The sequence below is a fragment of the Vigna unguiculata genome, chromosome 5 (genome assembly GCF_037176805.1).
Source record: "Vigna unguiculata cultivar grain cowpea cultivar isolate G323 ecotype 2 chromosome 5, ASM3717680v1, whole genome shotgun sequence".
In the NCBI taxonomy this organism is placed as follows: Eukaryota; Viridiplantae; Streptophyta; class Magnoliopsida; order Fabales; family Fabaceae; genus Vigna; species Vigna unguiculata.
In genome coordinates, this window is record NC_140796.1 from 42,647,104 (window position 1) to 42,715,783 (window position 68,680).

At 31.6% G+C, this 68,680-nt stretch overlaps 6 protein-coding genes and 1 pseudogene across 11 annotated transcripts in view; 3 read left to right on the plus strand and 4 right to left on the minus strand.

The window, feature by feature from the left end:
• The window catches only part of TLP7 (tubby like protein 7), a 4,735-nt gene extending 1,838 nt beyond the window's left edge, over positions 1–2,897 (plus strand). The window contains exons 3-4 of the mRNA XM_028072919.2: positions 1,137–1,266; positions 2,125–2,897. Of these exons, the coding sequence (XP_027928720.1) occupies positions 1,137–1,266; positions 2,125–2,716 (722 nt within the window). The 3' untranslated portion in view covers positions 2,717–2,897. The remainder of the gene's footprint in view (positions 1–1,136; positions 1,267–2,124) is intronic.
• A 6,952-nt stretch (positions 2,898–9,849) lies between these two features.
• On the plus strand, positions 9,850–12,695 carry LOC114183739 (cytochrome C oxidase assembly factor). 3 transcript variants are annotated; one of them, XR_003604506.2, is made up of 4 exons: positions 9,850–10,106; positions 10,227–10,331; positions 11,459–11,600; positions 12,477–12,695. XR_003604506.2 is itself a non-coding variant. In XM_085673111.1 (3 exons), exons 1-3 carry the CDS (start codon positions 10,038–10,040, stop codon positions 11,461–11,463), a joined length of 183 nt encoding a protein of 60 aa, XP_085529237.1. In that variant the 5' UTR covers positions 9,850–10,037; the 3' UTR covers positions 11,464–12,419. The 3 variants fall into 3 exon arrangements, 2 of the variants coding, with proteins under 2 accessions (XP_085529237.1, XP_027926666.1); XM_085673111.1 differs by lacking the exon at positions 12,477–12,695 and having other exon boundaries at positions 10,227–10,335; positions 11,459–12,419; XM_028070865.2 differs by lacking the exon at positions 12,477–12,695 and having other exon boundaries at positions 11,459–12,419.
• A 9,057-nt stretch (positions 12,696–21,752) lies between these two features.
• Positions 21,753–25,423, minus strand: LOC114183499 (uncharacterized). Of its 2 annotated transcripts, none has more exons than XM_028070536.2 (6): positions 25,301–25,423; positions 23,826–24,431; positions 23,352–23,432; positions 22,221–22,865; positions 22,083–22,127; positions 21,753–21,982 (listed from the first exon to the last, which is right to left on the minus strand). In XM_028070536.2, exons 1-6 carry the CDS (start codon positions 25,319–25,321, stop codon positions 21,965–21,967), a joined length of 1,416 nt encoding a protein of 471 aa, XP_027926337.2. In that variant the 5' UTR covers positions 25,322–25,423; the 3' UTR covers positions 21,753–21,964. The 2 variants fall into 2 exon arrangements, with proteins under 2 accessions (XP_027926337.2, XP_027926336.2); XM_028070535.2 differs by lacking the exon at positions 25,301–25,423 and adding an exon at positions 24,996–25,079.
• An 11,378-nt stretch (positions 25,424–36,801) lies between these two features.
• HEME1 (Uroporphyrinogen decarboxylase) lies at positions 36,802–40,214 on the plus strand. Of its 3 annotated transcripts, none has more exons than XM_028074363.2 (6): positions 36,802–36,960; positions 37,036–37,160; positions 37,839–38,221; positions 38,304–38,588; positions 39,147–39,382; positions 39,836–40,214. In XM_028074363.2, exons 1-6 carry the CDS (start codon positions 36,941–36,943, stop codon positions 40,002–40,004), a joined length of 1,218 nt encoding a protein of 405 aa, XP_027930164.2. In that variant the 5' UTR covers positions 36,802–36,940; the 3' UTR covers positions 40,005–40,214. The 3 variants fall into 3 exon arrangements, with proteins under 3 accessions (XP_027930164.2, XP_027930163.2, XP_027930165.1); XM_028074362.2 differs by having other exon boundaries at positions 36,818–36,960; positions 37,033–37,160; XM_028074364.2 differs by lacking the exon at positions 37,036–37,160 and having other exon boundaries at positions 36,832–36,960.
• Positions 40,215–40,805: 591 nt separating this feature from the next.
• Positions 40,806–42,737, minus strand: LOC114185748 (GEM-like protein 2). Its single transcript, XM_028073643.2, has 4 exons — positions 42,469–42,737; positions 42,283–42,390; positions 41,374–41,654; positions 40,806–41,168 (listed from the first exon to the last, which is right to left on the minus strand). The coding sequence occupies exons 1-4, from the start codon at positions 42,581–42,583 to the stop codon at positions 40,968–40,970; spliced, it is 705 nt and encodes a 234-aa protein (XP_027929444.1). The 5' UTR covers positions 42,584–42,737; the 3' UTR covers positions 40,806–40,967.
• Positions 42,738–55,396: 12,659 nt separating this feature from the next.
• On the minus strand, positions 55,397–56,165 carry LOC146886464 (zinc finger BED domain-containing protein DAYSLEEPER-like; annotated as a pseudogene).
• A 5,448-nt stretch (positions 56,166–61,613) lies between these two features.
• LOC114185411 (epidermis-specific secreted glycoprotein EP1-like) lies at positions 61,614–63,189 on the minus strand. The gene has a single exon (XM_028073125.2). The coding sequence runs from the start codon at positions 63,063–63,065 to the stop codon at positions 61,764–61,766; it is 1,302 nt and encodes a 433-aa protein (XP_027928926.2). The 5' UTR covers positions 63,066–63,189; the 3' UTR covers positions 61,614–61,763.
• Positions 63,190–68,680: the final 5,491 nt, after the last annotated feature.

Consider the following 68,680-nt stretch of genomic DNA (forward strand, 5'->3'; position numbering starts at 1 on the left):
ATTTTGAGTTGTTTGATTACAAAAAATAAGAAATGTGACAACCAAAATGGAGTTGACTTATTTAAACGGTGTGCTTTGTATTTGAACAATAATCGGAGGTTTTCCTAAGAGGAAAGGATCTATTACTCGTGGTCTGTTTGTTGAAAGACAATGTGGGAAATGTACATTTATTAAAAGCAGCTTGGGATGCTTTATTTTTCACGAAGGGACCTTTAGTAATGGAAGAGAAGGAATTACATAAAGAAGCTTGTGTACAGATGTTGTTATTGATAGGAACTTGGGTATTATGGTGGTGCCTATATCCCACATTGAGTAGCATGTGATTATCGCTGAAGCATTTGGGTGCTTGGTACCCCCCTTAATAACTAGCTGTGGAGGGTGGATTCCACAAGTGCTTTGGTACTTAGCAGTTACATTTGAAGATAGATATATTAGTTTTTCCAGTAAATCATGTTTTCCAGAGTTGATTAATTCCATCAAGTTTCACTGTGGTCCTAGAGCATCTTACATTTCTTACATGTAATGTGTTTGGTTTTTCTTAGGATAACAACTTCAAATTATTCTTATTTTGTTAATCCGGTAAATAATTCATTTCATAATAATGTGCAGGTCCTGAAATTAATGTTCTTTTTTATTTACTTATATTTGACATTGCTTAGGTAGAGGTATGTTGAGAGGTCTACAGGACAATGTGGACATGGTTGATTGAGATACAGGACTGCAATTGATTAGATTTATTATGTTTTGCTTTTTCCTTTCACCTCACACATGTAATATAATGGACAATCTCTTGTTGGAGCATTTATGGGGTGAAACTAAATAGAATATATTGGCCAATAAATGGTACCCACGTTGTTTACTGTAAAAATGTGTTTGTTGGAGCTGAAATTTGGAAACTTGAATTGGTTGAGTAATCTGAAACTTTTTGAAACGTTAGTAAACATAATATTATGATTTTTGAAGTGTTGTAATGAATCAATGTATTTTGGATAGTAGTTGATTTTAGCCACTAGTGTATGAGTATTATCTTTCTCATTAGTATGTTAAATATAATCTTGATAATGCACTGATCTCTTTTAAGTTTTATTTGATGTGCGTGAGATTTATGCCTCTTTTTGTTTCTCGTTTCTCCCCAGCATTCACAGATAAAGGGAAGTTTCTGCTTGCAGCTAGGAGATATAGGTGTGGTACCCATACCGAGTATATAATTTCTCTCGATGCTGATGATTTATCGCAAGGAAGCAATGCTTATGTTGGAAAATTAAGGTAACACTCTATCCTAAGAGATAAAAAAACCTTTTTCTCCTTTGTTTTAGTTGAATGGTGAAGTTTAGACATCTAGTATTTTTAAGTTACTGCCATTCTTTGCCTTTAATTATGGACACATTCGTTATTGTTTTCAAAATGCTTTAGCTTAGAACTGCATATGCTGTGCAATTTAACCTCTTTTGTTTCTCGTTTGTGATTGAATTCGTGAGAACTAGAATTTGTTTCTGATTCAATCATGAAACTGTCAAATGAGTTCCTGTTTGTGTTTTACCATTACCAAGCTGTATCTAAAAAGCAAGTTAAGGAATGAACCTTTTTTATTGCCTTTTTTTTTATATGTTTGTGCATAGAGACCTGTTTGATTTGCATCCTTGCATCTACTGCCAAATCTCCTGTTCAAAAATAAAATACTCTCAAACTTTTGAAGGAAATAAAAATGTACAGACTGCCGCTATAAATCACACCTTGGCATGTGCCAGAAAGAGAAAACAGTTCTATATGCTTCTGTTTGACTGTCATTCAACTCAATACCATTTTGTTTCATAATTAGGGGTACAGATAGGTTGATTGTGCTGCTTTTTTTTAAGATAAAAACTGCACTGGTGACTTTAGGAAAAGGCATCCAGAGAAACTGGTTGAGAAATTTGGAACTATCAAATTTCTTGATTTACAGTTTTTTTGTCTTGTATTCCAGTATTTTGATATATGTTTGTATCTTGCGCTGAATTATACTAATCATTTAAACCTTCCCAGTCCTCATAAACCAAAACCATTCAATGTTGATTTTGGTCAATTCTTTTGATGCTTCTCAAGTTTCTCTACTAATGACTAGTTGTTACTGAATTTTTTTCACAGCTCGGATTTTCTTGGCACGAACTTCACAATTTATGACAGCCAGCCACCCCATAGTGGTGCAAAACCATCAAGTGGCAGGGCCAGTCGGCGGTTTGCCAGCAAGCAGATAAGCCCCCAGGTCCCTGCTGGTAACTTTGAGGTGGGGCAGGTGTCCTACAAGTTCAACCTGTTGAAATCAAGAGGGCCAAGGAGAATGGTTTGCTCTTTGAAGTCTCCCATGACTCCTGTGAAACCTACAGGTGAAACTTCAGATAGCACATCTCTTGATGGCCACAAGATGCACGATAAAGAACACTTTGCTTCGGGCCACACAATCTTGAAGAATAAAGCTCCCAGGTGGCATGAGCATTTGCAATGCTGGTGCTTGAATTTCCATGGTCGTGTGACAGTGGCCTCGGTGAAAAACTTTCAGCTGGTTGCAACAGTGGACCAAAGCCAACCAGGAGGGAAAGGGGATGAGGAAACAGTTCTTCTCCAGTTTGGTAAAGTAGGGGATGATACTTTCACCATGGATTATAGGCAGCCCTTATCTGCTTTCCAGGCTTTTGCTATTTGCTTAACTAGCTTTGGCACTAAACTTGCTTGTGAGTAATATAATTTTGGTGTCACTGCTTATTTATTCAGTGGAAATGAATGTTGGTTGGAAGTGAATAGTTATTTTTTACTCGGCTTTCAGTCTACAAATTTGATTGCAGGAAGCTTGTTGTTGTAAATGTTATATCATCAATAGGACATGACATCTTCCATAATCAATATATTACCCTATTCACGCCGATGCTCCATAAATTTTATTTTAATTCACGTTAGTCTAAGCATTTTATGCAACTTTTCTAAGTTCAGTTTCTTTTGCTTAAGGACCACGCACTCAGATTGTGATTCTATTTTTCTGGTAAAACAGATTAGACCAAATAAGGTGGCATTTCAATATTTAATTTCTGTTGTTTACAAATACACGTCACACCGATGTCATACACGTTCTATTAATCATAAAGCTTTATTTCTTCTTCGTGGTATCCGGTACCTTGTGCTTAGGTGTGGATTTTTCTGGACCAGCAATAAAGTTAAATAGCATGTGGATTGTTCTAGACAGAAAAGATGTTTCATTTGAGTCTTGTATAAATAATGTAGTTATTTTATATTGTTTAATGGTAAAAATGACTTTATATTCAAACTACATTAAATAAAGTATTTATAATGTCTGTTGCATTCAAATTTACATAGATTTGTTTTTTAAAAAAAATGTTAAGTTGGGAAGAAAAGACTGTAGACAAGATGACTTAGGTTTGTGCAGAAAAGTGTGATGATTGAAGGTGAAGCAACATGGTCTGCTTTATGAATGAGAATGGATAATGGGTTGGTTGTGGCATAAATGATGTGTGTGAATCGTCCATGTACCATTTATTCTCTTCTGGTAACCTTTTTTTCCAAGAGGGGCCATTCCCTTTGCTTAAGTGAAAAGTGATTGAAAAGTCAGGTCCCACCATTTAATGAAGAAAATTCATTTATCAAAATATCTCAGAAGCAAATATTTTGTCGGATTCAATTTCTTAGGTAGCTGCTCGCAGATTTGCTGTCTTCTGATTTGATTGCAAGGTCATTCCATTATACTGCTTCGGTTGGTGAATGCTCACCTTCTTTCATTAGCTACTTCATCTTTTCTCATTAATAATTATTTATGGTCACATAATGTTCTATCATTTCGAATGATTCTTTCTCTATATATCAGATAATAAAAAAAAATAACATTAAATGTGGTTGATTGATTTTATTAATTTTTTATAAACAGATTTTGATTATGCTATATCCAAAAATTTGCTTGGATTTTTTTGTTGTTGAATATATTAGGTTTTGAAACAGGATAACAGGAAGAAAATAATCTTACTGTTTTCATTTTACTTACACTTAGTTTGTTTGAGGTTGAAAGAAAATGATAAAATGAATTACTAAGTGATGTTTAGTTCGTTCGTAGTTAATCAAGGTCGAGTGAATGTACTTATTAGCGGAATATATCATTTTTAGCACCTCGCATATTGGGAGATGATGTGAGATGATTAATTTATTAAATACAAATTTACTCCTCTCATGCTTTTTTTACATGCATGTAGTTATGTAGCATGAAACGTAATTTTTAGCGTTGAGCAACAATACTGCATATACTGTATGGAAGAAGCAATTTTACCCCTCTCATGCTTTTTTCACGTGCATTTAGTTATGTAGCATGAAATGTAATTTATAGTGTTGAGCAACAATATTGGCTATACTGTATGGAATAAGCATAAGATCCCTGACCCAAGTGACCATACACGCTATTTGAATTTCATTGACTGAAAAAAGTCATTAAATACGAACCGAATAAGTTAGATAGGTTGGTATATGTTATTTGGAGTGTATAAGTTGTAAGAGGGAGATAAGTCAGTTTTGTTTTTTGGCATTAATAGAGACAATGGTCTTGTGCTACCATTTCAGGTTAGTTTCAAGATTTTGTACTATTTGTGTGTGTGGCTATATAATGAAATGTGAAGTGCATAGAGAAGACCTTGTGCTGAATCAGGGAGTATCATCATGCATTTAGTCGTTGTTTCTGAGTTTTGAAATGGGGTTGAGCTTTGTAAATAGGAAATAACTAAGTTGGTGTAGATTCAGTGAGGTGTAGAATAATTCAGTAAAGAATGGATTTGATCCTACCATAGTTGGAACTAATCCAGGGCATGATGTGAGTGAATGCACCCGATCCTGTTGGAATCAATCCATGCATGGTGTGAGAAGGGATCTGATCCCACATCACTTGGAACGAATATGTGTGTGCATTAAAAGAGAGGATCCAATCCCACATCACTTGGAAGGATCTATGTGTGTGTGAAAGAGAAAGGATCTGATTCCATATCACTTGGAACGAATCTGTATGCGTTAAAGGGAGAGGATTATACCCAACGTGTGCAGATCCAATCCCAACTACACTAGATCCAAACTTTATATGTTAGAATTGATCTGCTTGGTGGTTGAACGCTGTTTTGTTTTGTTTGCAGGAGGTGGTGGAGGATGCTAGTGCATGGGGCTTCATGAGGTGGTCTTGCATGTGTTGATGGGTTGAGGACGTCTTGGACGTATGGTTTTTGACCTCATTTTGATCTTTACTTGCAGGTGTAGATGAGTTTGTGAGGTGGTGAATAAGTATGGAGTGTGGTTGATGTAGAGGTGTTCTCTTTGTGAAGTAGCGAAGATGGTAGAGGTTAGTTATTGGATCCTGGAGGAGGGGTTCTTTCTGATTTGGAGTTTCTGATTTGTATTTGTTGGTGTAGGTATTGTGTGTTGTGTTTGTCTTGTGGTGGTGCTCAACTTGTTAGTTCATGGATCTCAGTTTATGTGTTTGTGTAGGTGGTCTAGTTGTGTTTATTCTCAAGTGTTAAGATGCACGAAGGTGCTGGAGGTTAGTTTGTGGTAATTAGAAGAAGCTCTTTTTTTATCTTGATTTGAAGATTGTAATATGTGTTGGTTAGTGTAGGTGTTGGACATTCGTGGAATTTGTTTCAAGTCTTTAGAAGTGATCAAAAGTATGTTCATTTTGAAATGTGTTATTTGTGTTATTTATGGATAAATGATATGTTTTATTTATGGATAGATGTCATGTTTTATTTATGGATAAATGTCATGCTTAATTGTTGATGCTATTATTCGCTGAAATATTTTAATTTTCATAATTTGAATTTATTTGAAGTGTTTTAAAATATGAAGTTTTTAATGGTTGATAATTATATGTATTACTTGGAGGTAAAAGTGTTTGTTAAAGGTCATATACATGGAAGAAAAATTAGAATTTTCCTATTTGGATGGTGATGATGTAGTCGATGATGTTGTGGGTGTGGACTTCAATATAGTCACACATTTACACCGACAATTACAAATTCGTACATCACTAGCCGCAATAACAATGTTATGCATTGTTACACATGTGTTGAATATATTGAATATATATTCGAATCATAGCAATATTGGTAGGGAATTTGTATCGGACAAAGATCGTCGCAGAGAGTAGTTGATGTCTTACTTGGTACATATTAATTGATGTTGTGACATTATTCATATAGGACTAGAGGCATTTATTAACCTATGTGAGCGGCTAAGTGCAAGGCCAGTGACACTCCTCTTTCGTCGCCCAAATTATGCTATACAGTGGAGTAGATGTTTTTCTCGATGCAAGAACAAAATATCGGGAAGAGACAACATTTTTCGATGAGTTCTTTGAAGGGATTGAACATTGTTAATGTTGACGGTGTATGGTAGCATGATCGTGTAGTTAATGATGATGAAAGGCAAGCACAACCATAAAATCCTTTGCATGACGACCATGATGTAGGAGTTGATCACTCTGGTGGTAATTTTGAAGAACCTCCCTTCCACTCAAATTCTCATATGGTATGTCAAGTGTGGGATAGGGTGCAAGACTTGCAAAACAAAATGTAAGGAATGGAAGATATGCAAGGACGTGTTCAGCGAATAGAAGAAAATTTATCCAATTTGACTCTTAATGTCAACAGACAAATGGCAAAAGTAAATTTTAATGTTAACTTAATTCTTCATAAAATAGAGGATTAAGAACATTATACTCCCATAATTGTATGGTAACACTCTTTCGTTTGTTTAAATTCCAGGCACATTAATTATATTTCATTACATCAAACTTTTTAATATATTTTATTGTCACTTATAATATTGTTGCTCCTCAAATGACATGAATTCTACAATAATGTTCTATAACATTGTTAATTTTAAAGGCAAAATGCATTTCACAATTGTTTCACAACATTGATTACAATATACTATGAAAAATATATATTATTTTTTTAATTTTTATAATTATTTTTTCAATTTTAGTGATTAAAAAAATTAACAAAATAAATGTACTCATGCAAATATCAATTTATACTACTTATTACATAAGGACAAAATGGTAATCTAACAAATACTTCTACTAAAACATTTTTTAATCTATTACATTAATGAAATTCATTACAAACTTTCATAAAATTTACTTCCAAATCTACTTGCAATCACTTCTACATCTCTTAAAAAAAAATACATAATTTACTCTCAAATTCACACAAATTCATCATCTCCCTCTTCCTTACATCACATCATTGATCTTCACCTGTAAACATATATTCACGTTTCTTTTAGAATTGACAGTTGGCTACAGTGGCATAGCATAGTGGAGACTAGGGGGCCATGGCCCCTCTAAAAATTTTGATTTTTTTTGTTATAGGTAATATATTAAAAATTAATAATAATTATATTAATTTTTTTTATAAAGTACAACATATAATGTTTATAATTGCTTTCTTTTGTTCTTGAAGAGAAAAAGATATATTTTCTTTGCTCTCATTTCTTATGTGTTCTCTTCCATTCTTGAAAAAGAAAAGAAAGTAATTATCTCTTGTTTCACTTGATAGTGAAATATTATTTTATTAATTTATTTCATGAGGATCTTGTATATTAATTTTTTATTTTATGAATATAGAAGAAAAAATATTGTACTGTGTGTTTTTCTATAATTAGATTTTAATTATGGTTTGATTATCATCGATTTTTCCTTTAGTTTTTAGTCTCTCAATTTTTTATTAGATTATGATAAATTATATTTTAGTCTTATTTTTTTTAAATAGTTATATTGATGAAGAATAAAAGAATAGATTCATTTTTTTTTAAATGATAAAGGGAAGCTACCCGTGAAGGTGAAAACAGGACAAATTCAACTTCTTCAGATATTCTGAAGCATGATACTGATGATCCAATCTTCAATTAGAGAGCCCTTTCTTAAGGTTAAAAGAACTATAGGTGAGAAGTTTCATATTAATTCTTTGGAACGTGATCCAGAACAACTTCTTTAGATATGAGAATATCCAATGAGTCAAAGAGATGAAATTAGTAGAACTTATTTAAAATGGGGTCCATATGAAATATAACTTGAAAACTATCCTTATAGGAAAAACATCCAAAGAGATTTCAATCTAATTTGTTTAAAATTTTTCTTTCATGGCTAGAGTATTCCCCGACTAATGATAGAGCTTATTGTTTGACATGTTATCTATTTAATTCAAAGCTGGATGGTCGTCCTGGGTCAGATGTATTTACTAAACAAGGTTTTAGAGCATGGAAAAATGTTAATGCAAGAAAAAAATGTGCATTTCTCAACCACATTGGAGATAGTCCTTCCTCACCGCATAATAATGTAATGAAAGTTTGTGAAGACTTGTTGAATCAATTTATGTACATTAATAACATTATAAACTATAATAATACAATGAAAGCCAGTGTGAGTTTTTCTTTTAGTTTTCGTTATACAAAATTATATATTTATTTTTATTGTATTAGTAATAATAATTAAATATATAAATTTTAAATGTATTATTTTATCTTCCTAATAATATTGATCAAGATCCGTCACTTATTGATCGTAAATTACATTTGTCGTATGTTCTAACATCATTACTTTTAAAATTCAAGGTTGTGTGATGGTCAAGTTTTCATAATTCAAGTGTCAAATCATAATTAAAATTAATAACCTTAATTTGTAGGTATGTATGTTTTCGTGAAATAATGATATAGTGAATTTTTTTCATTGGGTGCTGCTGACATGAAAGGGAGAAATAAACTGAACTGCTATGGTTCGTCTGTGGATTTCCAGAAAAAAAAAAGAAGAGTTGAATTGAAGTATGTTTGCACAACACAAGTTTGCATGCAAATACAGTGTATGTACTGTTTGCAAGGAATGAGACATGAGTGATATTTTCATTATTCAATATCAAAAACCTCAATTTTAATTTGTACGGGAGAAATAGAATACAATTTAATAAAATTTGAAATTATTTATTTTTAAATAATTGAATTAAAATTAAATTATATAATTCCAATATTCCCCATCCAAATAATATGCTTCATAAAACATGCAAAAATTCAATACCACTTTGTTTGTAAGAGATATAAAAGTAACAAATTTGCCAACACTAATAATTAGGATTATCGAACTAAGGATTCAGAAAACAACAATGAATATGACAACAAGGTCCAAGATAAGATTCATTGTTTTATTTTATTTTCACATATAGTTCGAATATTTTACTTCTGTCAAAACTAAAACTACTGCTCACCAGAGAAGACCCACCAAAAATTTTAAAATTTAGAATTTAGATCACTAATTGGATATTATGAGCACTATTTAAAAAATTAAAAGCAGAATGCTCTTTACTGATATACACAAAAATAGTGCTTCATTTGATTTTTTATTGTGTATGTATCCAATAAAAAAAGGACAAATATTAGCCCATGTCAAAAAATTCTTGATTAAGAAATTAAACTTCTATTCTTTTGATTATTCCTTAGAAAAGACAAGTATCAGACAATTTTTGTTTTCAGTTTTACTTTTTAAATATTTCTTTTGAAATAAAATAATTATTTTATTAATTTCAGTGACTTTTTTTTCTTTAAATTTAATCTTTTTTTTCTAAATTTAGCTATTCTTCTATATGAAAATAACTATATATATTAAAAATTTATTTTAAAAAATTAAAATTACTTGCAATAAAATTATAAAAATATTTAAATTTAAATTATAATTAAAAATATTTAATTCAAAAAAATCAAATTCTGAAATGGGATCTGCATATTCTTCTCCCGATCTGTTTCTGACTACAATCGGGCCTTTTATATGGCACGAACCCTAAGCCCAATAAATAAATTAAAAAAAAAAGTATCATCTGGGTTTTTTCGGGAATCTCTTCTTAGAAATGAAGATGGAGGAAAGATCGTTTATTCTGCGAGAAAAAGAGTGGTGCAAGGTATAACCTTTGTCGCTTTAAATCCTCAAAATTCAAACTTTGCTGTACTTTTCTTCTGCTAAGAGAAGTTGGTGAGGGACGATGTCCAAGTCGTGCAAAGGGTTGGCCGCGGAGCTAGTCAAGTGTCTAAGTGAATCTGATTGTATTAAGGTTCGGTTTTGATGATTTGAATGACTTTGTTGGATTTAGAAAAGGTTGTGTGATTTGTGAAAGAATGATTAATCTTGAATGTTGTGATGATGAATATTTGTGATGTGTATTTGAGAATAGGTTGAGAAGAGATCATTTCGGGAATGTGTTGGAGAGAAGAGTCCTTGTATACCCAGTGAGTGTGTGGGACTCAGGGAAACCTATTTCAATTGCAAGAGAGGCCAGGCAAGTGGGTTCCTTCTGTGTAATACTGATTTCAAATGCATAAAGATGCCATTTTTTTGGGATGTTTTTTCTAAGCAATTGTTTTGCTCTAGTGCTAGATTTATCTTGAGTGAAGCTATGAATTGTGTTTCACAAAATTTGAAATTATTGTTGAATATTTCATGATTGGGTGTTGCCAAGGTTTTAAGTTGCAGTCATGGTTTAGGATTCGTTACTATCCTTGATATCGCTGAAAATTGCAAACAAATGTTGTCACATCATGGGAACCCCAAAGACCGTTATGTTTTGGACCCATATTTAAATTCTAGGTGTTGCTATTGTGTGGATATTTTTTGTGGGCATATGCCTGTGATGTAATTTACTCATCCAAATTTCTCTCTGGTAGGCAAGAGAATTTTCTGAAATCCTCTTTATGACTAGTTGCTGTATTCCTGCTTAATGATGTTCCCTCAAGTAAGAAAGTTTTGAGTAGTTGCGAGCATGGGGCTTTTAACTTGCTGTGTGAATGTTCACATGGTTTCATTCATAATATGATCTATAGGGTTTCAGCATAATTTTAGGTTCTTCTTTGTAATTTTTATTCTTCCATTTTTTTTTTATATTAAAGGGTGTCTGTTTTCGTATCCTTCCATTTTTAAGCTGGCAATACCAGTCTATAGGATAATGTCTATCTTATGTCTGTTTATGATCTTTTGCATGACTCCATGGACAATCTTGAAATGTCAGCATATTCTTTACATGCCTGATGATTTTAAAACATTATTACTTAGGTGACTGTACATGTCTGGTGTTGATTTTTTACACTAGTAGTAAGTAATAACCGACCAGGTGTTATTCTATTTGGGAAAGGAATTCAACAAGTTTGTTCTTAAGAACAAGTGTATTTGTTAGTGATAATCCTCTCATGCTTTAAGTTCATTATGTATTTATTAAGGCCTTCATACTTCTGATAAAATTGGTTTTCAACAAGTTATAACAATTAACTCAGATCCATTTGGGCATCTTCATTGCAACTTGCAAATGATGTAAATAGTAGATTGGGATGATGATGAATAATTTTATGTTCATGTGTAAGCTTCAGTATTGTACTAAAGAGTAAACAGCTATTGTTTTGGCACTCTTATCAGGTTGACATGAGAGCTAGGATTCGTGGGAACAAAGGCTATTAATGACCCCATCATCCATTGGAAAACTCTGTATTTGTTCTGTCCAGTTCAGGTTCTTTCAATTTTTTGCTCAAGATGAGGTCAAAACAAGTAAAATATGAAGGTGAATCACAGAAGTTGAAGGCCTTATTAATTGCTTGATTTAATGGCATGGTTGCAACACATCTGCATGACTGCAATAATTTGGCTTTTAGAGAGATCATTAAAATAAACTCTATCTAGTATTAACACAGCAGTGCATGTACATTTACCTACACTATTGAATGATAGTCTTCCCTTCATCTTACGATAGTTCCTAAAGTAGGATGTGCTTTGGATTCTTTGCATTCACTCATTCACAGTTCAACATTGAATTTGGATCAGTAGTGTCTCTACTGTGCCTCCAAGTTATATTGATTTTGATATTTTAAAACATATTACAGGTATTTTTAATTTATCAAAATGAGTGTAATTTGGAGACATACCTGAGAGACAATATCAAAAGGCAAGTAGAGAAGTTGGACTTGCAAGAATTTGGATTCTATGCTGAGTTTTTGGTGATGTTCCTCTATTGAGTATTCAAAATACATTGATGAAAACTGATTTTGATGTTTAAAATATATTTTTAATATACCAACATCAGTGTATTTTGAAGACTTAGTAGAGGAACATTGTCAAAAATTCAACACAGAATTTGGACTTGACTTGCGATGAATTCAGTTGTATCTGATGAAAGATTGCTCTGCGCATATTTCATTTACATCTACATCGAACAACTTGAAACACATGCAAGGTTTATGGCATCCAATTTTTGATTCAATGGTTCTGAGTTTGTTGAGTTTGAGTGTGTGAAAATATGACTGCATTGAATCCATTTGATGTTCAAGTTATAGTTCCAAGATTTGTTTGTCATAATCCATGCATCTTCATTTTTTATACACAATATGGTCTCTCTTCTTTACCTCTACTTGACTCCTGAACACTTCCTTTCTCAATACAGAGAGGAAGACAGATTTAGCTGTCAGAAAAAGAGGGGGCTATTGACTGTTGGTGCTTCAATTTGTCAGTCCACTTTTTCTTTATCAACTTTCAATTTTGTTCTTCATTGTTTTAAATTTAATTTTATTGTGTTATATGCAGTAGTACTAAACAAATAAAATAACAACGTAATATTTATTGAGTTTTATGATAAATAAAAATGGTTTTCATTGTGATGCCATTACTTAGTTAATAGGAGTTAGTAGTTTTATCGTTTCTCCTATTGTAGTGTGGATATGCTTATTTATAAATTATAATTGTTCCTAAGGAATGGGTAGTTCTTTATTTTAGTGTTTTCTTTTTGTGGGACCTTTTATCTTTAAAGACATTTTTAGTCATAAATTTAAAATTTGAATTTTATAATAGTTTTTATTAGAATTAGTTGATATAACAAAAAAATTTAAGATTGTAAATCAACTGTGATTTAATATCATAAAAAAAAAACTGGCTTAAAAGTATGAACAACTAAATAAAATATTAATTAAAGTGTGACATCTATTTAATAGAAAATTCTAATAAATCAAACATCAAATATTATAATAGAATGCGACATAAAGTATATTGGAATTTAACCATTACTGTCATCCTAAAATATACTAAAAGCAGAAGTACCATGGACACATAAACATGTTTTACAACATAAAACAAATTGGTAGAAGATCGTTTAACAAAGCAAAAAATTACATAAGACCAATTCTTTAAAAGATACTCAAAAGAGAAATAACCGATAAGTCTAGTCTAAACAGCAGCATCTCTACTAAGGATGGCAACAGGTCGGGTTGGGCATGGATAGTGTCTATTCGCAACCTGACCCGCCTAAAAAAAATTTGTCCGTTACCTGTCCATTTACCTGTCGGATATTCGTTTAAAAAATACTTGTGGATGTTTTTAAAACCCGCGGGTACCTGTGGATACTCTACTTGCAAATGTTAAAAAAAATATATATTTTATGAATTTTTTAATATAAAATTATAAAAATTAAATTTGAATTAAATTTTATTTTTATTTTTTTTGTGGGTAATGGGTATCTGCGGGTACGGATAGTATGATACCTGTATTCGATCCGTTTATAAGCGGGTATTAAAATACTTGCTACCTGCAAGTAATAAATATCCGCGGATAATAACTATCCGTCGTGGATTTTATCTGCGGATATCCACGGGCACAGGTATTTTTGTCATCCCTAATCTCTACTATCTTGATGATCACCATGAGTCTTCACATTTGCTCACACCAATATAGGTGATCCTTATAAAAAGGAAAACATAACAAGGAACCAAACACAAAGATAAATAAGGGTAAGCTAGTGAAAATAATTTTAATAGATAAATAAATAGATCATGAGCAAACAAGTTATTCAGCACAAACAACATGTAATAGCAACCAATAGAAGATCCTCTAACTCAATTATCCGCTAACTCAATTATCCGAATACATGTAATAAAGTCAGATTCACTGGTTGCTTGTACTTGTGGTGACATTTACTACTTTGTGGAGTTATTGCCAATGGCATATATTGTTCGGTAAAGTTATTGCCAATGAGTTTCACCCTATTACACACAAGGTTAGTCCATTATCCTGTCAGAGACTACGACCTCCTGCTGTCATCCCATTGGCAATGGTTTTACATAGCAGTAGATGTCACCACAAGTGCAAGCAACCAGTGAATCCGACCTTATTACATGTATTCAGATAATTGAGTTAGAGGATCTTCTATGGGTTGTTATCACTTGTTGTTTGTGCTCAATAACTTTTTGCTCAATCTATTTATTTATCTATTAAAATTATTTTCTCCTTACCCTTCTTTATTTTTGTGTTTTCCATTTTGCAATGATTACCTATGTTGGTGTGAGCAAATGTGAAGACTTTTATTGGTCTTATGTAATTTTTTGTTCTGTTGAACGATCTTTTGCTAACTTGTTTTATGTTGAAAGACGTGTTTATGGCATTGTTCTGTGTCCGTGGTATGTTTGTTTTTAGTATATTTTGGAATGATAGTAATGGTTAAATTCTTATATACTTTATGTCTGCATGATCTATTTTATTATAATATTTGATGTTTTATTTATTAAAATTTTCTATTAGATGAAATCTTACACTTTTACTTTTATTTATATTTTTGTAAATATATAGAAAAACTTATCTTTCTTTAAATAACGATGTAACATCTAATATATTTAAAATTTAACTTGATATCAAAAAATATTTTGAAAATAATTAACCGAACTTAATTATTTTTTTAAATGCCCTGGAACACTTTAAAAAAAAAAACAGATTCATTATAATTTAAAGAACTCCGAAAAAGTACAAAGAAATCCCAAAATCTTGGATTAAATAGTTGTTCTTTTGTTAAACTTGAAATAAGTGTTTCTGAATTAAATTATTTCTTGAAGTTATTTAAGAATCTCAGGATTTGTTTACTAAAATAAATTAAAAACTGCTTATTTCAAATTAACCAGATTAGATAAACAAATAAATAATAGAATTGTGTTTATTTCGTTAAAAATACTTTTTAAAGAACAATACCAATAAACTGACTCATTATTTAAAGCTCCGTTATCAAATTAATATCATGTACTGGCTACTACAAGCTTCCACAACTTTGGCATGAATAATTTATTAGTTTGATTTGATTGGATCAATAGATAAGAAATTAATAATGGTGAGACAAGTTCAGAAGTGAAGGTCCTTGTAGAATTTTGTTAAAATTCTCAACCAATGATGAAATTGAATTAACGTTTGTTCTTGTGCTCTGATATATTTTAATAATTATGTATTTATATTTAGAGAAGGTTAATTATACGTGTCGTTACTGTGGATACTTTTTTAATTTTGAATCAATTTAGTTTTCTATTTTTAAAAATGTATAAATTTAATTTTTTTAATCAAATTTTATAAATTTTATTTAATATTTTAAATGTGTTTTTTAGTTAATATTAAAATAAAAATATATTAAATGATGTAAACAACTCGTATATCATAAAATATGAAAAAAGAAAAGTTAATTAAATTTTATAAAATTTGATTAAAAAAAATAAATTCATACATTTAAATATTTTAGATATTAAATTGAGTCAAAATTTTAAAAATAAACTAATTTTAATGAATGAAAAAATATACAACAACAAAGATATGTTACAAAAATCTCTTATAAATATTATTTTCAATTATAAGCCACAGAAGTATGAATTTGAAAACATAATAAAAAATGAAATTTCAGAATTTTTTTTCATATTTATCAACGTGAAGGAAAATAAAAAATATATTTTATGTATTCACAAAATTTATCAACTTTTAAAAAATTGATGAAAACAAAAATAGACTTTTTCACAAAAAGGAATTTTTTTTTTCTGATTTTGAATAATGATTCGTATGAAGAATTGAGCGATGAATTAAGAAATTAAAAATATATTTAATATTTATTTTAAAAATACTATAACCAGAAGTAAAATTAGCTGAAGTTTTTTTTGTATTTTCAGGTTTGACATGATTAACACCAATGCTGAATTAGAGAATTTATAACTATATAAAGGAGATTTATTTTGTCCACGTTTCAAAATTTCAATTTTATTTTTTTAAATTATTTAAAGAGAATTTTAATTATTTATTAAATTTTTAAAAATTGATCGTTATTTCTCTTTTGTATCTTTATTTCAAAATTTCAATTTTATTCTTTAAAATATAATTATTTATTAAATTTTTGAAAATTAACTGCTATGTTTACAAATTTTTTATAAAAATCGTCAACTAATATAATATCATGCATATGTAAAAAAATACGTACACACAAGCACGATAGCGATAGCGCATGTGTTTACGCTAGTATGTTATTAATGGTAGTCCCTAGATTATGTTTTATATAATTCGATAATAACTTTTAGAGCTCTCTGTCATTAACTACTAAATTGATTAAACCTTGGTGTATATACGATTTACTATTTATATAACGAAAGTGCATTGTTTACCCTTAGTATTTTTATTGCTAAATTGCTTGAAGTTAATATAAAAACCATTAACACATTGTTGACCTTGAGAAAAGTGACCAAACTAGTATGAATCTAATCCAAGTTGCAAATAGCTGATACCATTGAAATAATAAACAATACTGTGAACATGATCTTCAATAAATCTAACAACACATTATCGTCTTTATTTCAAATTTTAAAATATTTTGGTCTTTAAATTTTAAAATAAATGTGTATAGTTTTCTTAACCTAATGACGTTGATTATTTTAGGTGTCAAATGGTATTTTAGGTTGACATTTAAGTTGTTTACACTATTTAACATGCAATTTAAATGTTAATCTAAAATACCGTTCTAACATATTAAAAAAAGTTAATATTATTGGATTAAAAGTATTATATTTATTTATTTTTAAAGTTTGGAGACCAAAATTTATTAAAATTTGGAATAAAAATGAATTTCAATTTTGCATCCAAATATAGGGACAAAAAGATATTTAACATTTTATTTTATCAGGTTTTTTATTACAATGATGAAATATATGCATATTTTGAGTTGGAATATATATATATATATATATATATATATATATATATATATATATATATATATATATATATATATGTGGAAACTAATGTCAAGAGAAACAAACATGTTAAAAAGTTAATGTGTTTATATACACTTGATATTGCTACTCTTTTAGAAACTCACCAGCATAAAAAATAAAAACTTTTTTATGTCTATTATTTTTAGGTTATTTACATTTGTCAAAGGCCTAATGTCATAATCGAAGACTTAAATTTATGTTGAATCCTACCAATGATCGACATAAATTTATGTCAAACCCCACTAACAATCAAGGTAAATTTACGTCAGTTTCTTACAAGAATTGACGTAAAAAGTTAAGCATCCAGTAAAAAAAAAAAACTTTTACAAAATGAGCTTGTTTGAACTTTACAGTTTTACATGTTCTTCTCAAACGAAGGGTTTTGATTAAGTTGAAGAAGAGTTGGTGAACAGAGAAGTCAAACTTAAGATGGACTACTTTGAAAGAAAATTGATCTATATAAGTTCAAGGGCATTGAAACAAAAGTTCATCCTTCATTTAAGTACCTTTAAACCTGTAAAACTCAATGTTCTTCTAAATGATCCAACCTGTCCCAAATTTGACTTTGCTAATCACTAACTCTTTTTCAACTTCATAAAAAGTCATTCTCATGATATGCAACACATAAAATTAAAACACATTAAAAAAAAACTCATTTCATCAAAACTTTTTTATTTGTTGAAAGATGAACCAATATGAGAACCAATGTCCGATTTTGATAAATACTCAATACAAATAAAAAAAGGGAACATTCATGTAAAGTCATGACTGAGTTCTCCAAAAGTAGTCTCAATCACAAATAACAATAGAAACTTTAGTAAATAAATCTCAAAACGAAATCCATTGAACAAAAGAACTTTCCATGAGATGCCCATCACTAAAGTCAAAGACTTCTTAAAAAAAACTCCTAAACCACCATCATTTTGTCTCCAAAGATGAAACCCTAATCGAAAGAACGTTTTGGCGTGTTTTTCCGTAGAGAATGAAGAGAAAACCTGTGGATGTAAATATAAAAAGAAAAAGAACGGACCCCTTATAATTTAATGTAAACTTACATCGGTTACACCTAGACCAACGTAAATGTTGAATTTAACATCTTTTTTAATCTCTTGTTTTAACATTCTTTCGGTCTAAGGCTTGTGAGATTATTAAGACAAAGTTTTTGGATTCTAGCTGATTTTGCAAGGGGATTACCAATTCCAAATATATCATGTCTCTATCCAAATCTTCAAAAATATTTGTATAGTAGTTTTGGTAATAAGTTTTACGACAACAAAACTCATTCATCTTTATTCATCACGTCATTAATATTTTATATATATATATATATATATATATATATATATATATATATATATATATATATATATTACATAAAAGTCTCTTATTCAAATTAAGATAAAATTACGGTAACTATAAATATTCATCAAATAATATCCATAAATAGATTAAAAATATTTCTCCTAATTAATAATAAAATAAAATAAATAATCATAATAATCATATCTCAATATTATGATAATCTAAATTTGTCATTAAGGAAAGATATTATGTGATTTTAATGAGAGGTATGTGGAGACTAATTTTCAGATTGGAGGACTATGAACATGTTACATCGGATCAATTCCTACAACTAGATGAATTTGTAGACCAAAGGCTTCAACTAGATGATATTGTATTTCAAGATATTGAATAAAGTTCTAGTCCTCTAGAATTAACACGATATTTTCTTGAAAATGTAACTAAAATTTGTTAAGATCGTTGCTCCATCATTATTAGATATAGGAAAATTATTGAGAAAATGGGAAATACCTTTTTTGCTCACAAGATGTTTGGGTTATATATTCTTAAAAACTCTAAGAAAGTGATGCAAATGCTTGGAACAAGAAAAGTAGTATAGTATTAAAAGCTCTCTCAGTTGTGAAAGAGTATCCTTTTCAGTTTAACAAACATAAATTTAGTAATATCTTTCAAAGAAAGAAACAAAATTAGAGAATTTCAAAAAGTAAAACTCATAAATCCCAAATTACTCTTAATTAAAATTATAATAAAAAGATAAAAGTTACTTTTGCATCTCTATTTTTTAATGTATTATGGATTTTATAATTCAAAATATATTTTTAGATACAGAAATACATTCCATTCAAAATTAATTAATTAAAAAATACATTTCGAAGGAAATCAAGAAGGTATTTTCTACTGCAAAATACCTTTTAATCTATTTAGCCACAATCACTTTGGAAAACGTTCAAGGAGTGATCATGAACATAAAATATTTTAATTTTTCTAGCCTGACAAAAAAAATATTGATATATTATTGGAGTATATTTGTGGAACATAATAGATATATCCTAAAATATTGGAAAAATCAAATATTATGAAGAATTTTAGACCTATTAATTGACAGTACTGATTTTTGCTAAACTTAGAGTATATTTGAATGATATTGGACATTTCAAAGAAGTTTTATTTTATGAAAAGATACAAAAGATAATACAATTCTTACACATGAAATTATTCACTACATCGGTAGCCATAAAGATGAACCATGAAACCCTCGTGTTAAATTGAATATTGATTAAATTTGGTTAAGTCATGATACAATGAGAATATCTGGAGCCATCATAAATAATCAAGGTTATTAGATATTTGACTTTTATAAATTTTGTGAATTAAAAGCATATTTTTTCAAAGTCAGAGACTATAAAAATAGGTCGTGGACATGTATGTTTGATCTTGAAAAATACCACCGAATCTAGTATAAGACAAATTAGTCACAAGCTTATATTAATATTTTTTCAACATTTCACTTGGTGGTAGTAAGATTGATTTAATATAATTTTATTTCAAAATTTCTTTTTAAATTATACTAAAAAAATAGACTTTAAATATAATTTAATTTTATAAAACAAATTTATATGATAAAGTTTGCTCCACTTATACATACACATTTTACTTTCCAAATTTATGGCTACCCACATCCTTTGTAAGCGAAGTCTAACATAACCCAACGCATTAGATTTTCAGGTTCTTCATCGAAAAGTTTTCTACTTTAATTTGCATTCAATTTCCACACTTTTTATTACTATCGACACCTCCACAACAAAGATGTAATTACACATAATTGATGATGAATATGATGCTATTATGTTTTGTTTCAGAATTATTTTATACTTTATTATATAATTTAATATTCAATTCAGCTTGCATTTGGGTTTAAATATAGTTTAATTTAAAGAATAGTTCAAGTATGTTTGAAGTGTATTAAAATTATTTTTAATTATATTTTTCCATCTGTGAGTAAACTCTAACAAATTAAAACTCATTCAAAATACGATTATTCGGACAGATTTTTGTTAATGCGGTAGCACATTTAAAAGGACGTGTTTAATTACATTCCAAGTTTAGTTATTTGGATGTCAAAACATGATTTTATAAATAATAGTTATTGATTTTACTTATGAATCAAAAATGTTCTTTATAATAATGGAGAGAGTAGAAATAATCACATGGCAAAAGGAGAGAATAACAATTTACGCACAATTACTTCAATTTGGATTAAGTATTTATATTTGACACATCCGTGTCACTTTATTTATCAATGAAATGTTTAATTTATAAAACAGTAATATTTTTATGATGATAATAATTTATATTTTTTATATTGACAAATTTAGTACGTATAATTTTAATTTAGATTCACACAATAATTAATATATATATATATATATATATATATATCACGTACCATATTCTATTATTTTTAAGTTAAACATATTAAATCAGATACATGTCATATCTGATACACATATCATATACATGTAGTATCCGATACACATTGTATCATAAATAACAATATATAAAATAATCGGATGTTTAAAATTCTTTAAAATTTCTTTATTGAGTTGTAATTGAATGAGATGTGAGAGAATAAAAGGAGAGTGAAAATATATAAAATAATCAAGTTGCTTAGAATTTCTTAAAATTTCTTTTATTGAAATATAACTAAATTACATTAAAACCCACGTTTTACATTCTTGAATATGGAAAACAGCTCCACTTTGAACTAATGTTAAGATGATGCCTACTTGGGGGTATGGTCTAATTTGATAAATCTTTATTGTATTTAGTTAAGTTACAGGGACAAAACCACAAATTAACAACGTGGCTTTCAATGAAAAGTATTTAGGGCTCGTGACTAAGGTAAGAAGCAGTTAAAACAATTATTTTTAATCAAAAGTGAAATGGATTTGATAAAAAGGACTTAAGAAAAAATAGAGAAGCAAAGCTAGTCTATGTGTTTAAAATCTACCTTTTTCCTTCGATAAATGTTAAAAAATCTGTCTAATTTCCATTTAGATAAAAAAAAAAAAAAAAGCTGGAACAAACACAAATTAAACAAACTCACAAGCTAATAAATAAGCAAGAAAATTCATTTGTTTAGACGAAAATTGCAAACACACTCCAACATACTTTAGACGAAAATTGCAAACACACTCCAACATACTTTAGACGAAAATTGCTAACATTCTCAAACACGCTGCATTCTAACATACTAATTGGTTTTCATGATTCTAAAAATAGTTTAGACACAAGAAAAATCCCATAATTCATGGCAATATATTCAGCGAGACTTTTGCATTCAAAACAAAAACATACACAGCTCAAAAAAGAACACACCATGTGTGAATCCATTACTTGCAAGTTAGCCATCATATTGAGTGAATTTTGCAGTTGAAGGATTTACAAAACTATCCGAAATAGCAGGGGAAATTCCCCATACAAAAGTTAAAAACTTTTCACAAGGCACATCATCAAGAAGTTCCATAGGCCTCCCAACAAACCATATTAACAAAGTCCTGATCATTCAATACGATTATCAGGTTTCAGGTTCAGCCTGTGAAAACAACTTAACCTATTCAGTATGTACATTTAAAGAAAATATGATATCAAACTAAATAACTCAGGGCAGATAAAATTTCAATAATGCCACTTACATTTGAATCATCAATACAACCCTCAGCAGGTTTTGTGGGTTCAACCTGTAAAAATAAACACAGCCAAGTAAGATTGACAGTGTATTTATATTATAACTAAAAACAGAGAATACAGATATATCAGTAAGGATTTCTCACCAAAAACTTCTTGGAACCTGCCTTGGAGGAATCCAAATCCTTTAACACAATAGCTGGCAATTGATCAATGTCCCAACCAACAACTTTGCAGATGATCTGTGCATAGGCCCTGTGAGCTCGCTTCCTTTTTGTTCTAAGTATGGAAGTGGAGTGCTGAATCAGTGCAATGCTATCCTTAAACCTCTTCCATACTTTCTTCCGTATACCTCCACAAACCAAACAATAAAAATCTCCATCCCTATGATTATTCTCATAGTATTTCCTCAAGTCATCATCTTCTGCAAACACCTTTTCGAAGAACTTGTACTCGTTACATTCTTTAGAATCATAACTATCTACCAACCCATCTTCTTCCTCCTCATCTTCATCCTCATCATCTTCACTGTCAGAATTAATATCATCTTTGCCATCTTCATCACTGTCAGAACTGGCATCACCAACTAAAAACTTCCGGCAAGATGCTAATGCTTTGTGCTGCAATTGCAGCACTGCCATAGTAGCTTTCTCTTCTGCTGATGGAGAATGAGTGAGGGAAGATGATTTGGTGTCATTAAAGGAAGGCCATCCTGAAGCCGTAGAAGAGAAATCAGAATTGGCGTTTCCAGTTACCCATCCAGCATCAGCAACCACAGATTCATGTGATTCCTATAATCAATTTTCATGAGTAACAACCAGTAAGAAGTAAACATATGTGGGAGATGGGATATGCTACCAACCAATACTAGTGTTACTTTGCTTTTCTGATTATAACGAAATTGAAGTGTAGCCTGACACAGGTTGCGCATGGTCAAGAAAAATTTACACCATTTTTATAATAGTGAATGGTGAAATAAACATAAACTAAGGTACATCTTTGCCTCGGGGATCAATGCACTCCTCCTGTGTATTAACTAATTATCTAATAACAAATGAATTTATCTCAACCTAATGTTTTACATAGGTTATCTTATCAAACACATTTCTTCTCAAAATATATAAATTAGCTTACAGTATTAAAGCAGCAATTTTGCCCTAAATAACATGATAACTATGAATAAAACCGAGAAAAATACAGATAGGAGGATTTCAAAACACAGCGTAAAGGTGCATGCGTCTGTTTAGCATTCAAAATTTGAGATAGACTTCGGTCACCTTAACTATTTCTCTTCCATTTTCTGAACTTGGTTCTGAGACCTTTCCATCTAGATTATCACCACCTTCCTTCTCAAAACCCTGCAGAAAAAATATGCACCATCAGAACCATGCCAAAATAATTTAACCTATTACATTTCTATGTACTCATAATTTATTTCAAGCATTTTTATTCTCTTCCTTAAAAAGGCAGAATTGATACATAAGATAATTAACCTTGCTAACATTCTATAAAAGGCATTTTAGAAGCTCCCTCGGCATCTTTAATACCATCCATGATCTATTTCAACGTTAAAACACCACGCAAAATCAACATGCAATCACAAAGTTATGCAACAAATATAAGTTATTTAAACTCAAGCATTATGCACGATTTTGAGGTTCAACCTGTAAAATAAAATCAGCCAAGTAAACATTAACAATATATTTAAAGACTTAATAAAATATACAGATATATTAATTACAATTGCTCACCAACAGCTTCCTTGAACCTTCCAAGGAGGAATCCAAACCCTTCAACTCAATAGCTGGCAATTGATCTATGTTGCAACCAACAACTTTGCTGATCACCTGCGCATAGGCCCTGTGAGCTCGCTTCCTTGTTGTCCTTAGTATGGCAGTGGAGTGATGGATTAGAGAAGCACAATCCTTAAACCTCTTCCATACTTTCTTGCCTATACCTCCACAGACCAAACAATAGAAATCCCCCTCCCTGTGATTGTTCTCATAATATCTCCTCAAGTCACCATCTTCGGCAAACACTCTTTCAAAGAACCTATACTCCTCACATTCTTTAGGATCAAAATTATCCACCCACTCTTCTTCATCCTCATCATTACTTTCATCTTCGTCACCATCAGAACCAGCATCGCCAGCAAAGAACTTCTGACAAGCTTCTAATGCTTTGTGCTGCAATTGCAACACTGCCACAGTTGCTTGCTCTTCTGCTGATAGAGAATATGCGAGAGAAGATGATTTGCTGTCATCAAAGGGAGGCCATCCTGAAGACGTAGCAGAGATGCCTGAATTGGGGCTTTTACATACCCATTCGGCATCAGTAACCAGAGATTCATGCGATACCTACATTTAATTTAAATTCGTTAGTAACAACTAAGAAGATGTAAACATATGCAGGAGTTAGAATAAGCCAGCAGCCAGTATTAGAATTCCATAGCTATTTCAACTTTCACAAAAATGAAGTGCAGGCTACGAAAGTTAGCGAATGTATCCATCAGGTAGGAATAACCTTCATCGTTTTAAATTTTAAAAAGCTGCCCTTTAAAAGATAGCTCTTTATAATACATTTATGAGCATGTTCAGGAAATTTGGCTTTGAAGGAAAATATGAAGTTACAATGCTTGTGGATTTGCCACCAATCCACAACTACAAATCTTCCATAATGCTTTTACAATTTCAACCACGAGAAGAAAGAGTTTTTTCATAGATTATCATACATCAAAAGTTTATCATTAAAATAATTAATTAGCTGACAGCATTACAGGCGCAAATTTTTCTAAATAACATTGTGAAGCTCGATATATAACCCAGGAAATCATAAATTGAAGCCACTGTTGTCCCACCTTAACTACTTCTCCCCCCATTTCCTAAACTCGGTTTGGGGGACCTTTTCATCTGGATTCTCACCTTTAGCATCAGAACCATGCCAAAACATTTTAACATTTCTCCATCACTATGCACCTTAATTTCTTCCATGCATGTTCTGTCTCTCCCTTAAAAGTAGTGAAATCAATACATAAAATTAATTAACCTTGCCAAGATTCTTATGAAACTCTTTTCCATGATCATCAGGCTTAACAAGTTCATAAACAATTTTTGTAACATTAACATTGCATTGTCTGTAAAAGTTAAAACCCCACAAAGCCAACTTATGCAATCACAAAATATGCAAAAAATATGTTTCAATTAAACTTTGAAGCAGCAGTATTTACCTTTTGGTCAGTTGGCTCCATCCCCACTGGCCAGAAAAATGACAAGGCAGTGTTAGGGCACTGTGAAAGTGAAACGACTCAATGATATACACTATACACTCTTTTTTGTAACGAAAAACAAAATTATGAATACACCCTTTATTTCGTGTTTAGCATTTGGGTCTTGTCCTAACGATAATGAGGCCCAGTTGGCCCACCCAAGTTCCCACTTCTCTTTTGCATTTTTCTTTCATTAAATAATTAAATTAGTACTAGTATTTAAAAAGATATTAATATTTGAGATATGGAATGCTTCACTTAAAAAACAAATAATGTATTTACTTCATTTTTTATTTCTTATTATCATTTTTTCTTCAAGTGTATTTTTAGCTCTTTATGTACTGTAGATAGGTGACTTCATGGGCACAAGTTTGGATTAAGTGATTTTTTGTAATTATTGAATTTAATCACAATGAATTTTTACTTCGAAATTTAATGAAAGTTACTGATATAGTTGGGTGATTGAAAAATTATATAAAATTGATGCATATGTTAATTTGTATGTAACATGATAATGTGGTATATATAAAGAAATGTGAGTTTCATATTTTTATCTTTCTTAAATATTATTAATACTCCTAGAAACACATGCAAATCATTTTTATAATAAAAATATTAATATAATTCAAAAATATTTACTATAAAAAAGTTTGTCGCAATCTATTAATAAAATTTACATTAAATTTGTAAAAAGTTAAATACATAAAAATATATTCTTTTTAATTTATAATGTTAATTATATCATAAAACACTTGTAAATTTCTATGAAAAAAAAAAGTTAAATTATATATATTTATATAATAGTTTAAAATATTTTAGTTTTTGTTTAAAAAATAATTTTAATATATGTATGTTAATTAATTTAATTTTTATAGCATAATAGATTCACATGATCCTACTTATATAAGAACGCCGTGAAAACTAAGTCAAAAACATAGAAAGATAGAGTTAAATTATGTTTTTTGAATTCATTGTGTATTGTCCAATAATACACAATCAGATAATAGTTTAAATTTGACATACAATCTACCAAGTAATCATCTCAAAAACATTGTTTGATAAGGATAATAAACATACTTGTAAATTTTGAGAAATGTATTATCTAAATGTTTTGCAAACAAAACTCAATTTCTCGAATTAGGGGAGAATTAATAACATACAATTTTAAGGAGATAAGGTAAAAAAAATTTTACCGAATGTAAATTTATATTCATTTGTTTGTAATGAATAGACTACATCTAGTTTCTGACTAACATGATCTAGTCTTATTAAATGTACTAATGTTTTAAAATCACAAACCAAGAAGTTATTAAAGCTACAAAGAGTATTATTTGAACCTCAACCACTCCTAGCTAGTATTATTTGAACATCGAATCACTCTCGACTAAAAATCTAAGTATTATTTGGACCCACTCTTAACTAAACAACATAATATTGTTTAAAATGTAGCCGTTCCTAATATTATTGTTGCAAATTGCTAGTTGTACAATGATGGTCCACCTAAGTGCTCGATGGCCTTGGAAAAATTTTATTTTAATAATATTGTTTGAGATGTATATATTTTAGTATAATTATATTGTATGATTTCTTTTGATTAATTATTTGGTTACCTTAGTTAAAATGTATTCATTTATTTTTTGTGGCTATTATAATTAATTAAATTGATGTGTACTAATGTTAATTAATTTGTTTTATACAAGCATAAAATAATACTCAAAAGGAAATAAAGGTGTAAATCATGCACAATCACCTATAAATACTTTTCAACGACTCAATGCAATGGTAAAGACGATTAGAATGCAAACCTATACAATTGGATATACCACATGAAGTTGTATGCAGGTGTGAAAACATCCTTTGTTTTCATGCCAAATGGATGCTTTCGATATTCTCTCTAGTACTTATATGATATGTGTATTAGTAATACAACTTTGGTTGATGTAAGTAAAATTTCATTAACTTTTAACACATTTTAATATATTCAATATGTTATTATAACAATATTATTTTAAGGTATTTGCACAATCTCTACACCAAGAATAAGAATATTTGCATATATTGATTTCCTAACCTTGTTTCCATTTAGAGGGTTGGGAATAAAGCTAGTGAGGTGTAAATGTATTTAATAGAGACATTTCAAAATAGAGGCAAAAAATGTGTACTTAGCACCTTAATTGCATTAGTAGGTATACATTTTATAAATTAATGAACATCTATGTAAGATTTAATAGTAACTAATATTATTTCATCGTGTAGGGGTTATTACCAATTTATAGTAATTATCCATTGAAATCTTTTGTCCTTTTCTTGTGTTCATTGCATAAGAAAATGAATAGTTTAGCAATTAAAAATATACTAGATGCACACATTTTTTATTACCTTGTTTCATATGTTATATAATTTCATAATTAATACAATTTTAATGAATGTAACTTTGTATGGAGCCATTAAAGCTCATTTGATATTGCATGACTTGCACATGTTGCTAGAAAGAAGCTACAATACATTCCACAATGTAAGTCATTTGTCTTATAACTATTAAATTGTAATATATAAATCATTAGGTTAAATATTTTTTCATTCCCAAACTATTTTCAAAATTTATGTTTCATCCTTAAACTAAACTACATACCTATTTCATGTCTACACTTTTTGGTAGCCATGTAAAACATCTTTCCCAATAAACAACTCATGAAATGTTTTTCATGTAACAAACTGTGAGATATGTATAAGTCACGAGAAGGAAAAATATGAACAAGAGGTGTTTGATGAAAAACAACTAAAATATAGTTTTTATATTGATCTATTGAAAACTTGTTCAATATATAGAGTACAATATCCCATAATATAAAAAAAAATAAAACCTAATATATCATTATAATACATGAATATTTGATAATAATACAAGAGAATAAAGTATATGTTATCTTCATTAACAGAATTAAAAACAGAAGATATATGATATCTCTAACACCACCTCTCAAGATGGATATGAAGCTTATGAAAGACCAACTTGAAAGTAACAGTTTTGCAAGAGAATCTTGAGAACGTGAAAAGACTGAGAACTTGAGAAATTCAAGAAATTCGAGAACATTGAGAAGTCGAGAGCCTTGAGAAATTGAGAGTCTTGGGAAGTCGAGAACTTGGAGAAAGTCGACGAGAACAAGAAGAAAATCGACGAGAACCTAGAGAAAGTCGATGATAATCTAGAGAAAGTCAACGAGAACCTGGAGAAAGTCACGAGAACGTGGAGAAAGTCACGAGAACATGGAGAAAGTCGACGAGAAGAACTTGGAGAAAGTCTACAAGAACATGCGAAAGGCGATGAACATGAGAATGAACTAGGATTCGCCAGGGTAGGAAATCAACAAGAAACGAGAAAATGCGAAAGGTGTTTTTTTTTTCATCTAATACCATGTTAGATATGTATAAACCATGAGAAGGAAAAATTTGCGCAATAGGTATTGGATGAAAAATAACTAAAATATAACTTTCATATTTATCTATTGGAAACTTGGCCAATATAAAGAGTACAATATCCCATAATATTGTTAGAAAAAGATTACTCAAATAACACTAATAATAATAAAAATATAAAATGATATAATAATAATTATTAAATCAATAATAATACTAAGACATATATATAAAATAATGAATATTAATCAGATATCAACAAATAGAATAACAATAATAAATAAAAAATAAACAAGGGAAGGAATAGAAATATCCTGAGTTGAGGCACGCATAGTGCTATCCTTAGAGAGAAAACGCCCCTACTGCACAGGGCTAAACAAATATACCAATACACAATCATATGTGTTTCTTATCATATGTGTTTCTCTCCCAAGATACAACAACCCCTCAGATCGATCGAGTGCAACGAAGGATCTCCGAACCTTATGAACACCAATGTCTTAAAGATAATATAGAGAAGAAAAGAAAAACACTTTTAAGAAAGACTCTAGTGGTTGTTGTCTCTGTTGTTGTTTTGTTGTTGTGTCTTTCCCCATGCACCTATGTGGTATTTATAGGTAGAAAATGGAGACGACGAAGTAAATAGTAATAAGAATATAGCTGTTAGCCATAAAAACCATTAACCTATAAATTAAAGGTCTATAAAAACTTCAGTAACAGTAAGTTTTTTATTTTAATTATTTATTTTTTTAAATTATATTAAAATATTTCTAATAATCCCCCACGTAATTTAAAAAAAAAAAACAAAATATATTATCTTTTAAAACAAAATATTATAGTTCAGCGTAAGGAACCTTCCGAGTCTGACCCTTACACCTAGTGCTTATAAACTTCCACCCAAGAAAATGCAGAGACTTGATTGTCTTGAACTACATCTCCTGTGACCAGGTTTTAGTAAATAACACATACAATATTTGTGTTCATTATAGGTTCTAGTCAATGGGTGCACGTCACGGCCTTGCGCATGTATCTTGTTTCATGAATGTCACTTAGAGACTTGCCCATGTCTCACAATGGCGACCCCACCATCACACTCACTAGGTAAATCCTCAAAGGGTGGTTTGTGACTCACACCCCTACAATAATTGTCATTGGGTTTATTAAGAGGTATTTTATAAAATAAGCATAATAATGCTCATACCTCAACCATTGAGTTTATTAAGAGGTATATTATAAAATAAGCATAATAATGCACATACCTCAACCTTATTATTGCCACAATTTATAGTACACCTCGCCATAGGAATGAGATATAAAATTTAATCAAATTATTTGGTGTACTTTAGTTAACAACAACTTCGTTGTTATCCATTGAACTCCATTCCATTGGATCGCCATTCATGTGGAGATGGGTGTCCATTGTTGCAACTAATTTATGGGCTATAGTCTCATTCTCCTCGACGACTCAAATACTTGTTGTTCATGCATCAACCCTTTGATAAGCAGATCTGCAATATTTTTGTCTAACCTAACAAAGTCAATAGAGACAATACCATGAGTAATTAAGTTTCTAATATATTTGTCTCTCGTTCTCATATGTCAAATTTTCATTGACATTTTACTAAAAACTTTAAATATAACAATTTGATTGTCAGGATGCATTGAAAATATGAATAATTTATGTTTGCATAGTATATCATGACAAATTAACATATTTTCATGATAGGACACCTCCATCCAAGGTTAAAACATAGCCATAACCAGTAGTTAATTTTGTCACCAAAATCAATATCCAATTTACATTATCCTTCAATCTTCTCAAGAAATTAGACATATTGCCATAACTAGAAAAATAAATAATATCACACTAGATGACAATACAGTGAGGTATATATTCATTCACTTTATAATATATAACCAAGATTTTTTTATTAACAGGTATGCATTGCAAGACACCCCCACACTTTGAAATATTTTAAATGTGGTTCTTTTTTTTCTTTCATAACTCAACAAGTTTTATCACAATCTTTTTGTGTTCAAAATATGGTAAGCAAGATGTAGAATTTCACTAATATAATGTTAGGCAAGCTAGAACTTGAAGCATAACATTTACCATATCAAACAAAAACATTTTTTTTTCACTGCATCATTATGTTAACACCATACACTATATGAAGATGTTACATAATGAATAATACCATGAGTTTCACACAAAACACTCATTTATATATACATGTATTGTCATTTCTCTATTTAATTAATTTTGTAACTCAAAATTTCATAATATGAATGGTCTCTAACCAAACTTCTCAACAATTATAATAATAGCATGTCATATATCAATACTTTCAACATATGTGATAATCAAAGAAAAACTACTAAATATTTTATTACAAGATAAAGGTCCTTAACTCAAACAAACCATCACAAATATATTATTTACCAACCAAATAACACTATCTATAAATAATAATTTTGAATTCATAAATTTGATAAAGATTATATTTATCATCAGTCATTTTTTTTCATACAAATATCAAACTATTTTTTTTTCTTTGCAAATGCAAAGTTTAGTTCAATTGTTTTTTATAACACAATAGTAGTTTTAGTATGACAAATTATTTTATAATTATTTTCATACAAACACGTAAAATATATACATGATATAGAACATCTTTATCAATGGTAAGAATAGACAATATTAAAGCATAAATTAATATAACAACATAAGCATGAGCTATAAACATCATAAAATAAATTATTTTGTGAGCAGGAATTTCATTTATCCATAATTTCATTTATTATTAATAATAGAAATAGAAACAATTATACACATAAGATTTTAGGCTTAGTTGGAATTTATTTAATTATAACAATAAGAAACACATTAGTTCATAAAATGTGTTTTCAGTCTTCACCTTTATATTGGTTTTACTTTTAGAATTGAATATAAACGAGTAATAAAAAAAATGGAAATAACAAGATAATTTTTCTCTCTAAGAATGTTAGAAAAAGATTACTCAAATAACACTAATAATAATAAAAATATAAAATGATATAATAATAATTATTAAATCAATAATAATACTAAGACATATATATAAAACAATGAATATTAATCAGATACTGCACAGGGCTAAACAAATATACCAATACACAATCATATGTGTTTCTTATCATATGCGTTTCTCTCCCAAGATACAACAACCCGTCAGATCGATCGAGTGCAGCGAAGGATCTCCGAACCTAATGAACACCAATGTCTTAAAGATAATATAGAGAAGAAAAGAAAAACACTTTTAAGAGAGACTCTAGTGTTTGTTGTCTCTGTTGTTGTTTTGTTGTTGTGTCTTTCCCTATGCACCTATGTGGTATTTATAGGTAGAAAATAGAGACAAAGAAGTAAATAGTAATAAGAATATAGCCGTTAGCCATAAAAATCATTAACCCATAAATTAAAGGTCTATAAAGACTTCAATAACAATAAGTTTTTTATTTTAATTATTTATTTTTTTAAATTATATTAAAATATTTCTAACAAATATAAGGTAAAAATAAAATCTAATATATCTTCATAATACATGAATATTTTGATAGTAATACAAGAGAATAAAATATATGATATCTTCATCAATAAAATTAAAATAAGGAGATATATGATATCTCTAACACAAGCAAAGTTTTTGTTGCAGAGAATATTGTATAGAACTTTCATAAAGTAAAAAAACGACAGATATATATATATTGTTGAAAATAATTTGGGAACTAAAAACCTTTTTAATCATGGATTATTATATTACATATTATATCATAATATTTGTATTTAACTATTAGCGCTCGCATCAATCAGTAAACTATAAGTGTGTGTATGATGTGAAGGAGATACATGCATACAATCATATTCGCTAACATTAGTCACTCATGGAATGAGGTAATATACAATTAATTCCAATATGTTAAATACTAGTGTTTTTACCCTTGCAATTTTATTTTATTACATTTAATAACTTTTTTAATTATATTTAATATTAATAAAGAGAATAAATTTTACGAAACTAATAATAATCATAATTAAAATTGTTATATACTTTCATATTCAAAAGGCACTGAATAGTCAAAGTAGAAAATAAAAGAGTAACATTACAGAATATAGTCAAAGTTAATCACAAGAAATTTTCATTAATAAACATTTTAACATTTGACTTATGAAATGGTTGTTCATTTCAAAGAAAACAATATTTCCCTATTTCAATCCATTTTCAATACAAAATTACCTCCGAGCTTAATCTTTGTGAAATTTCTAAATTTATTTGATAATAAAAGTTATATTTTAGTTTTGTTTATATTTTATTTTATCAAAAATCGTATTCGCTAACATTAACAACTTATTGAATGAAATAATATACAATTAATTTAAATATGTTAAATGTTTGAATGTTAATTTAATCTTAAATGTTTGATTATAGAAGTTCTTAGTGATTCTTATCCGTTAAAGAATTGAGTGTTACAAAATATTCGAAAGTAGTGACCATACATTTTTTTAAATATTTATTATAAATGATCATGTTGAAACTAGCTAACAATTTGAAATTGAACATATTAAATTTTAGTTGAGTTTATTAATGTTTGTGAACTCTATCTTCAAGATTTTATTTGAAAGGGTGTAGGAAAATGAATGTAACAAATAGTATGACATGCTTTAATGCAATAATATAACATTTTAATGTTTTTACTATGACGTATATTTTAGAATTTTATAAGAAAATGAAATTTCTATAAAGATTAAACAAGCGTCATAGAAATGCTTAGCTTTCTATATATGTTATATCCTCATAAATTCTAAAACTATAATACAAAATTGTAATGTCCCATTTAAATAATAATATAATTAAATAAAACATCATACAGAATAATATTAAGAGAAGAGTTATGGAGTATAATGTTACTTCTTACAGTTATCCAAGAATACTTAGAAGGAAAATATTAAGGCATGCCACGATACCATTAACAAATAAAATAAAGGTTTAACAATATTCTCAACATACATGGTAGTACATAGGCCTCGGTCTTTAAGAATACTCGGAGTATGGAGTCCAACCCAAAAGAATAGCTATGTAGCGGAATTTCCATTATTCTGATGACCACGAGGAGTTCCCACATCTGCTCACACCAATAAATTGATGATCATTGCAAAAGGGGAAAACAACAAACAAACACACAAGCAAACGAAAAGGGTAAGCTAGAGTGGAAAAATGGTTTATCATACAATTGCATACAATTTTATAGCTAAAGATGCATACATTAACCAAGCATGTGATGACCAACAAACAAGACACTAAGACTTAATTATTCGGATACATATAATCAATCAGATTCATTGGATGCTTGCACTTGTGGTGGCCTATACTGCTTTGTAAAGCCAATTGCCAATGGGTTTCACCCTATCACGCACAAGGTTAGCCTTCAAACATCTAAGGTCATTATCCTGCCAAAGACTAAGACCTCGTGCTACTCTCACCACTTGAGTGAGTACGCTCTATGTGAGACTAACTGACTCTTTAGAGTGTCAGGATGCAATCCTTACTTGAATCTTTACTAGATTATATAATGAGGCATCCCCATCAAACCTTCGTGGAATTACATCCTAACCATGAGGCACCACCATGAGCTCCCACTAACAGGGGTCATGAAAATACGTCCTGATCATGAGGTACCACCATGATACCATCGTGGAATTACATCCTAACCAATGAGGCACCACCATGAGATCTCACCTAGAGATTCATGGAATTACGTCCTAAACCATACCAAAATCATGACTCACAAACCAAGCATAAAGTTATCATGCATATAAATCTCATGCCAATATATATAACCAACCATCCAATCATGTTTCATACGAAAGATCATGCCAAACTCATTAACTCCAGCCCAAGAACCATTTAATAAACGTATAATCACCCAATCCACGCTTTAACATAGTAAATCAATCAAACATGTGACCATCAACTAAGAACAGAGGAGAAAACAACACCTGAGCACATTCTTGCTAGTTCTCGCTCAGGCTAGAAGGCCTCGCTCAGGCAAGAGGGTCCTCTCACTTAAGCGAGCTCCTTTCGCCTAGGCGAGAGCTCGAAAAGTGGGAACAGTGGCTCCCGCACTCGCTTGCTTAGACGAGACCTCCTCGCTTGAGCGAGATGGACTCTCGCTCAAAATAGGAGCTCATCACCTGAGTGACAGCTCGCGCAAGTTCCAAGGAGCACTTCTAGTACTCTCGCTTAGGCAAGACTCGCTCGCTTGGGCGAAAATACTAGGTTCCTCCACTGTTCACGCGTGCAACAACCAGGTATTCACAACCAAACGATGTTTAAGAAGTTCTTAAGCAATCACAACATCAAATAAGCTACAAAATCATGACACAAGACCAAAGCAAGCAGAAAATCGAAGAACAAACAGAACCCTAGCTTCCCTTACCTTTTTGGTAGAGCTAAACTTGAGGGGGTTTTAGATACGATAGTAGAGACACCTCAGCTCCAAGAACTAACTCAGTAGCTGCAGAGCACGAACATAGGAGCAAGAATGAGCCTATAAGAATGGCCTGAAACTGAAACCGAACAATAGGAACGGAAAAGAAGAGAAAAGTAGAGTCTAACTTACCCAAAGGAAGCATTCAATGAAGAGGAAAAAGAAAGAGCTTACTCAAATTCTAGCAGAACTTCTGTTGAGAGAAGAGGAAAGAGTAAGTGGCTGTTTTTGCAAGTGAGTGCAGAATGAGAGTGTTAGGGTTGTTTAGGAGTTTTGGGCATCCTATGGATCAACCTTAGACCCAAAAAATTAGAACAAACCCTTAAACGTTGAAGTAGAAAAATAAGTAGGCCTTACAACAAAATTATTTGCTACATTGATAAATAATTACCAAATAAAAGTTAAGATCAATATTTAGAATATGTCAAAATTTATTGAAATTTGTCATTGTATATTAGAATAATAATAATAATAATAATAATAATAATAATAATAATAAGAATAATAATAATAGATTAAAGTTAAAATTATTTATATAATAAAACATATAAACTTTAAGACATATTTCAAATTTTAGGTCATTCCTCAATTCTTTTGAATAAAGTTATTATTATTATTATTTTTATTTATCAAATCATTTTTTATTCTTTTGTGTTCAAGAATTTCATATACCAATCTTGTTTACCTGGCATTTTTTTTCATATATTTTATATTAAAATATATTTATTTAATACTTTAGTATTTTTATTTAATATTTATTGTTATAATAACTTATAAAAGTTAATTAATTTAATACTAAACCTTTTATAATTTCCTTTATATATTCGTCCTTAATAGTATTTTATGGGTAATTTGTTTAGATAATTAAAAAATTTGGTTAATTAATATGAATATATAATGTCAAATGAGGTAAAGAAAGTTTCACCAAAATAAAACTATAAAATAAAAATTCATTATTAATTATAGCGTCACGCACACATTTTTTAAATATGTATAATTTAATATTAATATAATGTTATTAAATTAATATATAAAATAAAATTATATTAAAAAATGAGAGAATAATTATTGATAAATAAAAATAAAATTTATAAAAATAGCTGTTAATTTTTTAAAATTTAATAAATAATTATATTTTAAAAGGTAAAATTGATATTTTAAAATGTGAACACAAAAGAGAAAATTCTCTTTATATATTGTTATAGATTATATATATATATATATATTTGAATAATACTCCAAATAAATTTTCCATATTATTTTTTATGAAAAACAAATTAGAACTCTATAAAATATAAGACATTAATGTTCTTATAATTAATTTTTTTTTAAAATAATTAATACAAACATTATAATTACGTCTTATAAGATAATCACGATTTTTACTTTAGTAAAAAAAAGGTAATAGAGTCTTTTCTTGTCACCACATTTGGTTGAACTAAAAAACTAATGAATTTGTTATACACGAAAGATAACTTTTTTATTTCAACGTATGTAAACCTTACAATGCATACGTGAGATATAGAACAAAATTGTGAGTTGGCGCGTGGCTCTCACTCTGGTGTGTGTCCCTACCGGAGAAGAAGAAGAGAAGCTGAAAGATAAGGAAGCCAAACTCAGCAAAGCAATTAACAAAGGACTCGTCTTTCCACTCTACCAATGGCTACTTCCATTAACAGGTTTTTCCCATATCTCTCACACGCGCCTTTTTTCATCACATTCAATCTAACTCGTGAATTTCTCGTTTGAAGCAGTGTTCTTGGGTGGAAATATTCCTCCTTTTTTTCACAATCCAATGCCTTCAACGTGGTTTCGCCTCCTTTCAAACCCCCACACTCCAAGTTTTCTCCCACTTGCTCTGCCGCCTCCTCTTCCTCTGGTACCTTTCGTTTCTTCCTTCCCTTTGTATTTTCAACTCAAATCAGGAACTGGGTTCTCCTCTTTTTTCTTAATTGTTCTCAATTTCAGTTGGAGTATTTGGGGGCGGTTGTTAGGGGGAAATGTTGTTGCTTTATCTATATATGATACTCTGCAATATTCCAACACTTCTCATTGTGTGGTGCTAGCAAAGGGTATTTCCGATATCAAATGAATTATTTGTGGGATTGTAGAATTTGACTGAAGAAATAAAGAGGAAAAGAAAATAAATGTCTTTCTTTTTTGAAGAATACACTTTTGTGGCTAAGGTTTTAAATTATGATAGCCTGTTCGGGTAGTGGTTTTTTTGTCTATCCTTGATATTGTTGAAAATCGGGGATAAATGAAGCTGATGTGGCTTCAGTTGTAGTCGCAGATACCCCAAAAGCCTATTGCAATCAAAATTGAGTTTGCAAACTGTTTTTTATAACCTTGTCTGTTCCTAGAAGCTGTGTAACTTAGTTTCACGAATTTGCAAATTCTTCAAAAGGGAGGAGGAACTTGTATCATTCAAACAATCCTGTTAAGAGAGTGTCATGAGCTTCTCTTCAGGCTTTGATTTTTTGTGTCTCATGATAGACACGTTCCTGCAAACATGCAGAAATTGGTTTGGATGATTTTTCTTTTCTATTTTATGTAGATCCACTATTGGTTAAGGCTGCCCGGGGAGACCCTGTTGGTCGTCCTCCAGCATGGATGATGCGACAGGCAGGAAGGTACATGGCTGTTTACAAAAAGCTTGCTGAGAAATATCCATCCTTCAGAGAGAGGTCAGAGACAACTGACCTCATTGTGGAAATTTCTTTGCAGCCTTGGAAAGCTTTCAGGCCTGATGGAGTCATTATCTTCTCGGACATTCTTACACCACTTCCTGCATTTGGAGTTGATTTTGACATAGAAGACATAAGGGGACCTGTTATACATTCCCCCATTCGTTCTGAAGAGGGATTAAAAACTTTGCATCCAATTGACCTTGACAAGCTTAGATTTGTTGGGGAATCACTTAAGATACTGCGCCAAGAGGTAAAATTTATATTGCCACATCAATCATGTCATGGCCATTCCGCCAATCACGTGTTTGCCTTACTGGTTATATTTTGTTCAGGTTGGTGGTCATGCTGCTGTTTTGGGTTTTGTGGGAGCTCCTTGGACAATAGCAACATACATTGTGGAAGGGGGTACAACACGCACATATACAACCATTAAGAGCATGTGCCACACTGCTCCACATGTATTGAAGACTTTGCTTTCTCATTTGACGCAGGCAATAGCTGATTATGTTATTTTCCAAGTGGAATCTGGGGCTCACTGCATACAAATATTTGACTCATGGGGTGGACAACTACCACCTGATATGTGGGAACGGTGGTCAAAGCCCTATATTAAAGAGGTAAGTGGGAAAAATATCCTCATTTCTTTCTTGGATGATGAAATTTCATTTTAATTTTTACACTTTTCAATTTGGGATTCTTGTTATATTAAGCTTCCACTTTTGGTTTTAACTTATAACAGCTTTGACTTTAACTTAGTTCTTTAGTTGGAGAAAGGAAAACAGTATGTAGCTTTCTGAGGTTTGCAACAATAAGCAGATTTTGTGGTAGACTAAAGCTACACTGCTCTAAGCCTCCTTGATTTTTATTATTTGGTTTGCTTGGTAGAAATATGACCAGATTTAAACCTCTTAAATGTAATTTTTCTGGGCCAAAAAGAAAATATCTGTAACGTGTATGAGAATAAGTTCAATGGATTTCAATATTGTGGCTCTTGACTTTCTGGGGAGGAGGGAATCCAAATCAGATGAGGCAACTTCACTTGCTCCTTTTAATATATTATTGAGATTACTATTGCTGTCGGTATCTTTTCACAATACACAAACTTAAGGTTGGACACTATCTTACCTTTCTCCAGTTTTTGGCTTTTTGTCATGTACTGCTTTCTGAATGTCCAGATTGTACATTTGGTCAAGAAAAAATGCCCTGAGGTACCAATTGTTCTTTATATAAATGGAAATGGTGGCCTTCTGGAGCGTATGAAAGACACTGGAGTTGATGTTATAGGGCTAGACTGGACAGTGGATATGGCAGATGGGAGAAGAAGATTGGGTAGTGGGATTGGTGTGCAGGGAAATGTGGACCCTGCCTACTTATTCTCCCCTCTTGCTGCCCTGACTGAAGAAATTCAGAGGTTGGTGTGACATAATTTCCCGGTGCTTTGGTATTCATGAAGTAATTCCATACGTTTATATATAATATAACTAGACTTAACATAACCATTACTTGCCCATAGAAGCATCATTCATTGTAGCTTTAAGTTTACATGTAGTCATTCACTTTAGTCCATTTTGTTACAAGCAAATGTCTAGGTTGCATATTTTCTGTTCATGATCTGGTGTCTAAGATGTGGAATTGAACTTCCCCCGACATCTGGTTAATTAGCCGTGATGGATTTGAAAATAATTAAACAGATAACGGCAGCAACTAACAACAAAGAAGCAGAGAAAAAACACTTTTTATATAGCTATGTTATTGATCTTAGTCTCAATAATGAAATAATTCAAATTAGACTTTGTGAGTGAGGTTGATGTCAGTTGTGTATCAATAATTATCTTGACTTCTTAATTTGACAATTATTTGTCAGGGTTGTGAGGTGTGCGGGGCCCAGACGGCACATCCTTAATCTAGGGCATGGTGTTCTTGTTGGCACACCTGAAGAAGCTGTTGCACATTTCTTTGAAGTAGCTAGGAGCTTGCAGTTTGACACATTTTTTCAAAACAATGCTGCAAAAGACCCTAATCTAGTAGCATAAGCTCAATAGCTCAAGTGTTGCTATTTGTTTATTGTATTGGAGCTATTTCAAGCTCTTTTCCAAATGAAGGGTGTAGGTTAGTCCTTTCTTTGTCTTATGCTGCTATGATATGATCAAAAGTCTGAGCATTTGCACATTTCTGTATCGGCTTAACTAGATGAAGTTGTGATTTGACATTCTAATGTATTTATAATTGATTTGATAAACTAACATTAGTATTCCTTCCAGCTGCATAATTTTGGTAAATTACTTAATTAATTAATTTAGAATTTTTTACGCGTTGTCTGCTCAAATTTTACTTGACCTACGTTTTAACATTTATTAAAATTAACTTATTTGGAACTGAAGAAGTCTTCAATCCAAAGCTTCCTAATAACATTTTGAAATAGAAGGGAATATTATTTTTATATACTATTTTGCAACATGCACACTATGTTTCTGAAAATTTTGTTGTTTTGCTGATCTATATAAACTCTAAGTTGCTTTGGCTTATGTTTTTTAACTTCGTTAAGAAGGATGTTTTTAATAAGTTATATGACATCAGATAAGTTTTTTTATTTGCAAAAAAGAATGCATATAAAAAACGGTATTTTAAAAGCAAAGTAAAATATAACAATTTCATAAACACACCTAAATAAAAATTAAAAAAATCGGATGATTTTACTGAGTACTGAAACATTGATGTCGAGAGAAGAATATATTCAATTTGTGTGCGTTCAAGATCATGAGGGTGTTACTCATTACTTTTAACAAAGTAGGTTTTCAAATCAATTGGAACATAGTTTTCTTAAATAAAGAACATAGTGAAAAAGTAGAACATACATTATTTTTTAGGTTTATTTTTTGGGTTTAACATGGGGAAGCGTGCACAGAAGAGTTTGCTCATAGTGTTAAGTTCTGTTATGAGCCTTTTCTTAAAGGTACATGCAAATCCAAGAGTAACTTTAAACACATAGGTGAGTGTTACTGCATGAACACAGGGATGGTGGTTGCCTTATGCTTTAGAGCCTCGTTTACTGTCTTGAGAGCCTTGTCATATGACAAAAATCCCATAAAATTGAACTCATAGCCATCCGTTGTGATAACCTGCATGCGTTTTTCTGATGGATTCACTCCATTTGTGAGAGAACAAACTTTGCTCAACTGATCCAGATTCACTATCATCTGCATATTCCCCCAGCAAAAAAAAAAAAAATCACTACTCCTTACCACAAAGTTTCTAAAGAAATTGGTATGAATCTTCTGGTTTAGTTTAAATGGGGTCTGTTTTTTTGTAACATAATGAATGGTGTGTGAACATCAATCCTTCAAAAACCTAATTCAAGTGAATTGCTTGAAATGACGACAAGGGAAAGAGGAAAACAAGAACCTTATAATAAATGCATTGATGGTGCTGCTGCAGGGAGAATGGATGATGGCACAGTGGATGGTCACTGCAAAAGGCTAATCTTTTAGTTGATATATAAAGTGTTCCAATTACAGGCCTGGAGTCTGTGGATAGGTAGCAAGCATATGGCTGTAAGAGTTTCTCTCCTGGGAAAACCCCAAATGTTTGCTGAAATAGCTTTTCAGGCCCTCCTGATGCAAGTACCTTTGTTCCTTGAATAAGTTTAGCAATTGCAGCATCAGCTGGTTTTGAACTAACTCTTACTGCCACACAAAATAGATTAGAGTTAAGTTAGGACAGGATCTCAAACACTTAAGTGGGTCTCATCATAAGTGAATAACCAAGGTCTAGGTTGAATTAGCTCCCATCTTATGTGAGCCTCTTAATTAAGTATTTCCTTCTTACTTAGAGGAAAAACTTCAGAAGTTTTATGTCTAGAATAATGTAAACACCAAATAGCATGATACAAACTCATTAGTGCTTAGAATAAGTTTTCTTTTCACAAAGAAAAGGGTTTTTATTTTTTTTTGGGATTTTGATACTATACCATTGCTCATGATACAAATGAATTGTTTAACTTCTTCACGAGGACTCAAAACTCTGTTAATATGTCTGTATAAAAATTAGGCCAACTCAATTAGTTGAACTTTAACTAACTTGTTGACTGGTTTAATATGCAAGAAACTCTGAAGCAAGCCATTGTTATTTATTTATTCATTGTGATGTGTGTATGATTTGGTAAAAGTAAAAAATATCATGTTTTCAACTTCCAAGTGACGATGGACAAGTCTTACTAATATTTCATGAAAGAAAGAAATATTACAAAGACAAAGAGGGCAATAACTTTTCCATCATGAGACTGAGAAAAAAAAAAGACAGAAGAAAACTCACAGTGATGAAGTATATTGTCAACCATGGTCTCAGCTTGTTTAGTTGCTTCTTGAACCTTCTTGCCATAGTTATTTATTGCACCATATATTTTATCCCTTGAATTGGAACCTGAAACCATGGTGGGAAAATCAGTGAAACAAGAATAAATTTAGTTACAGAAACACAACCTCTTTGAAAATTTCTCACGTTTGTGAACTGCAGGAGAAGGGGGATCAGAGGAGATATAAACATAAGGATTGTTGCTTTCGATGGTAGTTGTACTAGCAGTAACAGTAATCTCTGTGTGATGATAACTCGTCATTTCCTTGTTTGGAGAAGCAAGTGAGTTTGACACTTAAAGGTACAAAGTTTGATAAAAGAACTAAGAGATAGGAGAGGAACAAGTAGAGTAAGCAAAGATAGAAAAGGTTGGAGGAGGGTTGGGATGCAGGGAGAATAGCTTGAGAAGAATAATGTAGGGCCAATATAGTCATGTGAATATGAATCCAAATTTGGAGAAAAATAGAAAAGGAAGAGAAGAATATGAGATAGATGTGGAAGTGATAAAGAGAACAAAGGAATCATAAGAAAAGTTGTGGAAATAAATTGTAAGAGTAGAATAACGTTTTCTTACTAGAATGGAGTAATTTTACACTGAATTTATGTAAATGGACAAAAGTTTTAAATTTATCATTATGGATAAGTTGTGTCACGACTTTATTGGAAAAAGGTCGGTCATTAATATCACGATTTCAGACTTTTTTTAAGTAAAGTTGTGTTAACCCTACACAACTTGAGTATAAGAGGAAAACTTGTGTGGATCAAATACTACTTTAATTATTTGATTTTTTTGTCCAACCCAAGTCATGCATGAATGATATAGTTTTAGCATAAATTTAAAATGAACTAAAGTTGTGCTACATATGCACGATTTCAATTCATTTTAAAAAAAGAAATCAAAAAATATTACTAATCAAAATCATGTTTAACCCACGTGACTTTTCCTTTTACACTAAAGTTGTGTAAAACTAGTACGATTTAACACGTAGAAGGAACTAAGCAAGATGATGAAATAAGATAATAACCGCATCATGGTTGTTATTCATTGATGAAATGAAATAAATGACTTGGAAAATTAGAGAAAGACATTTTGGAAGTTGTCAAAAGATATCTCAATAAATAATACCTTTATTTTATGGACTTGAATGACATTATGTGATCTATAAACTCATTTTCACCTAGTCACGTAAGATATGTCCAAGTATTTTTAATGGGTAAATATGTGTACTAGAAATGACTAGCATTATTTTATAGTATTTTCACTTTATCCTAAATTTACATAAATGGACAAAAATTTTAAATTTTATGACCATATTGAGGTTAAAAACAAAAACTGACTTTTATTGTTTAATATTAGTTAAATTAACCACAAAATATCACATTTGACACATGGGGACAAGTAAGCAAAATAATGGAACAAGATAATAATAATGTCACCAAATTAATAAAAAAATTAAAATACAAGGACTCAATTAAAATATATAAAATTTTGAGTACTCAATAGACCAATAAAATTTTAATAGAAACTCTAAAAATACATAAATTTATAAGAAATTTGAAATTTAATTAAGTCTAATAATAATGAGAATGACAATAATAATAATAATAATAATAATAATAATAATAATAACTTATTAACATAGGACTAAACATTAACATTTAGGAACGTGAAAAAGATGGTTTTTAAAAAAATATTGTTTGGAAAGATTAACATGATTTCTATTCAAACACCAAGGCCACAAATATTCCGACCCTTTAACTTTGAGTTGGCAATGTTGTGCTTCATTCATTCACACTTCTAAATCATTGTTTTAGCATGATATGGAACATTAGCATGATTCATATCCAAATTTCAAGGTATCAATTAATATTATGGCTATTTTAGCTTTATTCACTTCTTAAACTTCTTTATTGAACTTGCATAACTTAGATTTTCACAGTATTTAAGTTAGACTTTTCAATTAATTACACATTACTTGAACTTTTATTTAGACTTTTCATTGATCAAACATAACTTGAATTTTCGGTGTTAAGTCATCACTTATTAAATTTGTCAATTGACCATATAATCATATATTGATTGTGAGATTGAGACAAGGTCTTAGTAAACATATTAACAATTTGAATCTGCTATGAGAAAGATGAATGAGATGGACATCTCAAATAAGTAGGGGTGACAATAAACTTCAATGTACTTATTACGATTGACATCAAGTTGGATAATTACTAGTATTGTTAGTATGAAGACGAGTTGCCTAATGTCTTGGAAACAAACTCTCAATAGTCTATTAAATGAAATAATCTTCTATAAGTATAGCATAGCCCATTACTTAGATTAGGCAGAGAATTTTGAAACATGAGGTTTTTTCCATTTTATTTGAAGAGATAAGGGCATAATTAAGAAATATATGTCTACTAAAAATTAAACAATGATATGACTAGCCTAATCCACATAACTATGAGTTAGCTTGTATTTATTTTTGGAAGATAATTTAAGGAGAAAGAGAAGTGAAAATGAGGTTGTTTGGATTAAGAAAAAAATAATGAAAAATGAGAAAAAAGTTTATAAAAATTACCAAATGAAGCGATATGTTTGATAAATTAAAAAATAATTAATGAATAAAATTATATAATTATCATTTTATCCTTGAATATAAAAGTGGTTTAAAATAAAATATAATTAGTGTAAATTATGTTAAAATGAAATGTGAAATATTATTTAAAATAAAAAAGTAAATATTAATGAAATTATGTTAAAATATAAAGTAATTAATATAAATAAAGTATAAATAAAATATTTTTTGACGTTGCTTCTTATTCTTCTTCTTATTCAGAACAGAAATTGAATCACAAGAGACCTTGCAATTATTAGAATTATGGTGCTTGATTTAGTCCCACGTCGCTTAGAATAGTGAGATGTGGTTCTCTATTTTACTATATAAGAGACTCTATGTAAAGCTTTAAGATACACCAGAAATACAAATACTTCCTAGTGTAGTCGTGGACGTAGGCATACACATTGTATGCCGAACCACGTTAAATTCTCTGTGTCTATTTTTCTCTCCTTTATTCTTTCCTTTATTGCCTTGTTCCTAACAATTGGTATCAAGAGCCATTTTTCTTAGTATGCTCTGTGGTTGCAGCATTGTCTGATCTTCCACATCAGAAAAGATTTGGTTTCTATTTTTTCTTCTTGGGGATCTCAATTTAGAGAAGTAGTGGGAGCTTTGGTCAAAAGCCGCAGCAGGAGCTTTGGATCGCAGGCTAGTCAACCTAAAAATGGGTGAAGGTAACTCGATTACTAATCATATTAGTGAATTCAATACAATTATTGCGCAGTTGACATTAGTGCAGATAACATTTGATGATGAGGTGAAAGCATTAATTTTATTATCATCTCTTCCGGAAAGTTGGAGTGCAACTGTTACTGCAGTTAGTAATTCTGCAAGTAATAGTAAGTTGAAGCTTGATAACATCCGTGACTTGATCTTAAGCGAAGATGTTCGCAGGAAAAGTTCAGGGGAATCTTCCAGTTCTAGTTCCGGTTCAGCATTGAGTACTGAAACTAGAGGAAGAAGTAGCCAGAAAGGTCGTAATCAAGGCCGAGGCAGATCAAAGTCTAGAGAGAAATCAAAACCAAAATTTCAGAATGATATCACTTGTTGGAATTGTCAGAAAAGGGGTCACTTTACAAATCAATGTAGGGCTCCAAGGAAGAACAACAACAACAAGAGGCAAGATAGTGATCAATCAGCAAATGCAGCAACTGATGAAATTGAAGATGCACTATTATGTAGTCTAGATAGTTCTATTGACTCATGGATTATGGACTCAGGTGCGTCATTTCATACTACACCTTCCTTAGAACTATTATCTAACTATGTTCCAAGAAAGTTTGGGAAGGTCTACCTTGCAGATGGGAAATCTCTTGATATTATAGGAAGAGGTGATATCAATATCAGAACCTCTAATGGAAGTGTGTGGACTTTGAATAATGTCAGACATATTCCTGCCTTAAAGAGAAACTTAATATCTATAGGGCAATGATGATGAAGGTCATTACACCACCTTTGGAGATGGACACTGGAAAGTAATGAAAGGTAATCTTGTTGTTGCTCGTGGAAAGAAGCGAGGATCTCTTTACATGATTGCAGATGAGGATATGATATCAGTTGCAGAAGTTGGCAACAGTTCCTCTTTGTGCCATCATAGACTTGGGCATATGAGTGAGAAAGGAATGAAGCTCATGGTCTCAAAAGGTAAAATACCTAACTTGAAGCATGTTGACGTTGGACCTTGCGAACATTGTATCTTTGGAAAGCAGAAAAAGGTTAGCTTCTCCAAAACAAGTAAGTCGTCTAAAGTTGAAAGACTAGCACTAGTGCATACAGATGTTTGGGGGCCAGCTCCAGTGAAATCTCTTGGAGGTTCACAATATTACGTAACCTTCATTGATGACTCTACAAGAAAGGTATGGGTTTATTTTCTTAAAAATAAATCTGATGTGTTTTCTGTGTTTAAAAGGTGGAAACAGGAGGTTGAGACTCAAACAGGTTTAAAGATTAAATGTTTGAAGTCTGATAATGGTGGAGAATATGACAATAATCAATTCAAGGAGTTTTGTTCAGAGAATGGGATCAGAATGATCAAGACGGTTCCAGGAACACCAGAACAAAACGGTGTGGCAGAAAGAATGAACAGAACCTTGAATGAAAGAGCAAGATGTATGAGAATCCAGTCAGGATTACCCAAGGTATTTTGGGCAGATGCAATAAGCACAACAACCTATCTCATAAACAGAGGACCATCAGTTCCTTTAGGCTATCAATTACCTGAAGAAGTATGGTCTGGAAATGAGGTAAACCTTTCACATCTGAAAGTTTTTGGTTATGCTTCATATATTTTGTTGAACTCTAATAGTAGAGATAAATTGGACCCTAAGGCAAAGCGATGTTATTTCATTGACGATGGATCTGACATGTATGGCTACAGGTTTTGGGATGACCAAAACAAGAAAATTATCAGAAGTAGAAATGTTACTTTTAATGAAAACATGTTCTATAAGGACAGGACTGCAGAATTTGCAAATGCAAATAAAAAGCCAGAGCAGGTATCATTAGAAGAAGTTTCAGAAAGTGATGTAGCCAACAGAAGGCAGAATACAGAAGTAGAGTCTGAGTCAGAGCCCGAGTTAGAGTTTGGGTCAGAACCTGAACAGATAGTAGAGTCGGTAACTCCTGAATTACCAACTAGAAGGTCTAGCAGAACAATTGTAGCACCACAAAGGTACTCCCCTTCATTGCATTACTTGTTGTTGACTGATGCTGGTGAGCCAGAGCATTTTGCTGAGGCTATGCAGGGAGGTGAATCTATTAAGTGGGAGCTAGCAATGGAAGATGAGATAAAGTCTCTTCAAAAGAATAAGACATGGTCTTTAACCAAGCTTCCAGAAGGAAAGAAGGTTTTGCAAAACAGGTGGGTCTATCGGTTAAAAGAAGAACCAGATGGCAACAAACGATATAAGGCTAGACTCATAGTGAAAGGGTTCCAACAGAGACAAGGAATTGACTTCACAGAAATTTTCTCTCCTGTTGTCAAGATGACTACCATCAGAGTTATCTTGAGTATAGTAGCTGTAGAAAATCTTCATCTGGAGCAGTTAGATGTGAAAACTGCATTCCTACATGGAGATCTTGAGGAAGAAATCTTTATGGCACAACCAAAAGGTTTTGAAGTACAAGGCAAAGAGAATCTTGTATGTAAGCTTCATAAAAGTTTGTATGGGTTGAAACAAGCACCGCGACAATGGTATAAGAAGTTTAATGAGTTTATGAGAAACTCAGGATTTCACAGATGTGAAGAAGATCATTGTTGTTATGTGAAGAAATATGTTGATAGTTATATCATTCTTGCCTTGTGTGTTGATGACATGTTGATTGTTGGTGCTAATATGGCAGAAATTGACAGGTTGAAGAAACAATTGTCAGAAAATTTTGAAATGAAGTATCTTGGTTCAGCCAAGCAAATTCTTGGTATGAGAATTTCTAGGGATAGATCTAAAGGTATTCTAAATTTATCTCAGGAAAAATATATAGAAAAATTACTTAGCAGGTTCAATGTTGGAAATGCTAAAACCAGGAATACACCTTTGGGAACTCACTTAAAGTTCTCAAAAAGGCAATCTTCTCAGACAAAGGAAGAAGAAAATCACATGTCTAAAGTGTCATATGCATCTGCAGTAGGGAGCTTGATGTATGCTATGGTTTGCACCAGACCTGATATAGCACATGCAGTGGGAGTTGTGAGCAGGTTTCTATCCAATCCCGGAAAGGAGCATTGGGAAGGCGTGAAGTGGGTATTGAGATATTTGAAGGGCACTTCAAAGATGCATTTGTCCTTTAAAAGAAGTAATCTCACTTTACAGGGGTTTTCTGATACAGATTTGGGAGGTGATTTGGATGGTAGAAAGAGCACAACAGGTTATATTTTTACGTTGGGTGGCACAACTATCAGTTGGAAGTCCAAACTTCAAGGAAGAGTCTCCCTTTCAACCACTGAAGCTGAATATATAGCTATCTCAGAAACAGCAAAAGAGATGATATGGTTGAAGAATCTTCTAAAAGAATTAGGAAAAGGGCAAGATGAACCTTCATTGTTCAGTGACAGTCAAAGTGCCATTTGTCTTGATAAAAATCCAATTCTTCACTCCAGATGCAAACACATTGAATTGAAGTATCATTTTATCAGAAACTTGATAAATGATGGAGATTTGATTTTGTTGAAGATTCCAGGTGCAGAGAATCCAGCTGATATGTTAACCAAGACTGTCACAACAACTAAGTTGAGCCTTTGCATTGCCTCGACTGGCCTTCGAGAAAATTGATGATGAAGGCACTACACTAGGTGGTAATGTAAATCAAACCCCAAGTGGGAGAATTGTTAGAATTATGGTGCTTGATTTAGTCCCACATCGCTTAGAATAGTGAGATGTGGTTCTCTATTTTACTATATAAGAGACTCTATGTAAAGCTTTAAGATACACCAGAAATACAAATACTTCCTAGTGTAGTCGTGGACGTAGGCATACACATTGTACGTCGAACCACGTTAAATTCTCTGTGTCTATTTTTCTCTCCTTTATTCTTTCCTTTATTGCCTTGTTCCTAACAACAATGAGATTGCATTACTAGCAACCATGAGAACACCATATCGGAACAAACTAAACACAATTAAAATCATCCTAAAGGCCTAATGCAGAAGACCACAACTACCTAATTCATACCTATTTGAATTTGGATCATACACTAAAAGCTTTTCCAACTCACCACTTGAACACCAATAATTTTCTCCTTTTGTAACTCATTTCTATATTGATCCTCTCAAGGGAAAACATTCTTTAACCATGAGTACATCTAAGATATAGACTCTTACAGTGTAATTTACCCAATAACGTACTTTCTCAAACACTACAAATAAGACTATGGAAACAAATGATTCACACAAACCTAAGACACTTTACCCACTGTTACGATCACTAATGTTATGTTCGCTTCAAAAGTTTTAGGAGATTAATGGTTGGTGAGATGGATCAAGAGATGATTTCAACATGTTTAACTGAACAGAAAAACGAGGAAAGAGAATGATTTGTAGGATGGAGTGATTTTTCAATCCCGCATGATTTACCTTTTTGAGATGGGATGATTTTTCAATCACAACTAATAAACAATAAATGAAGAAATTATCCTACTTTTCTTGGATTCTTAATTAAAACTTGTTTATCTTTACAAAAACACTTCAACAACTCTAAATAATAAATTGAAAGCTCGAAAGAATTTGTTGTTAGGAACAAGACAATAAAGAAAAGAATAAAGGAGAGAAAAATAGACACAGAGAATGTAACGTGGTTCACGACTACACTAGAAAGTATTTTTATTTCTGGTGTATCAAAAAACTTTACATAGGGTCTCTTATATAGTAAGATAGAGAACCACATCTTATAATTCTAAGCGACGTGAGACTAAATCAAGCACCATAATACTAACAATTCTCCCACTTGAGGTTTGATTTACATTACCACCTAGTGTAGTGCCTTCATCATCAATTTTCTCGAAGGCTAATTGAGGCAATGCAAAACCTCAACGTAGTTGTTGTGACAGTCTTGGTCAACATACTAACTAAATTTTTTGCACCTGGAATCTTCAACAAAATCAAGTCTCCATCATTTATCAAGTTTCTGATAAAATGATACTTCAATTCAATGTGCTTGCATCTGGAATGAAGAATTGAATTTTTAGTAAGACAAATGGCACTTTGACTGTCACTGAACAATGGAGAGTCATCTTGCTGTTTTCCTAATTCTTTTAAAAGGTTCTTCAACCATATCATCTCCTTGTTTTCCTGGTTTTAGCATTTCCAACATTGAACCTGCTAAGCAATTTTTCTATATTGCTCTTGCTGCTTTTGACGAAAGCTCTTACTGCCTTTGACCAAAGTTACTGCTGCCTTTGACCAAAGCTCCTACTGCCTTTGACCAAAGTTACTGCTGCCTTTGACCAAAGCTCCTGTTGCCTTTGACCAAAGCTCCCACTACTTCTCTAAACTGAGATTCCCAAGAAGAAAAATAGAAACCAAATCTTTTCTGATGTGGAAGATCAGACAATGCTGCAACCATAAAGTATACTAAGAAAAATGGCTCTTGGTACCAATTGTTCAGAATAAGGCAATAATAAAGGAAAGAATAAAGGAGAGAAAAAATAGACACAGAGAATTTAACGTGGTTCGGCGTACAATATGTATGTCTATGTCCACGACTACACTAGGAAGTATTTTTATTTCTGGTGTATCTCAAAGCTTTACATAAAGTCTCTTATATAGTAAAATAGAGAACCACATCTTACAATTTTAAGTGATGTGAAACTAAATCAAGCACCATAATACTAACATTTGCGCGTGAAAGCAATTTATGAATGTTGAACTATGCACAATAAAAGAAAATATTCTGAACTAATCTATCTGTATATGGCTCATTGTCCAGGAAATGAGAAATAAAGTAACTATTAAAGTACTGCTACAAATGCGATGGCGAATATATTCAGGATTTAAAGAACACAATATAAAAGAAAAAGATGCTGCCAATGAGGAATTTGATGCTAAAAAGCAGTCTCAAAATTATAATTTCTATAGATTTTTGTTGCTCTTAACACACATTATAAAAATAATATCTTCCTATACATGTAACTTATGATTTAATGTTTTAAATTAAACTGCAAATTCTCACCTGTTGTTTGCTTGATGAAAAAATTATGTTGATGAAAAATAGAAATTACACTAGGTAATTAAAAATCTTAAATTATTAACACAGAAAAACTTGAAAAATTATTTTTTTTGAGATATTTAAGAGTGAATTTAAGTTAAACGTGAAATAAAAATTAAAAAATTAAGAAAAAAACCTTGTAAATTTATTGTCTTAAAATTTTTAAGTTAGATGAAGATATTTCTCCAATAATTCTTCTATCGAAAGTGTAATCGGTCCTTGAATTCAAAATGATAGTGTATGCCAAGAAAGATAACTTTTAGTTTTGTTAAGAAACCATTTTGTGTTTAGAGGAATTCCAAATATTCATGGTTGTTTTTGTATCAGAACCCTATTCCCCCATTGTTAAAGAAAGTGGACGCCCAAAAGCAACTTGCGATTGTCATTTTTTATTTTTATGTATCATTTTCGAGTGTATATTGTAAATGCCTTACTAAATCATAATAACAACTCTTAAATTAACTCCTGAATTTTATACTAACTTTTTATTTTTGTTTTTTCTCCTTCATATTATTCAAAGGCTCGTGTTTGAAACGTAGTTGCTCTGCAACCTTTGAGTAATAAAATGATACAAAAGGTAAGAAGGAAAAATTTGGCAGAGTAAGGTAAGAAATTAATTGAAGTCTCAAATGTCAACTCATTTATTTGATGCATATTACTACTATATCAGCACTTTCGGTCAACTCATAATTAAAATAAACCAATCCCTTAATAATTAAGTCACTCAAATTCAAGTTAGAAAAGATTATAGTCGAAACAAATCATATATGCAAGAGGGAATGAAGATTGAGGTAAAATAATGAATTCAAGGAGGAACTAGATTATTGAAACAAACATCTTTCATAAGTGGTATTACCTATTGAAAAATGCAAAAATCCTAGTATACGTTAAACAAATAATTAACAAGACCTGAAATTTATAAAAAAGAATCAATACTTAAGAATTAAAAAAAGTTAAAAAACTACTAATAATTTTGGACCTTTACTAATTGTTCATCTCTCCCTAAGTCTTGTTTCTTTATTTTTTTGCGCTAAAATTTATCTTTGATACTGAAATGGATGTATGACATTTCAATTTAATAACAATAGTTCATGTTAGGAATGTCAAAGTAATCCAATCCAATTTATCCGGGTTGATTCACCACGGATTGGGTTGAAAATTAGTGAATTCAATATGACTCATTTTGCGGTGAGCCGAAAATTTTATAACTCCACTCACCCCATCACAGATTGATGGTTTAAGTAGATTGACTTATTAACCCGTGTAAAAATTAAAAAAATAATTTTTTTAACATTTTTAATTTTTTTTTTCATTTTTAAAGAAAATTTACTGGCCCCAAAAAAAAAAAAAAAATTCTATGATGAATTGTTCTTTGGACCGATTCTTAAAATGTCAACATTCGACCTTTAAGCTTCAAATATATGTTACGTTACCATTGGTCATTCTTGTAGTGAAATCTAAGTTAAGAGGCTAACGAAAACTAAAAGTTAGTAACCATAATGAGACACAAACCACGCTAACCCCAATACAGTAGTATAGTCAAAACTAAATGGGCTCAAAGTTAGTAACCACAATACGCAAACCAAGCTAACCCAATAGAGTAGTATAATCAAAACCAAATGGGCTCATGACAAATCCTATAATCAGAAATGTAACCAATGGGGTTTTAGAGAACAACCTAGATTCATCAGTCAAATTTATCACAAGAACAACCCATATTTTTAAATTACAAAACACAAGCCATAAACTAGATGTTCAAATGTCTCCCTTCTAACAAGTAGCATCCCTAAGAGTGGAATAGCAAATGCTAAACAAAATTAGTTGTAAAATGTATCCCTTTTCCCAAAAAGAGCAGTTTGACGTAGAGAATTTTAAGTGTGACATCACCACCAAGTACTAATGATGCATCTATCAATATATTTGCAACAACTGAAACAAAAAATTCTAGACAAAATGTCATCTAATTCTTGTTGAAATACACGCATTACGATGTAATGAGCATCCTTTACTTACTTCCGATAACTACTGTCCATCATGAGGTACATTAGAGTCACAAATATAAAAGTCTAGAAGAATTTCTTTTTCTTTTTGAACATCTTCAGTATCTTCATCTTAAAAAACAAAACAATTTATTAGTAAAAATTTGTATGATATGAAGAAAATATTGGAAAGTAAAATAAATTAATTTATTGATATTTTCAAAGCCATGTGTAACATCCCTAAAGATTATAACTAATTTAAATAAATAAAGAAAGAAAATAAAATAAAAAGTCAAGATATTAATATTCCCAAACGCGGGAAAATTTTCAAATATTTAAACACGCGCCAAAATTATAGATAGTAATAATAATGACGTTACAATTTCCAAAAATCCATAATCATAAAAACATCATAAACATAAGGTGAAAACTCCTAGCTCTAATCCCCAAGCTAGCCCTTACGCCGTCGCTTAAGCGTCCTCAGCATCACCTGTATCCACATCTGCTCTCGTGTAACGAATCACACGATCATCGCTATACACAAACAGAAATGGTGAGCTGAGAAAATAAAATAACACACACACACACACACACACACACACACACACACACACACATATATATATATATATATATATTAGCATCAGAGAAATCATACACCCGTCTAGTTTAACCTACTTAGTTCTTGGCCAAGACCTTAACCCCAAGACTTTTCAGCCTTCAATCACACAAATGGTTAGCCTTGGACTCGAGAATATGATGCTCACACGAACCTGTCCGCTCGTGGTCCTGCCTCTACAAACCTCCCCACTCGTAGTCCTGCTCTACGGACCTACCCGCCCGTAGTCCAACACATGTGATCCACCAGTCCCGTACCTCCCCGCACGTGGCATCTCTCAAGCATGAGCACAGAACATACGAACCTACCTCGCTCGTATCCCCACGCGAGAGTAACTAGATATGAACCTCCCCGCTCATATCCTCACATGTTAACCACCATTTGGGAAAACCCCAGAAACCTCGATAAAACAATGCAGAAACTGATGGAAAACATGGAATTTTGATCACGCAAGGCACAATGTAAGGAATACGACTAAAACCACGTAAAAACAACTCCCCTTACCTCGAATCCTCACTCCAATTCCGAATCAAACGTGCCTCAAACCTAAAAACACTCTTGTTCTTTGTTTACACTCCAAGGACTGGTTTTCCACTCCAATTCCTCTCTTCAGTGCGTGCCAATTGCCAGAACTCAATGCTCACTGTTCACCCCACTGTTCTAGCCTCTCTTTCTGTAATTCCTCTCCCTCTCTCCCAATTAAGTCTCCCTTAATTACCTATTACACCCTAAACGCAGATTGCCATAAAAACGTGTTTAATTGCTCTTCAATGAATAACCTAATATTTCCCAGCCCCTTAGACACTAGGTTACGCTGCAACCCTTTTCAAATTCCATGCAAAAATATAATTAAGCCAAAAAGAGTGTTGAACCCACAACCTATCACTCACAAGTCAAAAGCACAACCAATTCAACCAATTAACATGTGTGATAATTCCTATAATTCTAGGATTATATTATCACATCTAGCATTCAAATATATCACATAAAAATGCATAAATTAGATAACATACAATTGGCATACATAGGACTTGAACCCAAGTCCTCTCAAACAATTAAGTACTCTCAACCACTTGAGCTAGTACTTTTTCACGTCATGGCCCTCTGCATTAAATGCCTTAAAGGCTTCTATTACCCGCATTTATTAAATAATTATTTAATTAACTATTTAATTTTCTCGGGTCTTACACCATGTAACCAATTTTGAGTTAAAATTAGTGCTTGAACATTGTCAAGGAGAAGATTAGATCGATAGTTGTTAAGCAGATGACCACCAATGTTAAATGAAAACTCACTAGCAACTGCTATTATTTGAATACTCAACACCTCACATGCTAATCTACAAAGGTTTGGATAACGTTCTTGACGATCCTTCCAATAACTCAAAACATCTAACTTTGGAAAATACTTTGGCTTAAGTGGTGTTTCAGTTAAATACAAATCCAATTCAGACTTGCTAGATACATTCACATGTTGGCTTACATAATTGATATATTCCTATGATACAATGCAAACATAAAAATGGTTAATAAAGATTATATGATAATAAATAATAACAATATACAGAAAAAATGACTAACTTACATTATATGGATTAATCTCTTCATCTTCAACTATGTTGATATGTTATTTTGTTGAACAAGTAATTTGGGAACTTGATTCATAAGATGAATTTGACCATACACTCACATATTCTTCAACCAATTTATACATCTTTCCTTTGATATGATAAAGTTTTTCATCACAAGTCGAAGCATCAAGCTTTGAATAATAAAATCGAAGAGCCTCAAGTTTCATACGTGGGTCAAGAATCATGGCAATTGACAAAATTGTACTATATTCACTCCAATACTTATCAAATTTATCCATCATCCTTTTTGCCACATCTTTCATCAATGGGTCATCACTCTTGAGTGTATCCCTTAACAACCACTCAATTTTCCATACTTGCATAAAATATTCATTAGGTTTTGGATAAGATGTGCTCAGAATCAAATTGGTTATGTTATAAAATGGCCTTAAAAATTCACACATCCTCTCAGCTCTTTTCCACTCTTCGATGCTTGGACAATGTTTAAAATTTCTATCACGTATAGAGAAACTTCCAAAAGCACGACGATACTTAAGACCACTTTCAAGCATTAGAAAAATTCTATCTAACAAGCACATCTAACCTTAAACCCACCTTAGCATCTATACCCCTCACTTGAATAACACATTCTGCAAATGCTATTTTTCTTGCCTCTGACCCTTTCACATATTTAATGCTATCTCTAATTTCCTGCAAAGCAACTTCAACCAATTTTAAACCTTATTGAACTATAAGATTCAAGATATGAACAAAACACCTCACATGGAAAAATTCACCATGACATAACAAGCAATTTTGTAAGCTTAATTGTTCACACAAGATTTGTTGCATACGATAATTGGCAGTAGCATTGTCTAAAGTTATAGAAAATATTTTCCTATCAATTCTCCATTGAATCAAACATTCAAATACTTTATTTGCTAAATCATGACCTGTATGTGGAGGTTCCATTTTACAAAAAGAAAGATTCTTACTATTTAGTTTCCAATTATTATCAACAAAATGTGTTGTTAAACAAATATATCCCTCTTGGGTACAGGTAGTCCAACAATATGATGTTCAACAAATTTGGTTATGACATTGATGCATTTCAAGTTTCAATTTCTCTTTCATCTGAAGATGAAATTTCCATAAATCAAAGACAATTGTATTCCTACTCACATGTTTTACATCAGGGTTCAAGTATGAATACAATTCTCTAATCCATTTGTATTCAAAAAATTTAAATGGAAAACCATATTTGACAATAACCATTGTCATAATCTCACGAACATGCTTTTTATCAAGTTCTTTACTGCTCAACTTTCCCATATTGTCAATTATCATTCCTTGTACATCCTTATATTTTGGGCTAACATTACATTTTTCAAATGACACAATAATGTTGAAGTACCTATTTCAGTTCCACCAATTACATACTTTTTCCCACGTGCATTACATTTAGCCTTCTCTTTTCCATATTTCAATCCAATTTTAGAAAAATAATTCCAAACTTTCGATGTACATGTATTAGCTTTCTTACTTTCTTTTTCAACATCATTACTTTCATTGTATATTGAAGGTGGTTCCTTAAGTTTCTGATTATTAACACTGTCATCAACAACATTACAATTGACATTGACACTCTTATGAATATTTTCAGATTTCATGCTATAAATTACTTTCCGAAAAAAAAAATCAAAGTAAAAAAATAAATTTGTGGGTAAACTTTTTCATGCACTTCAAACTTCATATTATAATTCTAATTACATAAGTAGAATTCAGAACCATTGGAAGTTAATATGTTGTCCATAAATCAGAACCACAAAGCAACAATATATCCAAAACATAAAACAACAGAACATTCCAATAGCTCAGAAAATAAATTAAGAAACGAACCTTAGATGAAGAACAACTGCATAGGAGGATGATTGAAGGAACAATAACGCGGAGGAGTAGTCATGCAAAGGAGCAGAGAAGTCAAAAAGCACTCTCGCTCCGACAACAACTCACACAGAGGAGCACCAAGCAAAGGAGTAGCACTAATGAGCAGACGAGCACTGACGCAATGCACCATCGATGCAGACACAAAGGACCACCAATGCAGACGTAGAAGAGAATCGAGGAACACAAATTGAAGGAGCGCTGAGGAATAACAACCACTAGAGCACCGACGAAGAACACAATGAAGAAGACGAAGGTCTTTATGTGTGTAGTGTGTGTGAAGAAAAAGCTTTATATGTATGGTGTGGGCAAAGACGAAGAAGCTTTGTTAACGTGGAGAAGCAAGGGAAAAATGAAAAAGTTAGGGTTTCTGATTCCTTTTAGGTGGGAATTTCATATGATTCCTTTTTTAGGTTAGGTTAGGTGGGTTATGGGTCAGTCATTATAACTTGGCTCAAACTCACATGACTCATATGTTAAGTGAGCTAAGCCAATTTTAGCATATAACCAGAATTTTTTTTTTTTTAAATTTCCAACCTGACACGACTCGAATTCATAGTGAGTCGGGTTGGTTCACAAGTTTGGACTCACATTGACTTGTCTAACTCTCATCTAAGGACACCAACGTATCACTAGAGGTGGGCATGAATTAGATTTTTAATGATTCAATCCAGATTCAATCTAGATCCAAATAATTGGATACATTTTGGGTTCAAATCTATTTTTGTTTTAGAATTAGTTTAGATTTTTTTTTTAAAATTTAGATTCAAATATTTGGATCAAGTTTTAAATCCAAATTCAAATATTTGGATCAAGTTTTAGATTCAAAATTTATTTTTTTATAAAAGCAAATTAAGTTGAATTTTGAAAACTTGTGTCATCGGCTCAGCCCAAGTCGTCTCGGCCTTCGATTCGAGCGACCCGTCTTGACCACCAACTTGGCCTGACCCATTTTTACCTTTGGCATGACCTAGACCATCTCGATGTTCGGTCGGGCCAACCCTTCTAGACCTTCGACTTGGGCCACTGTTTCATCCTTTGGCTTGTCTCAATCTTCAGCTTGACCTAACTTATCTTTACCTTCGGCTCGTCTCGACCTTTGGGTTGGGCCATCTTGTCTCAATCTTCGACATGAGCTATCCCATCTCGACCTTCGGTCTTGGTTAGCTAGTCTCGATCTTCAGTTTGGACCAACTTGTTTCAGCCTTTGGTCTGTCTCGACTTTCGGTCTAGCCGACCCATATTGACGTTGAGCTTAAGTCGACTCGTCTCAACCTTCGGTCAGAACCAACTTCTCTTAACGTTGGGTCTAGAGCGAGGTGAGGCGTCTTGACCTTTAGTCTAGGTCAGCCCGTCTGGACGTTGAGGTTAGTCTTTCCTTGCCTTAATCTTTGACCTTGGCCAACACCTATCGACCTTAGGGTTGGGTCATTCCATCTCAACCTTTGAACTAGGTCAGCCTGTGACGACCTTTGGACCAAGTTGATCTATTTGTACTTTTGGCCAGGGGTGGGCATGGATTGAATTTTTAATGATCCAACCCACATCCAATTTAGATCCAAATAATTGGATTAGATTTTCGACCCAAATTTTTTCAGCAAAACAAATTTGGATTTTTTTAAAATCCAAATCCAAATATTTGGATCAAGATTTAAATTCAATCTAAATATTTGGATCAAGTTCAAAATCCAGAATCCATTTCAATGGAATTTTCTAAAACTTGTGTCTTTAAGGCCAACAACACTCAACTTATCCGGGTTGTCGAGCTCGCTCGGCCCATCAAGGTCTTAAGCCTGCTCAGTCCGTACTGGTCGTCGGGCACGACCGGTCTAAATCGTCAAGTCGGTCCGGCGTAGCCTATCCAAGTCTTTGGGCCTGCCTGGCCCGTTCTTGCATTGAGCTTGCCCGGTTCGTACGAGTCGTCTGGAACAATCCGTCTGAGTCGCTAGGTCAACTCAGCTTGTTCGGGTCGTCACGTCGACTCAGCCTGTCCGGATCGTCGGCTCGCTCGGTCCATCAGGGTCGTCGAGCCTGCCTAGTCCGTACAGGTCGTCAGGCACAACCCGTCTGAGTCGTTGGGCCGACCCATCCTAGCCCATATGAGTCTTCAAGCTCACTTGACCTATTCAGAGCTTCGGGCCCACCTGGCCCGTTCGAATCATCGACCTGTCTGGCTCGTTCTTTTCTTTGAGCTCGCCTGACCCGTTCGGGTCATCGAGACCACTTGACTCGTTAATGTCTCCGGGCCACCTGGCCCATTCGGGTCATCGGACCCGACTTGCCCGTTCGTGGCTTTGGGTCCGCTTGACCCGTTCAGGTCTTCGGGCCCGCCTGACCCATTCTGGTCTTTAGGCTCGCTTTGAATTGTTTGGGTCTTTAGGCCCGCTTGACTCGTTTGGGTCTTTGGGCCTGCTGGGCCCGTTCGGGTCATCAGACTCGCTTGGCCCGTTCGGTTCTTCGGGCCCGCCTGGCCCGTTCGGGTCATCATGTCCGCTTGGCCTGTTCGGGTCTTCGGGCCCACCTGACTCATTCAGGTCATCGGGCTCACTTGACTTTTTTGGGGTGTTGGGCTCGATCAACTCGTCCGGTTTGTCGGACTCGTCTAGCCTATTCATGTCTTTAGGCCCATAAAGCATGTTATGGTCGTTGGGCCCGTCCGGCCCTTTAAGGTCGTCGGGCGCATTTGACCTTTAGGGTTATCGTTCCTGCCCGGTCTGCACAGGTCATCAAGTAAGGCCCATCCTAGTTTGAATTTAGCCTAGTCCATATCAAAGTTTAGCCTAACTCAACTAAAAATTTAAATTGAAAATTTGGATTGGATTTTTTGGATTATCCATATTTGAAAATCTTGATTTATAAAATGGATATCTAATCCATTAAATATATAAAATGTAGATTAGATTGAAATCCAGATCCATTAAAATAGATTTTAAATGGATTAGATTTTTATTAAAATGGATTTTAAATGGATTGGATTGAAGTAAAAGTGAATTGGATCAAGAAAATTAGAATTTTTGTCCACCCCTACTTTTGGCCTAGACCAACATGTCTCGACCTTCGACCTATATCGATCCATTTCTACTTGTGCCTGACTTAACTAAAAATTTAAATTGAAAATCTAAACTTTTCATATTTGAGAATAAATATTAAAAGAATGGATATTCAATAAAAATATAAAAAATAAAATATAGATAAAATAAAAGTCCAAATTAGTTAGATAGATCTTAAATAAATTGAATTTAATAAAATGAATATTAGGTAGATTCGAACATAGCGAAAATGGATCAGTTTGGCATAATAGGATTTTTTTTGTCCATTCCTACGTATAACTACGGTATGTAAATTAGAAAGGAATAATGGAAGTTCTATTCTTTAGAAATATTAGAGTTCTATTTAAGCTTTATATTACACATGCACTATGAACTTTAATGTATGCACGAATTATTTTTAAAGTTCGATAAGTATAAATATCATATTTGTTTGATAGTGAGTGTCACAATCTATTTCATGTCTTTCTCTTTTTTATGTCTCTCTTCCTCGAGAGCCTTCCATCACAAAAACAACAACTATTCTTTACGTAACCTTTACAAAATTAAGGTAAAAGCTTTTATTTTTATTTTTTATTTTATAAAACTTAAATGACTTGAGTGCACAAACTATTCTTTACGTAACCTTTACAAAATTAAGGTAAAAGCTTTTTTTTATAAAACTTAAATAACTTGAGTGCACAAACTCTAATAAAACAAACTTTCGTAAAATTTTACTAGACGAGGTCATTCTTATTTATATACTATAAATTAGTATTATTTATAATTAACGTCAAAAAATATGAATTGTAGCATAAGCCAAACCAAACCAATCACAAGCTTTTTACAAACTTTAATTTATTGAACATCCATGTCCTTCTCTACACATAAGATAGAAATAGGGCATAGTTTTATTGCAACTTAAACCACAAATAAGAATTATACGAAGCAACTTATTCAAACTCCAAAACCAATGATGATTTTGAATTCACTAATTAGGCACCTTAATATACCCAACGTGAGAGGAGTTGGTGACTCTGGTGAGGGTTTGCAAATCATAAGCTATCCAGCACCTAGAGTTGTCCCTGTGGTAGAAATAGCCGACACACTTGCAATCCTTAGTGCATTTGTTTCCACAGTTACTCTCACTCACTCTGTCCCCAGTAGTGTATTTGCTCATGTAATGTTCAACTCCTTCAACTTTGTAGTAGTGAAACTCATTCGCCTTGCACGATGTCACACTCTTCGCACTGCAATTCTTGCTCCACCCAAAAACTCCATTTTCCAAAGGACACCCCACACACTGGTTCTCCTCACACACCCCAAATTTCCCACATCTCTCAGGCAACTGGCACTCACTCTCATCAGAATCTCTGTCGAAAAGAGTGTAGCTCACTTGCCACACACCGTCACGCACATCCATGAAGTAAGTGTGGAATTTGATGTTGCCGTCGATTCCAAGCCTCAGGTATGTTATGGTGCTGTTGTTCACCGGCCTGGCAATGATTCTGTTGCCGCTGGTGGAAGAATTGGCCTCGAAGTAATCGAATCCGATTTCGAAGCTCTCTGAATCAGAAGTGAGGGTGACGTTTTCCAAAGAGTTTTGTTGAATGGAGAACCAATCAGATGAAAACCAATATAGAATTGGCCTGGGGGAGTTCTTGCTCTTGTAGTACAAGGCCAAGCCTTTAGGCTCCAAAACCAAACTGTAAGGTCCATCTACATTCTCCTTCTCTGAAAGCCTACTAACCAATTTCGATGGCCCTTTTGCTCTCAGATACTGATCAACCAAAAGGGTATCTGTGGGGTGATCGAAACTCTGCCACACAAACTTTCCCTGTGCATCAAGGAGCACCATGTTACCGTTTGGAAGCAACCTGAAGGCCACAACACCCTTGTTGGCAGTGTTGGTTTGCCAAGCGATTCTGCCATCAGAATCAGCCAGAACAAGGTTTCCGTCAGTGCCGAGTGAAAAAGTGGCGTTTTCTCCGACTGGGTTGCCTCTGTTGGCCTCCCACACCCACCGGAAAAGTTGCTCCGAGCGTTGGAGTCCAACGCGCAAAGCTAGAGTGAAGGCGTTTGGGGTGGTGTTGTAGAAACCAACTTGGAAGGGAGAGTTGAAGATGCTTATCATTCTGTAATCGGCACCATACTCGACGATGAAGGGTCCAAGTTCACCTGAGTTTTCGAATTTGAAGGTCTCGTTCTGCGGAACTATTGCATGAGCGATGATGGTGAACGATGAGAAGAACAAAAGAAGAAAAGAAGTTTTGGGTAAAGAAAGAGAAGCCATTTGTTGTTGTAATGGATGGATATGTTATACGGAGGTGAGTGTAAGTCTTGTATATATAGCAAGAATTCAGAACATTACAACATTCTGTAGCCACCTTTGGTCAAGGTTTTCAACTCGAACATCAGGAAGAATGATCTAGATTTGGATCCAGATCAAACTCGTACTACTACCGTATGGGAAATTGTATTTTCAATGTCGTGAATGACTTGGTGGGTCATCTTTGTACTACTATTATTTTGCTTTTCTTAAGCTTTGTGTACAAAGAAAATATTTTGTGATGAGAAAGATGTCACCGATCATGGATTTCCGTGTCCTAAAGTGCAAATATGTGACTATTTTATGAAAATGACCCTTTGGTACCTAATTGATTAGAACGTCGAAGCATTCATTTGTATTTTGGATAAGATCCTTAGAAAAATACTCAATAAAATAAGATTGCTTTTATAAGACACCAAGCAAATGTAAATTAGCATTGCATTATTTAAGACATGATGGTTTTCTGTATTAATGATGATCCATTAAATTTTGAGATATTAGCCTTTTATACATTAAGTGATGACATTGGTCTTTAAATATAGGAACCATAAATTTAGTTTTAAATTTGAGTAATTATAATTACAATGTAAGTAAATAAATAAAACTAATTTCGTAATAACTGTTTTTCTTGAAATTAACTTCAAGTTTTATTATTAACTGTCAAATAATGTTTGGTATATATATATATATATATATATATATATATATATATATATATATATATATATATATATATATATATATATATATATGAGCTGGTGATTAAGTCAACGTGATTTAACATGGTCAAAGCTTTGAGCTGCCAGCTGTTTTGTGTTCGAGGATTGTCTTTTCTTGACACAATCATATTTCGCCTAACAGATTGCATCTTATCTTAATTTCGTTTTCAATTATTGTAATTATCATTATGTTTCATCTTAAATTAAATGTGTAATTTAATTAATCTAATTTGTGATGATATTAAGTAATTGATAAATAATTTACTTAAGAAAAAAAAACATGTATCTTCAGAAGATTTTAGTGGAAGATAGGCTGCTTTTCGGACTTTGTTGTGTCGGTGGATTAACTCAAAACAAAACCAATGACCCAACTATGTTGCCTCTTTTGACTTGCAATTGTTTCAACAAAATTTTCCTATTCTTATTTATCTTCTCATTCAAAAAAGATGATTTAAAATATTTAAAATATAACTAGTTTATTTTTGAATTATTTTAAAATTTTATTTTACTATAATTTTAACCATTATTTCTATTTATGATAACATTTTGTTGAAGCTTTGCTTGCTTATTATAGATAAACAGTTTTTTTTTCCTATCTTACTGCTATTGCAGTTTTTTGTTTCTATCAAAATAGTTATTACGTCAACCGCTTCTTTCTTTACTTTTTGTTTGTTTTCTCTCTTTCATTTTTATCTTTCCTTCCTCACGCAAAATGTAGTTAGATGTTTAGTATTGTTTTCTACTTTCTTGCAGATATAGCTAACATACATTAATCGCCTAATAATATATTGCGGTATATAATAAATTTGTTAATTTTATAATAACCTTACTATAAAATTTTATTTAAGATCATATTTAATTGATTTATAAAAAAAATTACTTTTTCCATGCACAAAATTAAATTCTCTTTTAGAGAGTATACATATTTTTATTGTAAGAATATAGAAACTAAAAATTTGTAATTCTCCTGTTCTATTTTTTGAATGTTTTTTTTTTCTTTAATTTATCACGCATTAAAATGGTACGATTTTGGCCTTTAAAATTCTAGTGATGGTTTCAAATTTGATAATGATTGTAATTTTAGCGTATCCATATTTTTAAAAGGACTTTGACTTAATTTTATAACACTATTACAAATTTTCATATTTTTCATATGAATTTTTTTCTTGTAACTTTGTTAAAATAATTTGTAAGAAAATTTTTTTTTTATTATTTTTTCTAAGAATTTTAATTGACAAGATAATTCCTTCGTGAGTAATTATTTTCTATAAAATCATAAAATTCGCAAGTATTTCTTACAAAATTTGTTGTAAAAAGTGCTTTATATGAAATATTTTCCAGCAATTTACTGCAAATGTTTTTTCATAACAAAATTTATAAATATTTTATATAAAAAAAATTCAAAACAAAATTAGTGAAAAATATAAATTTTTTTAATAGTGTAACTTGACATTCAGCAATACATTTGTTTCTTTATAATTACAGTAACTATTGCTAAATTATAAAATATGTTTGTTTTAACCTTAAATTCATTAAGATAATGTTATTAGATTAATTATTACGTTCAAGGTGATTTAGAAGGTTGAAGAAAAATATATATTTAAATTACTTTTGTTTATAACTTTAAATAATGTGGTATTATTGAAAATACCATAACTAAATTTTATATGCTTAAACACTTTATTGGTCCCAATTTTCGTAAGCTTTGTTTCGTTTGGTTCTATTTTTTTGAAATGTTTAAAATGATCATAATTTTTGTAAATTGTGGTCAATTTGGTCTTTTTCACAAACGCCGTTTAAATTGTTAACGTAAGGTGAATAATAACTGTCACGTCTCACTTAATAATTTTTTTTTATTTTTTTTTTAATTTTAAAAATGGTGTCCACGTGTCAAGTCAGTATTGTGACATGTGGCAGTGTCAGTGCCACGTGTGAAGCCAATGTCACTACCACGTGTCAAGTTAGTGTCATTGTCACATGTTAGTGTCTCGTGACTTATATTTAATTCGATCCTAATTTTCGTTAATTTTGTTGAATTTAGTCCCAAATTTTCGTTATGTTTGTTTAGATCAGTCCCAATTTTACCCCTCTCCAAATTGACCAAATTTAATCTCTATATAAATGTTATACTGAAATTTTTATTTCTATTAAAATTTAAATTTACACTAAGAATTTTCTTTATATTTAAAAAAATAATAAAGAATTTTCCTTCTAATTTTAAAAATAATAAAGAATTTTCCTTCTAATTTTAAAAATATTTAAGACTTTTCCTTATCATTTAAAAAATAATGAAGAATTTTCCTTTTAATTTTAACAACAATGAAGAATTTATGCTCTAATTTTCAACTAACTTTAACCATATTTTTTACATGTAGCAAAAATCAAACATATATATAATAATTTCCTTCCAAAAGTATAGTTATGTTTGGTATAAAAATAATAAAAGAAATATTTAAAATAAATGTGAATTTTAACAAAAATAAAATTTTCAGTATAACATTTATATAAAAATTAAATTTGGTGAATTGAACAAAAATAACGAAAAATAGAACTAAATTGAACAAAATTAATAAAAATTGAGATCGAGTTGAATATAAGTCACGAAACACTGACAGGTGGCAATGACACTAAGTTGACACGTGGCAGTGACATTGGACACGTGGCACTGACACTACCACATGTCACAATGCTGACTTGACTTGACACGTGGACAACATTTTTAAAATTAAAAAAATTAAAAAAATTTTAAAAACCACGAAGTGACACGTGTCATTTACTGTTCTCCTTCCGTTGACGATTGAAACGACGTCTGTAAAAAAGAACCAAATTGATCACAATTTATAAACATTAAGATCATTTTAAATATTTCAAAAAAATATGACCAAATGAAACAAAATTTATGAAAATGGGACCAATAAAGTATTTAAGTCAATTTTATATTATTATTTGTATGAAATGTTGTTGTGATATGTAGTGTGAGAAAATAAGTTAAGATGATAAAGGTAGTTGAGAAAGAAAAAGTTTGGAATCATGTGATACGGGTTAGAGGTAAGGGCTCAAGGAATTGCAAAATAAATGTGTTATTAAAAGATTTTGAAGTTTTCCATTGACGTTAATAATTGTGTTATGAAACTCATCTTTGAAAATGATCTTTCCTTTAATATCCTTTTTTTTTTCTTTTTTGAGTTCTTTCATGAATCTGTCTCTTTTTTTTAAAGTCTCTTTAAATATGAACATGGGTGAGGTTAGCCAAAATTGAAGACTTTTTCCTGTCTTAATTTATTTTGTTTTTGTTTTGTTACCCTTCTTGGATTTAAATTCCTTGTTCTTAAACGTTTTTGTTCAACTAATAAAGATTCTTAGTTGTTGATTTGGTTAATTGAAATCAAATTTATTTTATTGATGTTTTCATTAACATTAATGGCTGAAAACAGGGATTTACAAGCTCAATCCGTAGATCCCGATGAAGAACTATGTCAAATTGCAATCTTGTGAATCAAATGTATGCGACAAATCAAGAATGTTTTGAGCAATTACCACACTCTTTAGGCACTTTAATTCTGAATCAATATTAGCATATTGGTGGCACAATCTCAAACATCATTGATCAGTGGGTGGTTTCGCTTGTTGCATTGACGTTTCATGTTAAAGACGTTCGTTAGAGTTTCCTCACTTTAATGGACTTACAATAATTCTTAAATAAATTTTCAAAGCGGAAAATTTCTTCGATTATTATCATCATACACCAAATATGGACATAGTTGATATAAATGCAATTTATTTTTGGAAAAGTAGTTCCGTGATTCCAAATGAAAAAACGGATTCATGTCAGCAATTTTGCAATTAGAGACTCAATTTAGACCTCCTTTTTAGCGTGTTATGATAGAATTGTTCAAGCTCAACAAAATTCATATGATTTTGCTTTTGTAAAATTGTAACATTCCAATTTTAACAGCTTACAACTAATAAAATAAGATGTTTCATCTTAGTGTTCGAAATAAATAAACAAATGTATAAAGTATATTAATACAATCTTACAAATGATCGGACTATATAAATATATCAATTATACATACCATACATTTCTAACTCTAGACACAAGCTAACCGCTTACAACAGCTTCCCATTGAGACTTTCTTCCGACCTAAAAGATGGCTCCTCAACCTTTAGAGGTGCCTCCGAAACTGCAACCACCACTCCCACCAAATAGGTGATCAATACAAGACAAAAACACAGAAGAAGGGTAAACTAATGACTTTTAAAGAATATAATATTGATATATGTGTACACATACACACTGATATATATATATATATATATATATATATATATATATATATATATATATATAACAACTATAGATAAACAGATATTCACATACATATATTTATAAACTACGACTTAACTAATCCGAATACGTACATTGAGGTCAGATCCAGTCAGTTCTGCACTTGTAATGGCATCTCATGCTTTGCAGAGCGACATATTAAGAGTGAAAACTCTACCACATACAAGGTCAGTCCGTTAACACCTATGGTCAAGGAAAAACCCTTGGCTAGGACCTCCTGCTCCTCTCACCACATACCTCTTTCCTCTCTACTTGAGAATTTGAATGATTATTAGAGCGTCAAGATAACTGCCAAGACAATCCCTACCTCAATGCATAAACTACCACAATTCATGACTAATTCTCTTTGAATTAGTTTTATCACCTCTCAATCTCATATAAACAATCTCACATTACATTGCATATATTAATCATATCTAAAACAATCATCATCCCAATTAGCTTCCATAACCATAAATTACAATTCAAAACACTCAAGAACACAAGTTTCAGGTCCATACTTACTCGCCCAA

Excerpts from the sequence above, each read along its gene's own strand:
- LOC114183739 (XM_028070865.2), top strand. The coding sequence starts at position 10,038 with ATGTCCAAGTCGTGCAAAGGGTTGGCCGCGGAGCTAGTCAAGTGTCTA. Across the intron at positions 10,107-10,226 it reads GTGAATCTGATTGTATTAAG|GTTGAGAAGAGATCATTTCG; the intron begins GTTCGGTTTTGA and ends ATTTGAGAATAG. Across the intron at positions 10,332-11,458 it reads TCAATTGCAAGAGAGGCCAG|GTTGACATGAGAGCTAGGAT; the intron begins GCAAGTGGGTTC and ends CACTCTTATCAG.
- LOC114183499 (XM_028070535.2), bottom strand. The coding sequence starts at position 25,064 with ATGGAAGAAATTAAGGTGCATAGTGATGGAGAAATGTTAAAATGTTTT. Across the intron at positions 24,432-24,995 it reads GCATGGTTCTGATGCTAAAG|GTATCGCATGAATCTCTGGT; the intron begins GTGAGAATCCAG and ends AATTAAATGTAG. Across the intron at positions 23,433-23,825 it reads AAGGTTCAAGGAAGCTGTTG|GGTTTTGAGAAGGAAGGTGG; the intron begins GTGAGCAATTGT and ends TTTTTTCTGCAG.
- HEME1 (XM_028074362.2), top strand. The coding sequence starts at position 36,941 with ATGGCTACTTCCATTAACAG. Across the intron at positions 36,961-37,032 it reads ATGGCTACTTCCATTAACAG|CAGTGTTCTTGGGTGGAAAT; the intron begins GTTTTTCCCATA and ends TCTCGTTTGAAG. Across the intron at positions 39,383-39,835 it reads CTGACTGAAGAAATTCAGAG|GGTTGTGAGGTGTGCGGGGC; the intron begins GTTGGTGTGACA and ends ATTATTTGTCAG.
- LOC114185748 (XM_028073643.2), bottom strand. The coding sequence starts at position 42,583 with ATGACGAGTTATCATCACACAGAGATTACTGTTACTGCTAGTACAACT. Across the intron at positions 41,655-42,282 it reads TGACAATATACTTCATCACT|TAAGAGTTAGTTCAAAACCA; the intron begins GTGAGTTTTCTT and ends TTTGTGTGGCAG. Across the intron at positions 41,169-41,373 it reads ATCAATGCATTTATTATAAG|ATGATAGTGAATCTGGATCA; the intron begins GTTCTTGTTTTC and ends GGGAATATGCAG.
- LOC114185411 (XM_028073125.2), bottom strand. The coding sequence starts at position 63,065 with ATGGCTTCTCTTTCTTTACCCAAAACTTCTTTTCTTCTTTTGTTCTTC.